Raw genomic sequence first — 60,948 nt, 5'->3', positions numbered from 1 at the left:
CGATACTTGGCCCGTATTATACGAGTGTGTTTCGTTCTCGACGCGTGGTAGCACTCGCTGACTCGCGCGAATATTCCCTCAGGGAAATCGGAGGAGGACAGGGACGTCGAGTAGAGATATCAGGTATTTCGTGGTGTACGATTTCAAATGATACGAGTATCGACGAACCACCTGGGACAACGTTTTCCAAAGATGGACCTGGATTTTCTTATTTCTTTCCGTATCGCGAGTGACCGCTACAAACTGGCTAAAACAGAGACAGCTTACGTGTTCTTATAGTCATTTGCTGTTGAATTTATTCATCATTATTATAATTGAATTTATTCATTATTGTAATAATAAATTGTAACAACGATAGGAAGCAATGTAATATACCTGTTGCTTTGAAAATATATATATTTCAGCTTTTGAATTCTCCAATTCAACTATTAGAGTAGACGAACTTAAGTTCTGCTTTAGATCCTGATCAATTGACATGAGTTATCTGTGCACTAAATGTTACGCGATGTGTATCTAGCTTGTTGCGTCTTCTTCTGATTTATGTTGCGCTTTATTTACTAAATTAACTACTACTGCAATTGTACAAGCCTCATATTTATGCAAATGATTAATTACATTAATATGATATTTTGTAGCATTTATAGGAAAGATATGTTGCTCATACTACGATGTAATACGACAAAATTAAGTTTGAACACTTATAAGATCGAAGACACGTTTGAAGGTACAACCGCCTCAGACAACGTTTGACGTTGTTTTAAAGAATTCTGCAGGGTTAATACTCAAACAAATATAAAGCTAGAGAAATAAGCGTTTAGTGAAATATTCAAATAGTCTTATAGACAACACGTACATAAGATATACTTGTTGTCTATAAAATACGTTACTGTTATATTTCCAATTACTTTCTCGTTAACAAGTTGCTTTCAACAGATTTTCTGCAAAAACGAACCCTTTTAGTATTGAATCGTGATATTGTTAGCTATCTTTTTTTCATGAACTACCGCAGCCACATCTCTTTTACTAAAGCGACTTCTGCGGAACGATTGACAGTAAAAAATGTTTCTTTTTTATTTCTATATAAATTAGAAAACTAACGTTATTTTGTACTTTCACCGATGACCTTGTTTGCTACGCTTGTATTTCTTTATTCGAAAATTATCAAGTCTCTCTCTCTACGCTCCAAAAGATATATTATATCCATATGAAAAATCCATTTATATAATTTGGTATTTATACGTTTGATAAAATAGTCTTCTAACTGATAACGATTCAATAGATTAACTCATCAATCTTATTGGCTGTACAGTTATTAGGCAGCAATATAGAAATTGCTAATTCCGTCCCTCTCTTGTATACTTTTGGAAATAGCACCGAAACTATAGTGTATAGGGAATTGTTTCTCATCGAATCGTTTTATTTCATTTACAATCGTTCCATCGAAGATCTACATGGCGTTAGTTAAAGAGATTGAAGCTAGCGTGATATATTAGCTATAACTTTGGTATCGATTGTGACGGAGGTGGCACTGTCAAATTCTGAAACTCATCGAACGATTTCTTCGCTACGCTTTGAAAATCTTCCATGCCCTGTTTCGTAATATTCGTGATGTCATCGAATTGCCGACGCGTTTGATTGAGCAAGTCGTCTGTCGATTTCGCGGCAGAGGACGCGATATCTTTCACTTCTGATTGAAGTTTCTCGATGACCCATTCCACAGCTTGCCGTCCCTGAAATGGAATCAAGCGAAGACACATTGTTACCGTGCAAAAATTAACCAGTTTGCACCTGTGTATCGCGACTTCAGCATAATTAGCAAACTCTTAAGAAATTTTTGCACATGAAGAGACCTGTAAATATCTATCGAATAAATCGATTCGTTCTAAATTTAAAGTGCATAAAGATTCTATAAACAGCTCGAACTTGTACTGTCGTTCAAACAAAACTAAATTGATATACTGTGTGAAACTTTGTTAAACAATTAAATTCAAAGCTACTATAAAAGATAGAAGTATTAACTAACCTTATTCGCGTTTTGTTCGATCGTTAGTGTCAGTAACCTTTCTAGATGGTCTATGAGCGGCACCCCTTGGATAGAAATTACTGCCTGTTGTGTTAAAAGCGTTGTCTCCGGATTCTCTGGATGTGGTGAATACGTGACTACTTCACCGACCGAAACGTGCTTCCCCAAGCTTATCTGCAAGCAAAAGAAAATAATGCAAACTGCACATAGAACAATTTCTCGCAATTCTTGTCATTAGATGCTGAAAGTCTCTTATTTCAGTTACGTGTTCTTGTATCCATCGCGTGTTGCACAACTCGCGGGGTTAACAACCTTCAGATAGATGGTTAGCCAACATTATCGAGATAAAAGGTTTCCACGAAAGTGACGCGGTGCCATGAATAATCGATGCCACGAAATAAAGGCTGGCAACGGGTTCGTGATGGCCCTTGTGACTGAACAAAATCGATGTTCCGTTGACCATTTAACCGACGTTGCATTTCGGAGTCGTTTAAAGATTCGTTATCCCATTCACTGATCGTTAAATAAAACATTCGTGCGCGTTTTAGAATTATTCAAAAGACATCGGGTTCTCCATTCTTTCCTTTCACGTTGCAAACGTAATGGAACGTACACATGCACAAATGATAGTACAGATGTAAAATAAATGGTCACGATTTCACGGTGCCCGTGTGTATCGTTTAACAACATATATAGGGGATGTAACTATATCACGGGGTTTCTACGAAACCGATAAAGAACCAAAGTACAAACGTCTAATGGTCTGCTTTTACATTGGAAAAATTGTTATTACTTATGCTCTATTATGTTATTACATATGAAAAGAGCCTGCAAAAACTTCCATACTAAGTAATCATAACGTTCGAATACAAGAGTCAAAACAAGAGTACGTCTGGCAAAGAATCGTAATCAAAGACGAGCCCAATGAGATATTCGCGTGTTCTACGTTCCTCGAGTTCACGAGTACGTGCCGACAATGAACACGTCTGAACGGTAACGACAATGATACGCCCACCACTTCGAAAATTACATCATTATGAGCTCCATACGACTCGTTCGCAGCAGTGCAGCTTGAAGCACTGTGGCCGCGGAGCTGGAACAATTGAATCGCGGGGGTGCAATACGTTTCACGGGGGAATTAACGCCCGCGGCACATTGTGGATCCACGCTGATCGAGATAGAGAGACGCGGTTCTCTATACCCTCCGCCATATTGGCAATCAGTGAAGTCGACTGTGTTACATCGCGCCCAACTATCCAGCCACCGTACGCTTCGTAGTCCCTCCAACCCCCAATCTTGCGCTGCCATCGCCCCCGTACAATTGCAAGAGGTCAAAAAATTAACGCCCCGCTTCAACTAGCGTTTCATCAATTACGCGGATCGAGGTTTAGGGAAAATGCGAATGGTTTAATTCGTCAGCCATCGGGGAATCGTTATTGAGACGCGTTCAACGCTGTCGAATACAGTTCTTTGTTCTCGCCATCGATAGAACCTCTATTGACGTTACACAGTGTGTGTTATACACATCTACTTCTATCTCTCTCGTTTTGCTCTCTTTTTACCCTGCTCGTTATTTACTCGAAAATACGGACGATTGTATAATAAAAGAAGTAAATATCGAAAACGATTTTTCCCTTTAATCCTGATAAAAGTTACTTGGCAGAAGCTCGGTTCACTCGAGGGAATTTTTCCAAGTCTTGCACGCGGAACTGCGATTTTTATGCAGGTTGAGAGTAATTTTCTCGCAGAAACTACGAGAACGGTGTAAATAGAATTCTTTTCAGTGGAGATAATTAGCACTTCGCGTCTCTCTTATTATTTAAACGTTTCAAGAACATTGGTTCGGAGATTCTGCTCGGTGTATGGGAAATAAAGAAAGACGAAGAAAAAGAAGACGAGGAGACTATAATTGGAAGGACGGATGGTTTCATTGTAGCTTCCGTAACAAGCGACTCTGAACGTGATAAAGGCGTGTTTTTGAGCGCGGTAACGAGAGCATGCTTCCTACCTTTACGCGAACTGAAATCATCGTGATTAGACGTCAAATAAAAAATCTTTTGTTTCTCTTATTTGCTCATTCAAGATCCAAGATCTCAACGTTCTTGCATAACCTAACATGCGTAATAAATTTATAATCTTCATCGAAATCGTGTAGTAGCTTCTTCGTAATCGTACCCTTAATAAGTTCCATTTGAAATATAAATTTCTGGGAAAAATGAAAATCCACTTTGAGCTCAACCTACTCTCGGGAATACCTTCGAAACATCGACTCTTTCTTCAACGTCACAACAAATCCCTTTTCCACAGGGAGACATCGGAAGAATAACTTTGCCAGAGAGATATTCACCCCTCTCTTCTGCCACAACGTAATCATCTTTCGTTGTGTATCATCAGTGGCCCAACGAAAAGCGTCAGAAGAGTGATGCGTTAGTATCGTTGCGAAAAAAATAGAAATAAAAATAAAGAAAAAAAAGAACGCGTGGAAAAGGTAAACGCCTGGCGCGCAATTTAATCCTATCAAGCGGACGATCGATCCCTCTTCCGGTCCTGGCGTCAACGACGAAGTAATTAATTTTCACTTTTTTTCGGCTAGGCTGTAGAGAGTACGAAAAGCGTACATCGTCGATCCTGTCTCCCCTACCCCGCGTCCGATCTAGTGCATCGGTTAATTGAAATTTTTTTCATCAGCCGCGCGTCGAAACCGATGTTTGCCAATCCCTCGGTCTCCGCAGCAAGCACGGCGTTTGCTTTTCATTTACCGCAGCGTTGCGGTATGGTCACGTTTAGTAGCGCAGTTAGGGTGAAAGTCGTTAACTAAAATCAAGACCGCGGTAAAAGAAAGGAATACACATCCGAGGCACGTGAAGCCGCAAAATTTAACGTAATCCTAATCACACCGAGCCTTCTAGCTTCTTATTAAATAACTTTTTTAAGTCTCTTGAGTTGCTTGAATCCTTTTAACCTAGAATCGAAAGAAACAAGGTAACGCCTCTCTAGGAAAAGTAAAGATTTCGCGAAAGAAGTAAACTCGTACAGGATGTTAAATGAATTGAAAAAGTTCCAAGCCTATCAATCTTTTATTCCATTTCTGATTTTCACTGAGATTACCAATCCGTACAAAGTAACAGAATTAAACTTTCTTAATAAGGAAAACGTGTGGAAGTTTTGAGAAAAGATCTAATCGCGGTTATAGAAGAAGAGTGTAAACTATCGTACAAACGCATCCAATCAAGAATTCCCGTGATTCCGTTTCATCCTTCGTCGATATAACGAGGAGAGAACGAAACGGTAGACCAAGCTCTGTGAAGGGTCGTTGTGCGGGCTAAAGGACGTTCTTCAATGCGCACTCGCGAGTAATTAGCATCGCCGCATAATTGAGAGGACTTTACGGATCTAGCTGCAAGCAGCATTATTCGAGCCGTGGTATGCTCCCAATTCGACCGTACCATTCGATGCCTCGAGAGGGTGCCATGGCCGGAAGCTCAAATCTAGCAGGACACAACGTCGGAAACTGAATCGACCTCCAATAGAGTTTGGGCCTCGGGCTTTCTCTTGCGCACGATAATCGCAGATTTCAGCGGATTTTGGGGAGGTTCGGAACCGTGTGCTGACAAATCCGTATTAGATCGTGTAAACGGGAGCTTCCAGTCATCTGCTTCTGCAGTCGAATGGATACGCGTGGTTTCCTTGCACATTCGATTCAATTACTTGTTTCCATGTATATGTACATTTCTGAACAAACAGAGCCGCATTCCTAACCCGAATCGATACTCTCTGTGACCATTTTGATTCATACTCGTGAAATATTCGAAAAGGCATGAGCGCAGACACGTATGTATCTTCCAGTGAGATTTTTACGCGTGACAAACTACCCGTGAAAATGCGTACGCGATACGCAACCAAACATTTTCACCCTCAACGTTAGCGCATCTGCTGTCGCGAGATCATTAATATCCATTCTGTGAAACTTTCCCAACGAGTCTGGTGGATCAGCTCGGCGGGAAACATTTCGATGGGAGCGTCGCGTGACAACACACAGTCGACAAGGGTTCAGAGGGATCAACGGGGTTTCAACCCGAAGCATGTACACGAGCATCGTACAACGCGCGAATCCCGCTAGTCTGAAGTTACCATTTTTCATTAAACTGGCCCACCGTCTCCGTGACTCCATATTTCAATCGATTCAAAAAATGCTGCCGCTGCCTGCTGCTATGTCCGTATAAAAATACGTAAATGCCATGGCGGCAGACTAGTACGCGTTCTAGGAACACGTACCCTTCACGGCGCACATTCAGCCACGTACAATTTGTTGTTTTTATGATTTAGAGAGCCGCGAGTATAATAATTCAGTCGGTGGCACATTCAGTCAGCATCGTGCACCACCACCCAAATGCAACCCCCTCGAGATCTCCATCAGCAGAGTCCACGGGGAGTCCCCGAACACGACTAGGATACATCACCGATATACGCGTCTGTTATTAATTCTCGTCCAATGCCATCCCCCTCGGTCCCTACTACCTAGTTATATACTTCTATCTCTACCGTGTCTTGGGTTTTCGCAGTCGCACGCACGGAAATTCGTGGCAGGACGAAGGAAGGATCGTTAGAGAGAATACACGAGTCGTCGCTGGTAAAATATTGTTCCGATTTACTTTGTGTCTGGCAACGTATTGCGGTAGACGCGCGAGAACGGAAATTCGATTGATCTATTACCGTTTACTTTTCTACGATTTCGAATATGTAGAATTTATCGGGTCGTTTGTAACGCTTTCGCGAATCCACTCAAATATTTTTTCTTTCCACAGGTATCATTATGTTTTGATCAACTTCTACTGGTTCAATTTCCCGTATATCTCTTTTGACTAGCGACTCAAGGAAATCGTGCCACATAGAAAATACGATATATATGAATCGATAGAGTTTGTCATACCTAAACTTTGTTAAAAGCTAATCAGATACGCAGGGATAATTGAAAGAACTCTCTTTAAAAAATTAGTTAGTGCAGATTTATAATGAAGCTGACGCACGAACAAAGTATGTATATACTCACTTTATTATTACCGTTTTTTACTATATTATTTGTATAATTATTATATATTTATTATTATTGTTAAGGTTATTCGGTGTATGTGGAATTAAAGAAATGCGTGGGTAAATTGTAAGGTATTGTAAGTATATATATTGTGAATAATAAAGTACAAAATGCGAAATACAATGTAAGCTGATCCAGATCCTCTCGCTAGAAACGTTACCCTGAGACTAAAAGAACCGCCGAAACCAACGTCGCACGTGTACCGCTTATGGTCTGTCATCGACGCATTCTTTTGTCTACGCGCTATCGATGACCTTGGCGCTTGAGAAACCGAAGACCAGATGTAGAGTTTTCTCAGAAGTGGCGATCACTTCAACAATTATTATTGTATATTTATATTACGCTTTGATTAAGATTTGCCGTGCGACACGAGTCTAATAAAAAATATTACTACTAGCATCGCCATCGGCTATATCAATGCACACAACAGCTGCAAAACATTTACGCAGACGTCATCGAGGTTGAAAGTCAGGCGCGCCATGCAACACGTTTTAAATAATAACACGATTAACTTAACGCGATCAAGCGTCATATGTTGCACGGGTGCAGTGTGTCCGTTTGATAATCCGATAATATCATCCATCCACCTGCACCACCGGGAGAATGTTTCATCGTTTTTTCTGCCGATCGGTTGTATTCATTGCAACGTGATTCCCCAGACGCTAACGCAGGCATTGTTTTAGATTAACGCGACTCTACAACGTCACAATATTTACAGTTCCGCTACTTCACGATCCCCACTAGAGTATCGGAACAACAATCCCCACCAAAGTATCGGAACAACAATCCCCACCAGAGTATCGGAACAACGATCCGACATCCAGTATCTCTTCAGAAGATCCATCTCTCTGCATATATCCCTGAATCCATGATCAACTCCAAAATATGCAACGACCGACCAGTAGTCTGACCAGTACATACCAGCAACACTAGAGAGACTCAAGCCCATTATGTTCAGCTTGAACTCGATGCATATGCGCCAGATGCATTTAGGTTCAACGATACGATGCCGCATTACGTTCCAAACGGCGGCACGATACGTATGCATCTCGTGTAACGTATGCAGCACGGCCTGCTGAGAGGGGGTAAATTGCTAAAAGATATCTCCCCCTTGGGATTCGACGGGGATAGGTTATAACCTGGCCCGGACTCTGCTCGAGCTTATGTGGAATACATTGCCTCTGGTACGCTTCTCTACAATGTTCGTTTGTCCGCGTGGTGCGTACGCCCTTCAATATTAGAGAGAACGTGGCTCAGTACGCGTGCGAGGATGCGAACGTATCAACAGCGTGCTCGCGCTTATACTCACCAAACAGGCCGAGCATAGAGAAAGCGTTGACATCCCGCCGGGAATTGTTCAATTTTAGTTAAAGTTCATCTCTAGCCCTCAGCGTGCAGAAAACGCGGAAACGCGTCCCCGTAGATTACGCAAACGTGGGACGATCAGCGAGGAAATATCACACGACGCTTCCTACTGCTGTCTCACCTTAATTAGAAAGACGACAGCGGGAAAGAGGACGTCAAGGGTTGTGAACGTGGATACCAGTGTCCTGTGTACTCTGTACAAGACGAACGACCCGCGTGACGAGGAAATTCCACGTTTGTACCATTACTGGCAGCGCTATTTTATTGTGCATTGATGTATCGCATTAATCCATGAGTTCGTGTGCATTTCCTTTAGTAACAGTACAATCAAAAATTAACCAGCATGCACTCGAATGTGTCTGATCACGAATGGGTCGTTCTACTTCCCAAGATACGTCCATGTTTTTTATATACTCTTGCACGGTTTCCTTTATATTCACTTTTATATTACACTTTTATATTCGTTTGTATGATGTTTAACAGTGACATATTTTATCCGGAATCTCTAGAATTACTTCTGGGAATTCATTGCAGCGGTACTGCATAATATAAGTTCCATTTTTTTTAATTTATTACCTCCGGTCACTATACAATGACGCTTCGAAATGTGTTCTGCTTTTAAATAATTAACCGTATTAAAGAAACCAAGCTACGCATAATGTATCCAAACATGCTATTTAGGCAATGAGCACGTATTGCGAGATCCGTGTTGTATCTCGTTTCACGATAGCTCCGTTTACGCTTTATACTTGATGTATAATGGCAAACAGTAGAGTTACATATAAAACAGCTGATAAATGGGCAGCTAGTAGCTGCGCTCAGTGTTTCGCTGTTAATATTTACGTAACAAGTCAGCCGCGAATTTGCACATGCTTCAGTTCATATTTTAGTAAAATTTTCTAACGCAGATATTACCGAATTCAAAATGCTTTTTGCCGCATGCGCTTCTTTCCAAAGAGAATCCCGATACTTCACGCATGGAAAACAAACACGTTTTTTTGCGCGCCAGTAAAAGCATCTCCGTGTACAAATTTGTGCACGTCTAAATACCCGATACTACGGCTTGTTCGTGTATCAAGACTCGATAAGTAAAAACGATCGACACGACGGCAACTCCTTGTAGATGGAAAGGTTGCACTTTTTGTACAGAGCCATCTGCGGATCGTTCATCATACCTGTAATGCATCTAGCCGCCCAGTTCTCCTTTTTTCCTTTTTTTGACCGAGGATCGAAAGAGGAAGCGAGCGAACGATCTTCGACGCGTAGCAAGAGAGCAATGCTTCGGTTCCCTTTCCTTCGCCGTTTTCCGCCCTGTCTTCCTAAAACCCTCCTGGCACGTCCCTCCGAAGAGACCACGAAGCTATGCAACTCCCGGTAATGCGCGCATCAATAACCTATCATATCCAACCTTCTAGATGCGATGCGATGCGATGCGATGCTATACGCCCAGACTCTACGATGTGCCGATCTTTTCGTGCTTGTAACTCGAGTAAATGTATCTACTACTCGAACTAGAAGCTCTACACGTCCATAATTTTCACGGCTGTAAATATTTCCATGAAAAAGAACAGGAAGACCGATGGTGACACTTTTGTTTGTAGTTATTTTTCAAAATATAAAATTACTCACGTATGTCAACATGTTTTTCAATTATACCGTGTATTACAAGTATACACGATGAGCATGGGTCGTCGAAAAAAACCGAGTGTAATGCTACAGATGAAATTCCACCAACCTATTTTCCAATTATTCTTGCTGATCTCGACTCGAATGGAATTGAGAATATATTGATTGTTCGATTACACAGGCACACGAGCAGCACGTGTGTATGCATTGCACTTCGTTCATCAAATTTATTTTCACTGCTCAAATGAATTGCTAATGCAAGTACGAAAAAGAAGTAACTATATCGATGGCGTGAAACATAAAATGCTCGAATACCAACGTGTGCATGTTTAATATTAAAGAAGCATCCGTTCTTTCGCAGGCTTTATCGTCGAATTATTCGTTTCAATTAGATCGATACGAATATAATACGATTCAACGATCCGATACGAAGCAACATTTGCACCTTCGATATCGATTTATTCATCCTCCATTTATCTCGTTTCACGAAGATAAATTACAAATGCGGTCAGAGCACTTTGTCGAGTAATATGTGAGTAATAAAGAGCAAATGTAATGAAATCTCCGTAAAAGCATGCTTCATAGGAGTTCTCGTTCGACTGATTAAACATTATACACGATATTTCGATTAACGATATGAATTAAGTGGAAACGAGCTGTGGAACTATTTCTGCATATCAGGATAACTTGTTAACGGAGCGTTAATGTGAAGTATCGTCCTAATGTAATCGTGAATCTCTCAAAGCATTTCACTAATTGAAAAATTGTTTGATAATTAACATTATATTAAAGTAATCTAAATAAATAATACAGAATTATTAATCAACTTACGTTTACCGTTCGGACTACCATTTCTTTAGATTCTGGATTTACTTCGCTCCATTCGCTGGCATAGTATGGACCTTGATGACCGAAGAACTGCAACATGAACAAGCAAAATTCTTTTTCACAAAGATTCATTCAAAGAGTACAAACTGCAAGCGAAAATAATATCAATATACATGAAGCATTTGCTGATTCAATTATCTATAAAATGAGAGGAATTTCTGTCAAAGGTGCAGCATGTTCGTATAACAACAAGATATGAATTTATTAAATCTTTCAATGTTATATAATATATAACAACGATACGACAAATTAGAGTAATTTAATTTTATCAATAAAAGTACAACATCTACGTCACTATATATTTACATTTATATTAAAGCATATTAAATTAATTTAAAAGCAAGTTCATAAGTCTACCCGTATTTATGACTTATTGTTCGCTTCTAATTAATTATGTTCCTCTGATTAATTATACTTTAATTGCGCGACCCAGTCAATTATTACAACGTCCATAAAGTCATCCCCGCATCGGTTAATGTTCGAATATAAAACGAAACTTGTTATTTGAGTACATCTGTTAATTAGTCAAAAATTTTCGTCGATGCAGCAGCAGCAGGCTCAACGAATTCGTTCTCCTGGTGGAAGAGAAAGGGAAAAACTAAAAGAAAAACAAGGAGGAGGTAGCTAACTCAAGTTGAAACGAGGCTTTGCACTTTCCCTTCCGTCAAGTAATTTCAAGAGTGCCTAAACGTGAAGGCGATACCTTTCTCCCTCTTTTCTATCTTTTCGTTCCACCTACTATGTATTCGTTATATACAAAACTGTGATTCGAGGCATTCGAGCGAGAGCGCCAGCACAACAGGATGGCTTTGCGAAATGGCCAAGCTTATAGAAAATCCTGCGAAAGGAAGCAATTCGCCGAGCCGAAAAGGATTCGAAGCTGGGATCTCCCGTTGGCTGAAGAAGAAACAGGGCTGAGAGGAGAGGTTCTAAGAGAGGCCAGTCTATATTCCAAAACGCAGGCGTCTAGCTGGATGATTGCCAAAGAGCGTAACATTGGTGGAAGCGCTCATTATGAAAGTTGATACGGTGTCGTTGTTTTGTAATTCCCTCTAGTCTCGAACCCGAGTCCACCCCGCATCTTCTTCTTGCTCGACGTTGTCGAAAGTTCCGAATTTCCTGCTAGCTACTGCCGTTGTTTGTATAGATTGCTTGATCAAACGGCACGAAACTGTTTTGCCTATAAACTGTTATCCAACAAAGAAGGAATACATAACACCCCGTGTAGATTGATTTCTTACGATATCCAAACTTCGTGATAAACTCCACTGTTGGGTACATGTATATGATATTTTAGGCTTAGTTTAGAGTAAGACTGTAATGTATGAAAAGTACTTACTGAACAAGTGAATATAGAATAGGAGAAGAACGACTATAATTGTCTATCTAACATTTTGCATGTTCTATGTCTAATACATTGATATAATGTATTAATTTAATATTACGGTTTGCCAACAAGTTCATAAGCTATATAATTTCTGGAAAAAGGATCAGTCTGGCATTAACTTGGACGCTTCTGGTATGTCAAGATCTCTGTTACTAAGCCAATTATGTAGCAGATATATGTTATCTAATTGAGGGTTAACCGATGTCTGATTATAGAAATAAATAATCTATTTAGGAAGTAGGAACAACGTAACGAAGACCTTGCACGCGCCAAATGTAAATCTATGCTACATTTAAGTAAAGAAAATCATTAATTACGTAAGTATAAACGTATCTTGCTAACTTGCACCGAGGGGCATTTTGCCAATCCTTTTTACGTATTACGAGCGTAATTACTCGTATCGATGTATTCATACTATATCATAAATGCAATTATAAATAAATCTCTTTGATATTTAAAATTTCCAAAGTAAGTTAGCACGATAATTCTTCTCGGCTGAGACAGGAAGAGAGATGAAAAGGTCGATTTCGATAAACATCAACGATGCATGAATAATTTGTATATAACATATCTATGACGACGCTCGCTGCTGAAAATCGATAAGCTAAGCCGTTTCTAAATTTTCCTTAGCCAGTAAAATTAACTGAAATATGAACAATGTTAATCGACGCTAGCGCTTACGTGGTGACTGTAAGAATCAAAACTGACATAATGGAAGATTTTAGAATCTTGACGCAAATGGGATTTTGCAGAAACTATTAACTAGATATACATCGCAAGTAAAATAATTATACTTCCTGATACAGAATAATTGAAACAAACAAACATTCTCTAACACATGAATTACTGTCATGCATTGCAAAATGAGAATTTAAACTTTAATTTTAAATATTCAAAAACCTCTATCTTTTTATGTGAAATAATACTCAGTATTTCAAAATAAAACGATATCAAATAAAAATAAAAGATCTAATCAATGGTATAATATAATATAAACTGAAATAATTTAATAATATAACACATCATAATACATTGTAATAATATGATTGTCTCTAACTTGAAATATTCATGAATCTAAAGATTTAGTACTTAAAGGAAGAAGAAAGCTTATGAATAACCTTTGTACAAACATGACTTCATTAGAGAGGTTATGTTCAATACGACATGAAATGAATCACTTTAATAATTATCATTTACGATACTTACTGGTAATATCCATCTAGGAAAACGCCATTGAGTGGTGACCAACCTATGAGAATAGAGAACACCGTCCTTGACTTCTCTGTCGATGACATCTGTCCCCAAAACTGATGGATTTAAAGGATTTGGATACTTCCTGCATGCTGCTTTCACAACGGTTTCCCATGGATGACTTCAATCATAAAGCAAATTGAAATTTTCTGTCATATAATTTTTTTTCTAACAGGAGCATATCACAAAGCATTTCTATATTCTACTTTTGATAGTTACAAATGAGAAAACATTTACAAAGAAAACTCACTCAAAAGTATGGTGTGACGTCCACAACTTCATGTTTATAGAATTTTTCAATATAACGTATGGTTAAGACTATAATTTAAATTGTTAATAATCACACGAAAACATTACTCTCTAGTACTACAAGGTTCGTCTACCAATTTCAAAACCTAATGTAATATAATATAAAAGACAGTACGAAAGGTCTCTACTTCCAATCTTTTATTGTATATTGATCCACTAAGAGTTGGTATACCTGCTTCTAGCAACCAATGAGCTTGTCTCCAGTTCAATCTGATTGGTCTATCACAACGCGTTGCTTTCTATTAATTCAAAAATATTAGCTAATCAAATCACGTTTAATTTAGTCATAAAAAGTTTCCATTACTAATTTTAGTTAAACAGTCGAAGTAGTTCGGAATTTTAATATTTATTTGTATTTTGTATAAATAGATTGTGTAAGCATTTAACAAATCAAAGGAAGACGGTGAGTGGCATTGTTGCAGAATATAATTTGGGAAGAACAACGGTTAATATATGTACTTTCTTCAAAAGAATAACTATTGAAGAATGTAATATTACTTGCAATATTTTCACAACCAATGAGGTTTTCCCTAATTCAATCTGATTGGCTATTCTTCTTGCAAATTTTTCAATTAAATCTGATTGGTCTATCGTTAGGCGGTACTTTCTATTAATTTGAAAACGTTCGGACATGGAAGTCACATTGAATTACATCCGAAAATCTTCTCGTTAAAACAGTGAATTATAACTTTTTATACTGTCAAGATTATTGCTTCTGTTTACTTTTTACTTCTTTGTTACTTTAAGTCAGTAAATAATTTCAATAGGTTTTTGGTTTTGATATTTAATTGTACTTTCTCATATAATCATTTCGTAATGTTGGCGTTGGTAGCAAGGTAAGTCGTAACTCTTCTTCATTGTTATTAATTGTTATTCAAATTTTAGTAGTAGTTTATGCGACTTTGTGATTTCAGTAAAATATGTTCGACTTTTCAATAAATTAGACTTACATAACTTTATTTTAATTATTTCAATGTGTATGAAGTAGAACTTGTTTTGTGTAGGTAAAACAAGTTGAAAATTGTTTTTTAGAAGAAAGTATGTTGGGCGATACAGAGAATTTATCAACTTTCGGAGAAGAAATCAACATGCTGTAAGCTAAATGGTAGGTATGTTTGAACGTCTTTCTCTTTACGCAATAAATTTCCTTCTTGGCAACCTATAAAGAATAATTAGTGAAAATGATTAAATTTTATGTCAAATATTTAATATCTTACCAGAACTAGCATAATGTTTTTCTTGTCCTGTACTATCTCTGATATGTACTGGTACTGTAGGTTGTGGACCTTTATGGTTTATAATTATATTTTTAACAGATTTTAAAGCATTATACACAAGTTGAGACTTTGGTGCTCTAGTTAAATATATGACACATTGTGTTAAAATCACATCACATTCTGGCATTCCGATCATTTGACATCCATGCATAGTATGAACAGCTATGCCTAGAATTTTAAATTAATCTCTTATGTTACTGTGTTATTCATTACAATATTAAGTTACTTCAAAGTGCATTCTGTTTCAAGACAACTGCAAGCTCTTTCATCTTCCTGCGTTAATAAATAAACTGCTATGAATCATATATACCTAAAGCATCAGGGTCTGCTAAACCAATATCTTCACTTGATATTCTTACTAATCTTCTTGCTATGTCCACTGGATCTTCTTTAACTGCCATAATCCGTGCTAACCAATATAAAGATGCGTTTTCTTTGCCAGCTTTTATTGATTTGTGTAAAGCAGAATATAAATGATGAGTATTATTATGTTTATCGGATAATGTATGTGCTTGTTTAAGACTTTTTTTAACATCTTCAAGAGTTATTGAAACAAGATGAGAAGGACTTAGTTCGTTTGACACTTTACTTTGAACTGCCAGATCTAAACTATTTAATGCAACACGTGCATCTCCATCACATATCTCTGCTAGCCAATCAATTACCATCTGATTAATGGAGAAACATGGTTTAGAACTACAGCTTAAATTATACTTTAAATTAGTCAATAAAGTTTTTTCTGGAAAACTATATATCTCTCCGTTAATAGATGAAATGGCTTTACAAAGAATATCTACAATATTTGATACCGTTAACTTATTTAAAACAAATACACGGCATCTACTTAGCAGAGCAGAATTTAAACTATAAGATGGATTCTCTGTAGTTGTACCAATTAGAGTAAATGTGCCTGCCTCGATATGTGGTAAAAAAATATCTTGTTGCAATTTATTAAAGCGATGTATTTCATCCATAAATACAATAGCTTGATTGCTCAATTTTGATTTAGTTTTTGTTGTGTTAACAATATTTCTGATATTACTCACACCAGAGGATGTTGCAGAAAGATTTGTAATATATACTTTTTCTCCATGTATTTCTTTAATTAGTTTTGATATAACATTAGCTAGAGATGTCTGAAAAATATTTTAAGAGATAAATAATAATTACAAAGTGATACAAATTTATAAATATCTTACCTTTCCACATCCTGGTGGACCCCAAAGTATCATGCTAGGAATATGTCCTTTCATTAGCATTTGTTTTAGTATTGTGTGAGATCCAATAATGTTTTCCTGTCCTATGTAATCATCAATGCATGTAGGCCTCATTCTTTCCGAAAGAGAAATGAATTCTTTATTTGGTAATGATTTCTGTTGATTCATATTTGTTATATTAATCACTGTATTGGCTTTGTGTTTCTTTAGTGGATTTGTTTCATTAATATCTTCATATGAAAGAGATCTCTTTGTTGTTGATAACATGTTGTTTCATTGTTGTTGTTTTCATTAAAATTGTATCAATTGAAGCAAAGCATAAATCAATATGATTTTCTATATCATCTTTAGAATAATATTTTCTGCATACTGGACACAACATAATACTCAGATTTTTCTGTACATTGTTCTATACACTGCATCAGTTGTGTGTAGTTTGAATTTGTTATTGTTTATTTTCAATCAATTTATAATATTCGAATATTTTATTTATCATTAAAATCTGATTATTTCTAACCAGATTGAGCGTGAAGAAAATACGTTCCTTAGTTTAAACGATTTAAATTAGATTTCTGACATTAAGATGGATCGTAGCGTCATCTATCGCTTATTGTATACGTTTCAGTTATTATAGAGATACATATTATCTGTCCAACAAGTCGAGGCAGTAAAGTAAACAAAATTTGATTATTGTGGCTGCAACTATTGGCTACTAACTAGTATCATTGGAGTGTCATTTGAATGTCACTAGTCGGCAGCCAATAGTTGCAGCCACAGTAATCAAATTTTGTTTACGTTTACTGCCTCGTCTCATTGGACAGACCATACATATAAAAATAGAGTGCGCGAGCGAGCTGAAAAAGCAATAGAGTACGATGCATGGAGGTCCTTTGTCCCCTTGATTTCTTATCTAATAATGCTACAAGAACACATAATGCATATTCATGCACGCAATAAATTATAAATGTAACATATAATACTGATCAATGAGGGATATCAGTCAGCATGCCTGATTTGGCAAGGGCAGAAGCGACCTCTATGCAGCGTTCTTTTTCTATTCCTTTCTATCATTCACTTACACGGCAATATTTGACTTTCGCACTGTGTGTATGTCTTTATAGACATTGTCATTAGTTTAAAACACTAATCGACTTGAATTATTTGTAACTGCAGTTTGCATAAAATGCAATATTTTGAGGTAGATATTCAGATAATGTTCTTCCAAGTAGGTTGGAATTTTCGCAGTATTCTGTATTACCAATAAATATTGTTTCTTTACAGATTTTTTGTCAGGACAAATAATTATTCGTTGCATAAATATGTCAACTGCATGGAATAAAAATATCTATCGCCAAGAACAAGAAGCATTTGTCTCTGGTCATGGCGGGACAACCTCCAGAGAGGTCATATATGCACTCATGCCAAATATTTGTAGTATTCTTTTAACTAAAACTGTAGTGGGTCTTTTACAACGGGTTATTCATAAAAATATTAGGGTTATAATAGAATTTGCGTTAATTGTAATCCCATGTATTTTATGTTGTACTATATTGTCTGACTATGTTATTACAGTATGTTGTGTCATGCTTATGATATCTATTCTTAATATTTTATTATTAGGAATTAATTCTGATGTTAGATCACAGTACAATATGAGACCGGCTACTGGCAAAAGGCCCTTCATTACAAATTTTAGAGCATTTGTTAACTTATTAACAGCAGTATGTATACTAGCCATAGATTTTCACATTTTTCCTCGTAAATTTGCCAAAACTGAAGTGTTTGGGTATAGTTTAATGGATACTGGTGTTGGGTTATTTATATTTGCTAATGCTTTAGTGGCTCCAGAAGCCAAAGACTATGCTCTTAAACTTGAAATAGGTTTTTTCCATACTATATCAAAAAATATTAAGCAATCAGCAAGAAGTTGTATTCCACTTTTAATATTAGGCTTTAGCAGGACTGTTGCCATTGAAATTTTAGGTTATCAGAAGCATGTCACTGAATATGGCATTCATTGGAATTTTTATATTACTCTTGCCTTTGTTAAATTATTTACTAGTTCTATAACAGGTACTATCAATTCAAAGTACTCACTGTTATCAGGAATTTGGATTTTAGGAATGCATGAATGTGTTTTGAATACTAAGGGGTTGAAGGAATGGGTTTTGAGTAATAAACCAAGGAATGATTTTATATCTGCTAATAGGGAAGGTGTGGTATCTGTACCTGGATATGTTGGGCTTTATCTAATAGGTGTAGCAATTGGTAGGCTAATACATTCTACTTATGAGAATTCAAATACACCAAATTCGTTATTACATAAGCATAAAAAATTTCATATTAAATCACTTGATTATAAATTTGGTGCGTTCTATAATGAGTCTATGATTTTATGCATTAAATTGTCCTTGATAGCAGCACAAACGTGTGCAGCTGCTTTATTTTGCGATTCAAATTTTGGAGTATCTAGACGATTAGCAAATTCAGGTTATTGTACGTGGATTCTGACTTTAGGTGTTATGGTACTTACGTTATTACTACTTATAGAAGTAATACATGATATATTAATTCATGGAACCATATATCCGAAACTTATACAGAGGAAGAAAAAAACATGTAAAACGAATGTAAAAAGTAAGCGAGATGGTGTGCCTGATAAATGCCAGAGATATACGAATAAAAGTATAATTGAAATATTCGAAGCTGTAAATTACAATGGTCTATTTTTCTTTTTATTGTCAAACTTAATGACTGGCGCGATTAATATGTTAATACGTACGTTATATGTAAGTCACTTAAAAGCTTTACTAATATTGATTGCATACATGGCTGTAAATATAGTATCAGTTTTATTTTTGTACAGAAACCAGGTACGAATTAAATTATAAATAAAAATGTACAATTCGTTGTATTGATTGTAGAGTATGCACTTTTCTACATCGTATAATTAAATAACGAATTAGCGTGAACAATTAGTAACTTCGAAAAATTTACACTGCCACTGTGTAGACATGTCAAATTGTATTCCATATTTATTGCTGCTCTTTTTTATTAAAATAAGTATATACATATATTTGTATAAAAATAAGTAAAAAGTTTAGTTGGTAACAAGTCATTTCTTTCGCTCGATATTAATACTAATAATCGTGAGCCTATTATTCAGAGGTTTCGTTGTCATCGAAACAAATTACCTAAAATATTTATCATAATTCATCTTTGGATTGAATGTCAGATTTCAAGTCGGTTACTTTCTTCGACTTCGGAGTTGCATTTACATCACTTGTTGTTCTAGTCTGATTTTTTGTTCCTGTTCCCTTATGTTGTAATCGTTCACTGATAAATCTTTTGAATAAATCATGATTTTTCACATAATCCGTAGCTTGTGAAACTATACGTAAAAATTCTTTGACGTCAAAACTATAGTTAGTGAATTTTGCGTGTGCTCCTCCATCAGGATGCGTACCCTGTACAGAATTTTAATTAGTCTTGCAATAAATGTTGAGGAAATTTTGTTCTTTTTATTTGGGATACAATCGCTTACGGGATCTTGTTGCACTAGCATTGAGGCATTTTCCCACGTAAAGTACTTTACACCGCGTAAACGGGCGAGATCTTTATAACATCCTGGATCTTCGCAATTATATCTGCACAGTAATTATGTATGAGATACATTTCCGTGAGAAATCATACCTGTTATACTTACATCTCAAATACTGCTGCCCAATCTGGTAAAAACATAAGATGCGTTAATCCAGCTCCATGTATTCCAATAAAAATGTCAGAGTTTCTTGTAATTTCTAATTGTTTTTTGAATGATATTTTTTTATTGTATACTACCTGAGAGGGAAAACATGTTTTAAATATATTGTAATTATATTTATTTACCACCTTAATTAATTTCTTATGCCATATTTAAAACCTCTCTACCTTTCGCACTTTATACTCTGGATTTTCCTTCAAAGCCTTTGCTAATTCATCCTCGTTCAAAATTCTTCGATATTGAGTATCTCTGCTAAGTAAAGTAACTCGTATCCTTTGGTCCTTTCTTTCGTGATGAGGTATACGTAATCTATGTAACACGTGGTCGCCGAAAGCTTTAAACAATCCACTCTTTTCACAGCCATAAATCTAAAAGCGTATCCATTGATACAAAATTTGCTTTGACCTTATGATCGCGATCTCAATAAACAAAAAGTGAGTAATCGTACAAGAGGTGTATTATAGTAAAGACCAAAGATCATTCGTGGCAATAGGGGAAACACGAGATTCTTGAAGCAGACGGTTTCTCCGCGGAACGTATGTAAATCCCAGAGCGGATTTCTCGTGAAAGCCTGGAAGGCGTCTTGGAATGCAGAACGGTAGCTGAAAGTAAAAGAGAACTCATGGTATCTAGTATCTTGTAGTTTTTGTATTGCACTGGTGTCAGTTACCTGTAGCTTTCCCAGATCATTATATGATTATCAGTGCTGAATGCAGCGGGGTGCGAGAGGTTTACGTGTAATGACGCGTATAAGTTGAAAAAGTCGCAAAAATGATGATACATATTTACTACTGAAACAGAATGACTTGCGTGTTCGACGAATTTTGCATCACAGTCACTAATCGGGAGAATCATTTTTTACGACTTACTAGCGTCTATTTTCATTATGTACGTTGGTTTTTCGATCACGATATCACAGTCGTGGTTGACAATCGGCGGTCGAGGTAATTTCCGGAAATTTCGCAATTCAGGTCCCCAAGATTGCAATGGGCTAATATGGTCCGCGTTTTCTTGCAATCTTTTCTCATTTAATCTGGATGACCGAGATAATATGAGTACTAAGCGAGATAAAGGTAATTAATTAACGCGTTGCTTTAATTACGTGCAATATCCTCCAATTTGACCCTCTTTCAGAACATCCATCTTATATCGTATAGGTTCCTTTCTTTGAATTAAATCCGTGAAATTGATCATTATGTTCCTTGCTCGACAAAATCTCATGTGCTCCGAACACTCTAGCGACGAGTCGTCCTATGATCGAAAGTATGAAATAAGAAATAAAAGAAAGCATATATTTCCTTTAATTTAGTGAAACTTACCACAAACAATGGTTTGCAAAATATCGACATTTCTTTCCTTTGGTCGCGTACGTAGCCAAAATCACCTTGAGCGTAAAATGTTTCTACCTGTGCTTTTTTTGTTGTTACCCATCCTCTGTGATCACCTGGACATTGAGGAACGGAAAAAGAATTTTCGGCTTTGCAATTCGGCTCGTAACCCCAACAAGCTTTGGTATCAAGGCTACCCTAAGTTTTTCCAAGAAAAATTCTTCGTTAATGTCTTTCGTAAGCTCGAATTTTATACAAGTGTTTGCGCGTGTGCTCAATGCTTCCACGACTATCGTATTACGCTTTCGTGCAAATAATAAAAACGAAATAACAATGAGAAATACACCGGGCATATAATTTCTCCTTTAATCTATAAATCCTAACAGAATCACGCTATTAACAAATCGCGTATTACCTTGTATGGACAGGCGGTATTATTACGGCACTCTTCGGCCACCGTGGGAAAAGAGTTGAAGTAATACTTGATGTGATCAGACGGCAGATCAATTTCCGTGTAATTACTGTATGTTTGTGTGATCGCGAACACCAGTACGATTGTCACTGAGTATTTAATACTTAAAGCGTTATCTGTCATCCTAGCGAGATGCACTAATGAAAATTAAATCGAGATTCCCTGAGAGATGGTGTCGTGCACTCGCTTTACAGAGTGACTGCACGTCGTGAATGGAGGAGGAACCACCTGTACGAGCGAATGGGTATATGACCTCACCTACTGTGCGTAGGCTCTGTCATACAAACACCAACGTTCATGTACAGCCACATGAACGCGTATCTTCTTAAAAAAATCGGTGAAAGTCAATGTTAGAGGTAGACACGCGGTAACTTACATCATTTATGGCGCACTAACGTGACTATCACAGATAAGATGTAGGATAGATTCAACACCTTATGGGAGTTCGTGTTACACCTCCTGAAATACCGATCGTGCAAAAAATCAATGGGTTTGTTTGTGCCCTCTATGGTTTTGAGTACTGAATGTAAGAATCTAGAGATTATATACAGACATACATTAAATTCAACCACAAAAGTTGGTAGAATCAGCAGAAATAATAATACCTCGTTTGCAACATTCCATTAAAATTGTCAAAATTTAAATTAAAAATTATGCTGGCATCTGTTTTTAGAGCGTAAAAATATTATAATCACGGTCTTATCGAAAGAAGCTTGGGAGAACAGGTATTTGATTTCACTTTCATGTCAATTAACTAATCATAAAAGATATAACTTAGAAAAAACGAAGCTGGCACCCCGCTGGGGGTAGCCGCCCACATGCTATATTTATTTTTTATTTATATTTTTTTTCTTCACCAACAAGATATAACACTTTACCAAATGTCCACAAGGACAAATTGTAAAATAACCAAAATAAAAAAAAAAAAAAAACGTCAATTAACTGCGTCGATAATAGACGTTTAATATACATACATACATACATACATACATACATGCATACATACATGCATACATATTTTTATTTTTAAATTCCCGATATGTACCATAAATGGATGTTATGTTTTCTATGTTAACAATACTCGTTAATAAAATTTCTTCATAATCAAATATCGGGAACAGCGTATTTACCTGTTGTAATAAACGTCACTACCAGTGTTATCGATTCAGGATAAATTCAGGTTATAACACAGACGAAGTACAGAAAGGAATTGTAACATTGATTAATTCTGTACCTCGCCTTCTTTTTTCCTACTTTATTCTAATTTAATTTTAATATTGTAATTATTATTAATTATTATTGTAATTATTATGAATTAGGAAGTACAATTCTATTATAAATTTGGGAAGTATTTTATTTCAAGTTTAAAGATTTGTTTTCATGTTCTTAAATTTCTTAAATAATCAACCTTATATTTTTAAGAAGAAATTATAATATACCATGCGCTGTAACAGATAGATTTTTTACATCCTCCATTTCCACCATCGGCTTCAATGGTTCCTGTCTGATGACCACCTTCATGATAATTTTCTCTGGGCTAGTGCATCACCGATGGTAACGTTCATCGCATCTAATCGTGAGTCATATACATTTTTGTTTCTCCGGTCACTCGAACATGTCGTAAGATGAAAGGTCCGAGTCGGCACGGGTGACTGGTTGTATTAAGTAGAATTTTTGGCGAACATAATGATCGCGAATACTTATTGTACTCATGAATGGTAATATTACTCTTTCTTTGCTATATGTATTAGTTCAGGATAGGTCTTCTTGCACGTGGAGATTTTAATAATTAGTTTGAAAATATATGTTTAAAAATATGTTCATGGTAATTATTTAGTCCATATATTATATGATAGTATAAAGTATTCAATATAAATACTTGAAAGTGACAAATTGTTATTATAATATATGATTACATACATGAATTAATGTAATACATATAAATTTGAATAAAAATAACAGACATAGAAGTGATTTCATTTGACAATTTTGAACTTCTAGCGTAGAAGTCGAATAACCTTCGACTTCGTTGTTATAAGAGCAGTAACTCTAATGCAACAATAGTGGCGATGTAATTTCATTTCTTCCTACATGATAACACTGAATCTTTCATATGACCGTCATATAATAAACTTTAGTACAATATAAAATATGAAGCTCAATATTTTCCGTATGAGAATGTACTAAATTTTACGTGCAAGAAGAGACTTTGCTACAGGTGGATTTTTTAATCAAAGCAATAAATTTAAACACTGCCTCAATGCTTTTGAAAATATGCTTTGATAAAGAGTTTGCCTGATATCATTTTTACCAATATTAAAACAGAGTCAATTATTTCATTTCATCGAGTTTTACTAACGAATACTTATTATAAAGTTAATAAAGTTTTTGATAAATATACCTTTTATTTATTATCAATTTCTTCCGTCAATAGTTTCAATAAAAATTAGAATTTCAATAATTTATGAAATTAATAAGGTAGAGCTATTATCATCTAAAATAAAGAAAGAAAATGCGAAATTAGGAAATGTGAATTCGTTAGATACGAAATGGATAAATTAATCTTTTTTCTAATTCAGGATTTTTAAATCCTAGAGATTTAAATTTTTCCGTGTTAATAGTCAGGACCTCACTCATGTGCCAAGGTGATACTTGGGTGGGAGAAAGGTCATAAGCACGATGACTTTATAACTCAACAATTTTTCAACGACTGACAACGTGTTAGCGTATCATGCACGACGTATTTTTCACATTGTATATGCGTGTGGTTAGGCTGTTGAATTACGTTGATTTTGCTCTTACTGTATTCAGAATAATTTTGAATATACATATGAGAAACATATATATATATATATATATATATATATATATACATATATTTTTCCAAAAAATGATATAATTCTTTTGGAGGACAAGCATAATCTTCTTATTTTTTTCTTTTTGATTAGAGAACTTCGAATCTAGAGGTAAGTTTTAACGAAGTTTCAGTAAGAGCTACGTAGCGAATAGGTCCGGCAAAATTTTGTCGTAGAAAAGGGCAACCATTAATGACTCCCCATCTTCTGGATGACTGGATCATCCAGAGTATAGGAAGTCATTCTCGTTACTACTTTGTCATTATGTTCGCCTTTAGTAGTATTTTCCTTTTTTGCCGATGTACAGCTTGGCTCATCATTATGCTTGGCAAATGGTAAATTTTTATTATTGTTGCGAATGATAAATGTCGGTTTGACTATTGCGAAATAGTTCAAATTTTGAGATTTAAGTCAGAATTGCGAATGAATATTCATTTCGGTTTGAGTTAAAATAGCAAGAACATTCCAAATCCGGTTTGATATTGTGTTGCGATCTGTTCGCGATTGTTTTAATTACTTTCCTATTTAACGTTATATCGATGAATTATATTCCTTTGAATAATTTTTACTGAGGTTTGTATCGAATTCTTTATGAGATATATTTCACACCTCATTTTACTCCGTTTTTAAAAATAACAGATTATTTTATATTTTGAAAATAAAAGAGTAAAATATTGATATATACATATATACATATAAAGTAGAGTTCTATACAAGTATAGAGTCACATAAATGTTACAATTGAATTTCATCTTTAGGTTCCAAATCTACTATTCCTCGTCGGTTTTTCGATGAAACCTGAACAATCAGTATTATTTCAAATATAAGTACTAATTGCATTATTATACGTATAGCTGATAGATACAAGTTTATAATAATAAGGCAAAGACTCAACACAATAATAATGATGGTAATAAATAACTAATAGTTAATAGATACAATTGTGAATAATACGATTAAGAATTATATAGAAAATAATATGAGCTAATTGGCTGCGGCTAGCAATTTCACAATTCAATTTAGTTGTAATTCCAACCACTATTAATGTTGCATTCTTATTCTGTGCTGAATCGGCAAAGTTGGAAATGATATTGTAATGGTAAGCAAGCTGCAGTTAGTCTTTGAGTATGGAATTAAAGAAATGCAATTTACTACTTTCATATTATTTTATATGTACTCGTCATTGAATATTTGCTGCACAAAGTATAATTTATTTATTTTCTTTATTATTTTACGTAGTTGTTCACATCGTCCTTTTACTAGAAATCTTTTTTACCAACTAAAGGTATATTAGAGTATGGCAGAAAATTACATAAATTAGTTCTCTTCGCAATTGGTTTTATACTTCTTAAAACGTCAATTTAAATTTTCCTAAATATTTTTTATACGAATCGATCGCATTTATCACATATGCCATTTAGCTAAATATTCCCAATAGCTAAAAAGTTACAGGAAATACAAGAATAATCTTCACAATTATCGTCAACTTCCGCAAGAAATTTGAAATTGTATTTTCCAGATTTTAACGTGAGAAATGTGTATTCTTCGGAATTAGTTTCACAGATATATCTACGTACATGGCGTACCTTGTTCTCGTAAAAGGCACGACTATATAGTGGTAGGTCTAACGTTACTATTGTCCAATGTCAGTGCAGAGTGATGGGTTTCGTTATTCAGCATGTTTGCACGCAAAATAAACGCTGTATTGACTCTCGATAAGTCCACGAGACGCACCTTATGCTAATTCCTCGTGGATACGTCAAAAACCGTTTCGATGTATACGGTAGAGACAGTTCGATCTTCTCTCGAGGCGTGGCCGATGTAGATCGTATCTTCGCAGTTTATACGATTTTGTTCGTCGAAGAGAGATTTGAATCTAAGGGTCTCGATGTGTACTGTTTGAAATACACCGAGTCCCACACTCGGTTAGGCATGAATCGTTACGTAATCTGGAAGACTCGGATAGCTGCAGTTCTTGTTGCTCGCAGGTGTCTTTATCTGTTCGCCAGAAATCCTTTCTATGCAATTAAAGCCAGGTTTGGTACAGTTAGACATTGTGGTCAACAAAAGGTACGTGTACGTCGGGCTAAGAAAGTTATTTATTTGGTACAACGATTCCTTTCTAATTTCAATTTCGTATATATTCTATGCGGAGACTCGTGGCGAATTGGATAAACATTTAATGTTACGTGGGAATACAATGGACGTGAAACTACAGTGAAAACTTTGTTTCGAAACACTCATGCTACAAAAGCGTAACTCCGCTTTCTTCTGTAAACCCAACTTCTACTTTAGTAGTAGGAATAGTTCGAGATAGATACAGAATTCTAATCGGGACAACATCGATCGGTGTTGGACAGTTTCACATGGTTATACGCGATCTGTGGGAATTAACATGGATACACTTCGATTCTTCTTTGAGTTCCGTATTTATCGATAATTCACAAATCAATGCTAATCGATGCCAGAGAACCGAGATATCGGATAGGAGACACAATAGCGTACCTCTGGCGTCAACCTGCCATGGCGTGACCCGGAAACAGATCGCTTCGAACAAGCCGATATATATGTATGTACAAATACACGTATATATCGGTGGAGACATACCGGACTAGCCGGCATGGATCGCCGCGGATAGATGGAGGAAATGATCTACATCGATCACGATCACGGCACCCTCACCCTGATCCGCAACGGGCACGGTGCGGCTACAACGGTACCTCTTCGTTGTCCATTATCGACGAAATCGCCATCATCTTTCTTTCTGATAATTTTATCAGTCTGAATCGGCTTTTGTAAGTTCGCGGTACGATCTGATCGGGGAGCGTTATTGATCGAGTCTCGGGATGAAAAATGCCGTTGCGCCGGGAATTACTGAATCGAACCAGCTCTCTCGACCCACGCTTCGAAGAATGGAATAATGGCCGGTAACGGAGCATTTGTATGATCAATTTCGCGACAGGATTGCGTAACGGTTTGATAAACGGGCTTCACGTGGAACTGTAACACGTAGAAATGTGGCGTGCAAGTTGTAAAACGAGCGCGTGGCATCGGTATAACGCGGATTGTCCCGCCACGGTGGCGCCACGCTTCGCGGGCGACACGATGCAGCCTACGCGAAATTCAGCGCTATAATGTTTTCTTCATAGAGCTCTTAGGGGTCCTCCCGTGGTAACACGGAGAAAATCGTGGGGGCGGCGCGTCACCAGTCGCCGTTGCAACGGATGTCTTGCGAAACCAGAACACGAGGCACCCACGCGGAGCGTGAAAAAATTTCACGGATACAAATTTCCCCGGATGCGCGTACTTTTCGTTACAATTCTCGTGCAACGCTCTTCCAGAAAAAGTCGCTGTTTCCATGGCCGGATCCGAATAGTTGCGTCTATCAACCTGTGCGAAGCGTGCAACGCGTCGTATATTATCGTGAATCTACCTGCGTCTTTTCTCTTTACCACCCACGCATCCCATTTGAATACGTATACAGACATAAAGTGTAACGATTGCCGGTCCTTCTGGCCACGTAGAATCGTTCGGTTATCGGTAGACAATGCTTTGTAGATCCTTGGAACAACAATCGTAAGTGTACGGGTTACTGCCTGTAAAATAATCGACGTAAATCCTGATTTTTCCGATGAAACAATTCGTGGAATGGGCGACTAGGTCCTTTGCTTTGGAGAGTCATTGCAATGACTGGAGATACTTTGTTCGAGAATTAAAGCGTATATTCGATTCACAAGATAGGTAATCGACGACGTTTGAAAATCAGAAATTATGTATTTTATTCTCGTACGATACGTTTACATCTAGTGGTTTCTTCGATTCGATAGAAAAAAACTTGCTTCATTATCCCATGATAATTTCGAATGCAACAAAGAGCCCGATCTTTCGAAATATCCGATTTATGGTGCGAAGTACCATGTAACAGATCGTGCGGTAATTGAGAAACCGAGATCTAATCTATCCACATTTATAATGAACCAAATTAGAATCCGATTATCTCGATTGCTTCGAACCGGCGTACGTTAGACAGAAATTGCCCGGCGGCATTAGACGCACGGCAGAGAAATTCCATCACACGCTAGCTTCTCGTTAGTGCCGGACTAATCGCTTAATTAATAGATGATAAATGTTTGTAATTCCGTTGGCGAGCCTGCCGGCCCTCTACACGTACTTCGTTACTGTAGCTAATTAATTATCTAGAGGAAACGATTAAATGGAGACCTGCATCCAACTTAGGGGACAAGAAAGTCATCTTTTTATCAACCGTAAGGGCCCTCGAATTTTCTTCACAGTCTTCACAAACGATATATTCTCCTGCGCCACCACGAGGTCACGGGGTTATGGTTCCTGATGTCGTGCGAATGAAAAAAACGCGCGAATCTTAAAATATCGCATGGGGGCTGGCGAAGTGAGTTTAAGGTTTCCTCCGTGCATGAAGTATCTTTAAATTTAAGACGCGATTCTTTCGAAAACCGTACGACTCGGCATCGAATAATTCTCGAAGCGCGACAAGCATAAAACCCTCTTCCATTGAAATTAATATCAATTGCTGTACCGATCTTTGTTCGCGAACTTAACGGTGCAGATCAGAGCTATATAATGAACTGTATACATGTACGTATATAGTAGAACGACGAATGAGTGGACTTTTTTCAACACGAATGAGAAAATGTTGGCTACCCTGATGCAACAATGATGAATAATTCCTCATAATTACGTCACTGATTGAAAAGTATGGGAAACAGAGATCAAGATGATAAATAACGTTCGGTAGTTGTTAAATCGACTTTCCTTTCTATCACCCTATACTTACAGTTGACACCGATTCCACATTGTAAACAACCATAAACACACGTTATACTCCTAATCACAGGCATAAATCGCGGATAGTAATGGAATATACTCGAGCGATACGGCAAACATCGTAATCTCGTATAATTCACGATGGCGCATTACGTCGTTGTAAAATGAAAATGTTAACGATAGTCGTCTTATTACAATAAATTCAAATCGGAATTTGGATGGGAATGCGATCTATCATTGACGATGACAAACTCGCAGTTCGTTATACAATATGTACTCACACTCGAAAGTCTCTGGATCGTAAATGGGAGACAGTAATTGAAATATTAATGAGATATCAGACAACACGGCAGCTATGATACGTTATTATGTTGGTATGAGAGTTGTAAACGGAAGAAGGCTTGGTCGCATTAATATGGGTTCGAATGACAATGTGTTCGGCTGCGAGTAACACGAGGACTCCAACGAATTATTATCACTCCACAGGACGATTGCGATGGAACCATAAATCAAAGCTTTGTCACATCATCCATCTTAAATGTGTCTTAATCTTCCGAGAAACACGGCTACCACATTAACCGTAGAGCCGAAAATCTCCTGCGATTCAAAAATCCTAGCACGACCGTTTAAGCGTGGCATCGTCTAACTGGCTCGTCGTTTCTACAAGGCAATTGCTCCTCTAACTGTTCATATCCGGAAAATAAATTGGCGAACGAAGACGAAACGTCTTGACGAATGTTGACCAGTACGAGTGTTTGCTTCTAAGATGGACGCGCGCCGGAGGTGAAGCAGAAATAGAGGATGTTTTTGCTAACGTGAACGACAACTTGTCCCGCGGTGTTCACGATTCGACCTGGGCTACGACCTCGGAGTCGTAAATTTTGCGTCATAGCGGTTGTCACCGGCTCACCTTTTTACGAGCGTACCACGACTCGTATTCACGGTTCGTTCTCCAGATATATCCACTGCACCGAGCCCTTGGTTCGGTCAGCAGTTGTTAAGAGGATCTTCTGGTTGGTAATCTCTGACAACGACTTTGGTGTCCCTTTCAAGATGCTTCTCTTCTTACGTTTTCAAGAGTGTGACCACAGTATGAATCAAGCGGATAGTCAAAGGACACGGATTTTTTTAAACCGTGAGATGTTACTTAGAAAAGGTTGTGTTCTCTTTTAGCTCAGAATCTTTTCTAAAGTAGTACACAGTTGGTTCGAAGATACGGACTCCTTAGTTGATAGTTTCAGAAGGTTGTTTTACGTTCGTTCTTCAACGCCCACTATGAGCAATGCGTCAAGGCACAGAGTCTCGTTCGATTTCTTTATGGCCATCTTTACGCGTGCCTAACGCTATACACTCCCATAATCCAGCTCGGTATCGACCTCACATGTTGGGTTTATGCATTTTGTTCATGACGCCATGATTTATAATGGAAGCAAATTATTTTAATTATCACCACGATACGTGGAACTTTCACGGGAGAAAATAATCTCGAAGCAGAAATACCGAATATCGCGTAACCCCCCGCAGTCGGTGGCCGACAGTGCAGCAACGTTGCGTGGTTGCATTGTGCCAGGCGTAACGGCGGCAACTTCGAAATCATTAGAGAACCCATTTAAGACGCTTATGGTTTTTAAATTGAAAGTAAATGGAGATGAATTGGACGTTTATCATCTGATAAGCACGCAAACTTTCTGCATACGATTCGTTGGTCGGCGTACGGTTCACCTAAACGTAATCAGGTGTGCACGGTTCCACAATGCAAGCGCACCTACACGAACGGAACCTAATCATGGACAGTGATATTGCATGTAAGGAATAGGAATCGTGCAGGTGCGGTCTGACTCGTGAACCGTACGAGAATTCACGTTCCCTCTCTCTTTCTTCTCGGCACCTTTCTCTCTTCGCTACCACCACGGAACCACGGGACGCGAGGAACCGATTCGCACACTTCTCGCGTTTCCATAAAGAGACGAAGAAAGTGCCATGCATTCCTGGACCGGTGTGGTCTACATGGGAGCGCGAAACAGCGTTCGATCGTGGTGGTGAATGCACGGCAAAAAGAAACGGAAGGACACACCTGCGCTCGTCCTGTCGGCGAGTGGGTGTTTCGCGATAGAAAATGTCATCGAGCCATATTCTTCGATTATCGTACTCTTTTCGCGATTTGATTCGCGTTCAGTACTAACACATATCGACTATGCAGCCAGTTTGTACTACAATTATCATCGAACCGTTCTTTGGTCCCTTTATGTGCATAATTCAGATCTCAGGAGTATTTTTATTCGAATTGTTCTGTCTGTTGGAGAACAACTTGCGGAATTTATTTTCCGTCGGAAAGTCGTTTGTTCTACAGATCACGGGGTTAAGAGCCGAAAAATCGGTGGCGCAGCGGGTTGTCCAGCGGCAGTACGCACCACATTCCGGGTCGAGGCAGATTGGCTCGACATCGAAAACTGTTCTGGCCGAAAACTGCTCCACGAATCCCTATATCAAGTGCCCCGGTTATCGGGCCAGATCGAGAGAACAAGGACAGCCACGGCTATAATCGTGGATCAACTTCTGGCTACGGACCTGTCCTCTACAGGTACGAATACTCTGTACCACCGGCTCCGCCTATTTATCCTCCATCGTAGCGTACATTCTCATATAGTACTCTTATATTAAGACGATATTCGATTTTCATTTGACGTTTCTACAAAAATAAAAGAAAAGACTCGGAAGATCCTATTCGATCGAAATGAAAGTTAATCGTATTCGAAGAACATTTAACTCATCGTTGAACGCTTTTTCATGACGAGCTAGACTCTAGGGGAACTGGTTAAACAAGAATTACTAGTTGTAACGAAGCTCGCGAATACTAGTCCTGCAATTGCCGCTTCTCGACGTGATTGCGTTTTTCGTTGATCCTTAACTATTACTTGGGCAAATTGAATACGCGTCGGTATATGCCGCCCTGGCTGCGTATCTGTCAGTGATATGGCTCGTTTTATAGCGTGTTAAAACATAGAATTCTAAACACTGAATCGCATTACAGTCTTATTTGGTATACGAATGTCATCGATAATTAGACAGAATGATGTTACAGCCTGTTATCGTAAATATCTTCCGTTATGGATAAGCGTATATTTGATGTTGCCTTTAATGACCATCAGAATGTAGGGATTATATCGCTTAATTAGCTCTACCCTCGGCTGCTATCTCTTTTATGAAATCGTTAAGCATCCTTTGCGTGTGCTCCTTATCGGATGTTTTAAGCCACTGGGTCTCGATGTGTTCTCCTGTGTTATCTCGTGCCTACTGTTAGCTACTTAAACCGACTTCCACCAACGTGATCGTACTTTTTGTCAGTGCTATTAAAAGATCTCCACTATTAATCCGTTGAAATTCGTGATGCCTATTATATTGATTAATGGATTCGATTATTCGAGAAACAGGTTTAACAGGAGAACGATTGATCGAAAGTTCAGAGTATGTGGAATTTATTTTTAAACGAAAGTCAAGAAAGACGTCGACGAGCTACGATCTATCTATTTTCTAAACCAAACCACGTCCGTTATTTCACAGTGCCAATCTTGGATTTGCGTAATCACAGCGACAAAGCGCAAATAGAACATTGTCATCGTTACATTGACATCGCTGGTTAACATGTTGCACGTGTACACTTTCGCAGCCTTGATATTTCTGTCGATGCCCCAAGATGACCAAGCCGATTTTCGCGTCACTTCGTGCAATCCAGCGTTCCAGTACGTCTCTTTACACCTTGGGAGCGCCGTGACAAATTTCAAACTTGCGAATTCTCCTTTCGCCAAACAGTCATCTAATACCTGACAAGATATTACTCTTTAAAAGAAAGAGAGAGGGAGAGAGTAATAATAGTAATTAACACCGAATACCAAAAGTCTTTATTACTGATTATACCCAATCGTAACGTTGAATTTCAGGTTTCGTTTAGATCTGGTTTACTTGATAATCACCATTCCTTTCGATGTAAGAATCTTACGCTCGCGTGAGCTATCACAAAGCACAGCCCATCGAAGTAACTATTTCTCTGGAACGTCGAAAAGATCGTGGATGCAAAGAGAATGGAAGTGATCGATCGCATACTAACGACGAACGCGAATAAACGTTTCGTACATCTTGAAGATCTATATTTTTCCGTTGGACGCGAACGAACCCAGCGTGATCCAAGAGAAGCAGGTAGATTCTTACCGCGGTACTCAACCGAGCTGCATCTACACCCGCGTGTAGCTCCTTTCTGGCCAGTCTATGAATCACATAGGAGTAAGAAAGGGAAAGACAAAGTACAAAGGGGGTAAGCAGGAAACACATGCAGAAGGAAGGGGACGGAGAGACAGGCGGAGGTCGGTGCACCACGAAGGAAAGCAAAGGAAAGACAGCACAGGGCAACCCGAGCAAACCGGGGTGGTCTCGACTTCACCGTTGACTAACTGCGACACGACAAGCTGCCATACCCGGTTAAACTCTCCAGAGACTCGATTGCATTCGACGGGGAACAAATTAATGTTTGCTCGCCACATCTGGGTCGTTCGGAGTTTCTGGGGACACGTATTCGCGCGTCCCAAGTAACCAAGTGGTCCGTATATGCGAGTACCGGCCGAACTTATCGATGACAAGGCGATGAAACGTATCGAAATACCTGGCACGAAGACGCGTTCAATGGATATTTGATATACAAGCTTCGACCAAAGGATACTGGCATTCAAATGACGGCAGGTGAAGTCAGCACCTTCGAGCGTCGAACAACTCCACGCGCGATCCACGGTTTAATAACCTTGTCAGGGGAATCGGAGACATCTCGTGACACCGAAAAATTAGATTTATGTCTGAATATTAAATCTGATAGAAGAGCGCCAGCCATTAATCCGCACAACCGTCTAAAACTATTTTGACAGAGAATTACACAATGTGCGTATCGTAGAAGCGAGACGATTAATCGTGACAATTTGTTTCATCCATTTTAATGTATGTATGCATAATCGCTGCCATTTGTTCCTCTCTCCGAGACAGCCGCACCCGAATTTGTATACGAGTATAGAACTCGATCTACTCGAGAATCTAAGAGCCCGGTCCAAGTTATCCAATAAAGGTAGACATTCGTTAAACCGTGGTTGCCGCAATAATTACGATCTAACGATTTCCAGGATGGTTCGATAAGATCCGGCGCATGGATCGCGCAGAGACATAATCTATAATTACATCGGCGCGCTTATACACCGATACGAAATCGCAGGTTCGATGCACGCATTTGCACTATCCACGAACCATTGCAACGCTATTCTCCGAATGCCGTGATGCAACAAGTATCTAAACGAAGAACGAAACAGGAACGATTCGCTTTATCGCATCTGGTTAAAACCTGGTATTATTACCGGTGTTATTTTCTAACGGTCGGAGGACGGTAGCCGCGGGATCGTCTTACTAGTTTTCGAGATGGGTACGTTTCATTTACGGAGCTGTCCGAAGGATTCTGGCCTAATCAAGTTGATCCGACGAATGGCAGCGGCTCGGATAAGCACCGGGACACGATGAACATTTGCAGGCGGCTTCTCCAAAGAGAAGCGCCCGTACTTACGTCGTTTAGATAAGAGGCACGATGGCCGATATGCATAATATGTTGGCCCATATTGGGACAACCAAGCACCGCAGGTTCGAGCTGCGAGACGCCGGAGAGCAAGAGGAACGGTGGAAGAGAAAGGGCGCCGACAACGCGTGGAACATCACGCCAGGGATCGGCCTGTTATTTGGCTGTCAGTAATTCAGTAGCCTCTCTGGAACCTCTGAAGATCCACTGATGCCGCCCCTGAGGAACCGGTAACCTGTCTACCAAATCGATCAACCTGTATCTCGTGCACTTACCCCCTCCTTCCCGCCTTGTCTTCCTTTCGCGATCGCGTTCGTGGCGGTCTACCTGCACCATGGACGAGACCACGCTTCTCAACGTATATTAATCATCGTTCGACCAGATTTACATATCCTCCTCCGTTTAGTCGTACGATCGTCCGCGTAATTATTAGGGAATTTATTAAGGAATGACAAGAAATTACCGTAGCAGCGTCTCCGATAATTTACGCTATACGAGACAACGTGTCCGTTCTCTCACATGCCGTACACACATCAGACGCGCATATTTCCCTTCCATGTTCTTATCTCGGCAGTAGCAAACGATACCGTGCGAGCAACCGTAAACTAACCACGATAATTATTTGCATTCAACCGGTGTGTATCCATGGAGTAAGATGTAGCCATACATTCGCCAGGAGTTTCCATCGCCTGCAGGATTTCCCATGTAACTGCCGTAGTCCGCGGATCCTTGTATATACGTATATACATATATACATACAATATACCTCCTAACGACACCAGGAATTCGCTTCTCCTTCTTCGTTTCCTCTGGACGATGTAGCGTGCGATCGTCGGCATACATTCGCGTACCGCCAGGTGCAAATTCTTCTGACATCATCGTCGATGTACGTGATGCACACGTTGCACTTGCACGGCCGGCCAGCGCTGCCGTTGAGTGCACTATACCACCGCGTGTATACGTGCAACCTTCTTTAACCGCACACGCGAGTGTGGGTGGGAGTGCGTGGCGCCACTATGGCGGCGTCCAGCGGAGTTCCACCGAGAAAGATCGTGTAAGTGAGATGGAGAAACTGGAAGAAAGGTGGAAATAACATTCAGAAAGGACGTAGAACGGAGAGCACCGATATTGGAGACATTCTCCTCGGCGTGCACACACCGCGTCCACTTATTAAATCACTGTTAAATCGTATTACGACTCCTCCGTTCGTGGAACGCATCGTTGTAATTTCTAAGCAATAGTCCCAACCTACCCCACCTCGCTCTGTCTTTCACGAAATTTTTGCGATAGACCTTACACGTCGCGCTGGGTTACACTAGCTTATTCCGCGATCGTATTAGCCAGACCCACGTCGCGGTATATCATTCGGATATAAATTATTACCGAACGTGGAACTCCGTTGTTACGAGACAGTAATTACCGCGATGCTAGTACCCGTGATTGTTGCTGCTTGTCCTCGTCCAAGGATTCTAGGGAATAACGACTCGCGTGTAATTCATTCGTGAAATTGTTGCGGGTGTCGCCGAGCGATAAAATCCTCGGGGCTTGTCGTTGACTCGACGAAAGTCGTTTGCTCTGAACGTGTATGCCTACTGTAAGGTATATCGCCAATTTTCTCGGTGCACGCAAAACCGCTTTTGAAACGACATTTTTCTTCGCCATCTTCGGGCGATCCGTAACGTATAACAGTCATACATTTTTGCACGGTCTCGCCCTTTGCTCGCTGGCGATAATTCAGGATATCGATTTGGTCGACCAGTAACTTATATTTTGTACGACCCGGATTATTTCTTCCTCGCGAAAGCGCAGCCTATTTTTTTCATCGTTCTTTTCTTCCTCTTTTAACGCACGCAATCGAGCAAAGCGAGCGTAAGAATTATGTCGACGGCTCGTCGGCTTTTACCTTCTGTCTACCGCGATATGGCTCTGTGTAAGAAAGAAGCAGGGAGATTGATATAGTGGAACGGTTTTATGGTACACGCTCTAAGCCCGTGCCATCGGTCTGGCCTCCGTACACGTCAACACCGGCAACAAGTTCAGCCTGGTCCAACGCGATGTATCGTGATTGCGAGGTCGTTCCAAATTGGAGAAACGTTTGCATCCGTCGTTGTGTACCGGTCCTGTCGGATTACCCAATTCTTTATGCAATCGCTTGTCAAGCGTTTGCGACAGCTCCGATCGAGCTGCTCTCGATTAAATTTGATCGAAGGATCCTGCGAACACCGTTACACTCCATCGCCTCGTTACAGAGGTTACACGAGATACAGCTTCCCTGAAGACGGCTTTAAATTCATCCATTCGGATTATAACAGAACTTCGTTCTATATTCGGCAGGTTCCTGTTCGATTCCACCATGTTATAATTTTCTAGATTGAGTCGCGGTTTGCGAGAAACTTCACATCGAAAGATACGAATTTGATACGTCGATTCGATCGGTTGATTGGTTGATTCGCGTCTCGATTAGCGTTCGAAAGGGTTTTTCCGTGACTCGATCTGCAAACAAACGGCACTCTGTCGCTAGTTTTACGAGGCTCTCTTCTCGCATCACAAGATCTAAGCGACCTTATACGAGTTTGTCAATGAGCCGAGCCACACCCGTTAATTTTATTGACGTACGAGCGGTCATGGCGCGTGCTCTGCATCGAAGGAGCTGAAATAGTTTTACCTTGCGTAGCCGCCAAAAGATTTCACTTCTGTTTTATCGCTACGTATCCACGGAATATTTCCCAACCCACGTGCCGCGTTTAGCTCAAGTTCGATCCAAGTGCGTCAGGCGTCTCGTGAAAATAATGTTATCCGTTTCATCGCACAGACCTCGTTGTTCGTTGCTTAATTTCTCCCGTACCGATCGTAAATTACCATCGAACGATCCTATTTCTCGCGAACGATTAAGAACGCGCCTGGGCGTAGTCTACAAGTCTATGTAAGAGGCTTGAGGAGGTTCTGTCGATATTTATCAAACACCGAAAACGAGCGAAATCCACGGGAATATCTTTATAATGCACACTGATACCAACTTACTAACCACCGTCTTACTATCTCGACCGCGACCGAGATCGCTGAACGATCGTGGCTCGAGAACAAATATCGCGTCGGTGTATTAATAGTTGCAGTGATTACCATGCCATTACTGTACAACGTCATTATGCTGAACAGTACACGAAGCAACATATTCACCGGGACGCGGCACTATATCAATCCGCGGTAATATCGTTCGTGCAACAGGTTGAAGCAGATACACCTTATCGCTAATATCTCTCCGCGAGCGCGCACCTACAATCCTCTCGACGATCGGTAGGTTTCTCGAGCATCACTAAATTACATCAGTCTACGCCGCGAGAGAATTTACATTTCTCATTTGACCGCCTGATATCGCGTGTACGTTCTACGCTTCGTGAGAGGAGAACTATTTAACGTCCGCGCTTGTCGAGAATTTGTCTTCGACCTGTCGCGATAAGACGAAACCTCTAATAATACGAGTACAGGGAAGCGGCGATTTTTCGACCGTTTTATTCCCTTATCTTTTCCTGTTCACTTCGATGCAACATATCGTGCGCGATGCCTTTGGCAAACATAAATACCCTTTTATTAAAATTCTATTCTTCTTACTTATCACCCTGTCGATTTCATTCACAATCGCTTCTCATGAAAATTCTGCAATGTACCAGTCGAAACTCTAGTTCCAGTTCTTGGAACTCTATTCTTTGAATTCGTCGATTATCAACACCTGTTGGTGATTTGTTTGCTTGAAATCGTAACAAGAACGCGTCACCGACAAAAAGTCGACGCAAAGAGCAAGTACCCCGAAAGGGGTTAAGCGTTACGAGTCAACCTGGACAGGGAGTGCTGATCGAGCGAGATCGGAAGGCGGTATCGTAAATCATGTAACCCAATTCAATAAAGCACTATGCCCTTTCCCTCTAACCAGTGCCAGCAGGTACAACCTGAAGAAATCCCGAATGTGTCCATAACTCAGCGGGTCTCTCCACCGACTCTCCGGATCTACCTTCTCGATCCTCTTGCGATCGTACGTGTAAGACGTACGCGTTCGCTCCTTTTTTTTTTTCTTTCGTTCTTTTCTTTTTCTCCTATCTTTTCCCTCTTCCGTTTCGACTGGAGCCGACGCGAAGAGGAACGTGCGGCCGCACCTGAACACGTTCTACGCGTGCGTGCTGTCTGATTTGTAGAACAATATTATCCTCGAATGCACACGTGTCTACCGCGATAGCATAAATTCGAAGGAGAATCAGTGAATCGAAGGAGTCGAAACAGGATTTTCGGTGGTGCTCGTGCGATGGGAAGCGTTTGTACGAAACATCGTAGGTGGAAGTATCTTTGGGACAATAAGGATCTCGACTGTTGGAACGTAGACCAATATACTCGTATAAATTATGACACAGAGTGGAGCACGCGTACGTGACTCTTGTGTCAGTGGGCATGTTTCGAAAGAGTCGTAATTCATGAACATAAGTAATGGAAAAAAGCGAAAAGAGTCGATAAGGAAGAGCAAAGGGAAGAGGGAACAGGGTGCAGTCCGCGTAGAAGTGGGAACGGCGTTGTGTTGCGGCTGACAGCAGGAGTCTCGGGTTAGGGACTTAAATCATCGTGTAACAACGACGGTATCGACGACGGTGACGATCGACGAGACCATAGTCTTGGATCTGCGCATCGATCACTCGTGAGAAGAGATCGATACACGGACGGCACGGGGATGTAGGGGAGTCGACGTTCGTTGTTGGAAAATATATGGCCATGTGGTGCAGTGACACGAGAGGAACACAACCGACGCGTTTGCGTTGCGATTTTTCACCGAGCCACGGATGAAACGTGCCGATCGATGCATGTCTTCTCTGTTTGGATGGCGAACAAAGTTGAATAAAACGAATCATAAGGAGGAGTGAGAAGGCAGGAAGAAGCGAGATTCGGCGGAGAATGGAACGGTACGGTACGCGACGACCCATGGCGATCACGATCAGCGTCAATAAATAAACGACGGGGTGGAAGGTGGGCAATTAAGGAAGACATCAGGCGACTAATGAGGTTACGCCGTGCCGCGACGAGTACTTCTCCTCGGCAACAGCGTCGGCGTGGCATGGCGTGGCATCGAACGATGAAGGAGACAGTACTCGCTTGAGGTGAATAAAGAAGAAAAGAGAGGGAGGACTCGGTCACGCGTAGAACCAGCTCGCCGGTTCGAGGCACTGGAACAACGATACCGAATCACGATATCGAGAGCGAGTGATTCGAACAGAGGTGGAAGAAGCAACGAGAAAAGAGGAAGGGATATATAAACGACGGATGGATTTGAACGGTCGAAGCTATACGACCGCTGCTGTGGGGCAGAAGACAATGCGGCATAAATCACGAACGGCAGCAGGACGCCAGCCGCCGTGCCGATCGGTCGATACACTCCGATACACGCTCGACGAACTAATTGCCCGTTGTGTCTATGGGAGGGTAGAAATCGCGGTCTGATTGCCACGAGAATTGAGGAAGGAAGTCGTGTGCCTCTAGTCTGACGATCCTCCGAGAACGGATAATCATCTGGCACGGAGGTGCGGCTACCCGCTCGTACAAGGTTCATCTTCGTAACAACCACGGGTAGGAAGCCGAGTACGTGGCCGATCGATCGAGGGATATTGCTTAATTCCATTCGTTGTCTATTGCGTTACATTTCTAACCGAACCGAATCGCTTCTCCGCGACTAATCTTTTCGTATTTCTATGTTAATAGGATACTCCGATAGGTATTGTAGGATAACGTTATTCGTCGATGTATTAAATGTTTGTCCAAGTCCAGGTATTAGAATTAGTTCACAGGTATAAATACCTTAAATTTTTCCTACTCTTCCGTCATTTTAAATCGAAGCAAGCTTTGAAGGCGGCGCGGTAATGTCCAAAATTCAATATTCTCTGCTTAATGTGTTTCTCTCGTAGTCATCTCGTCGATACGAGAAGAGTGCATTCCGCCTCGGAGCAAAGAAACCATAAAACCCCTATGAGTGATCGTAACCGGAAAACGAAGAGGCGACCGAAGAAGGCAGCAGCGCCTTACCCTAGGATCGAGCGCGCGAGAGCCCGATAGAAACCCGTTTCCGGGTAGAAGGATCCACCGGTGCGGTTAGCACGATGCCCCAAAGCGGGTTGACCTCGAGAGACCGTAGACTCCGTAGGTCCAGGACGGTCGGAGCTGAGACCATCGTCCCTCTAATCTCGCCCGTTCCTTTCTATGTATGCTATTACACGGACTCTCTGTGCTATGAAGAAGAACGTCTCGGCCACGGCTGTACGAAGTTCGACTGCCACAGCTCCGAGTGGTACCGGCAGAAGGAACGAGAGAAAGAAAGGAGACGGATGAAGAAAAAGGAGAGGGGAAGAATAAAACAGGACCAAGAGGAGCGAGCATCTAGATCGCGGCGGAACGTCGCGTCCGCTTCTCTTGGACGAAGACTCGAAAAATGGCCTCGGGTCGGTTTCCGGGTCACGCGTCCGTCGAGACGCTGGAGTATCAGGTGTCATTACCATTGCCTCGAACTCCGGGTTCCCTCGATATGCTGCAGGGATGTTTCTACTCGAAGCGGGATTCGCTGCTGAGAAAACGACGAGTACCGTATGGTCTCTACGGCCACTAGGGCACGAAGCGAATCCTAGATGTGGAACGTCCAAGTGTTCCCAGTCACGCCCTCGCACGATTTTGCGTCTCTTCTAGAGCGTGCCTTCTCTCTTCGTTGAAACAAAGTATCCGTCGTGTCTGCAAACGTAGTGGAAACGTATCCGTGTCTCGGTTAACAGCCAGGATTTTCTTCGATACTTTTTTATATCGTGGCGTATTTAGAAGACTTGTATTCGCACGAACGAAACGATTCGATTCTAGACGACTCGGAGTGTCACGGACGTGAAAGAGAACAATGACCAATCGATCGAAGAATCCTCGAGGTTAAGTCTGATCGTCCGATGACCGATCAGGGGTCACGTCATTCCGTGAAGATCGAAGAGATGTCATTGGCTGGACCGTTACTTTCGAATATACCGGCAACTGCTCCTCACGATTGAAACACCACCTGCGAAAACCCAATATCTCGTGATCTTCGACTGTTAACCTTTTAGTTTTTTGCAAGCCACGATCCTTCGATAAACCACGAGACACAAAAACACATTCTCGCTTAATGCGTTCTTTTCGTTCCCGATCTATATTTGTCCGAGAAAATTGAGGCAGGTTCGTTCGATAAGATATCTCATGGGTAAGAATTTCATTTCTAATGGGACACATAAGTGGAAGCGTTACTACCGATTTGATCTCGGTCTCCCTGTCAACTCTATTGACTGATCAACATCATTAGGTGGATTCCCTTCTCTCCGTAGCAAACACGGATCAATGGGATTCTGATCGAAGGTAGAATCTCGGTAGTCGTGGACACGGTGCTTTAAATGTTAATGGGGCCTGTCTAATGATATTCGGTAGCGCGAACGAGCCAAATAACTCGTTTCTCCGAGACCTGCACCGTGTATCGTACCGTTTTATTCCTTCTTTTCTTTCTCTTTCTCTCTCCCTCTCCTCCCCATCTCTATCTTGGCACTTAATGTTGTCCTCGTGCTTACGATAAGAGTCCGCGATCGTTGACAAGAGTTAAGCTGATTTCGTGGAATAATACGGACGAAATGGAAACGACGAAATGCGACTTTCACTTCTGACATCGGCCGGAGCGAGAGTCCATTACCGCTTTGTCGTGTTCACATCACTCAAAAGCCGGCAGAGACCTCCATTCTCTGCAACTTAGTGAAAATTGTTCCCGTTTTATGCCCGTTTGCCGTTGTTCACACGACGCCTTCTTCGATCTCTCACGACCCGACTCGACGGTGACATAGAAAATTGGAAAATCCCAGCCGCATTGTAGCAGCGGTTCACGTGACACTCATTCGTTGAGATCATAAAAGGTCACTTTACAAGTTCCACCCACTTTATGAAATCCTTTGTGCCAGGGAGATTTAGCCGGCACGCTCGACTGCTCGAGCACGAAAACAGGACCGGGATCCAAGATTTATAGGAAAGAGAATCTCGGGACACGGTCTCGCGCGTATAATAAAATCTACACGCGTGATCTTTTTCCCTGATTCACCTTATTTAACCAGAAACGTTGCCTTTAGTTTCTCAACATCCCCTATCGAAAGATCTCCGATGTATTTAACTTTTTAACGATTCGACGAACGAGCGGTTCATACATTTTAAAAACGTAGCTCCTCCACTCTCTGTCGCTTATGGCTGTGCCCATACAATACCCGAAAATGTACCATTAAAAATTAATGGATCCTCGAAGCTATAGCTTCGCCATGCACGCTACATTACGTACTTGAACGATGAAAGAATGCGAGGAAGAAGAAGTCGTGAGCACGGAGGAAAGTGGGAGGAGAAGGTGTCCAGGTAACGCGGGTTAGGTTTAAGGTACTTTTGAAATTCCATAATATAATCCGGCTTTGGTGGTGGGTCGCATACAACCTGTATTCGCAACCTGCAGCCATAAGAAGCGAATAATAGTCTCATTCATCCACCTAACGAAAATCTTTGAAGGACCGGTATCGTTTCTGATAGGCATAAGTTGATCTATTCGACTCTGAAAAGCACTGTATCGATCTCAATAACCTGACATAGGAAACTGCATTCCATTCTCTATTAATCTATCACAGAACGTTGATCGCGTTGTGCGATCGAAAACCAAAAAGGAGTATCTAAATTCCTCTTTCAATTCAGATCAAATTCTTTCGATTTGTAAAGAAATCGTTTAAAAAATGCCATTTTTGGCATACCAGTTTTTATTTTACGTCTGGTTACAAAACCGAGGGGACGATCGAATCGACGACTGTTAACATCCTGCATCTCGTCCTGAGTCTCGTTTCTCGTTACCAGAACATAACTCATGAACAATGGCCACGCGAATCTCTCGAACCGAATGAATAGCATTCCGCCCGCAGGCGGACTTGGACGTTCGTATTTTGAATCCCGCTAGCCGTACGCACGTCTGCGCTCTCGCACGCCGCTCACGAACACCGCGAATTAACGAATTACGATTTATGAATGTTCACGGTATCGGTAATTGGCAGCGGGTATAGAGACGCTGCAGGCCGTGTGGGCGTCGACTTCGTCCACCGTCGTCATCGACTTCGTCCTTCGACTTGTTTCGAACCAACCGACCAACGTCGATGAGCTCGGCCAAGACTGACTCCATAAATCACTCTGGATTCCACGCATTCCCGGCATTGTGGGTCGGTACACTTGTTCCAGCCTTTCCATTCTTTCGTCCATTCATGCTCGCGCGACAATACATTGCACCTTACGTTTCCATAGAGCCTGGATGTACCCCATACATAGATATACATCGGTCTGTACACACCGGTCGAACGTTCCATTCATTGTAAAAACGTCGGTGAATAGAAAAGAATCCTTCGTTTCGTGCTTTTTAGTTCCTCTCGATCGTGTCGTCACGGTATCGAGAATTATCTGACTCTCTTTGCGCCTCTGTTCCGCGGTCTTCGTGTTTCTTGTTGATTTTATCGTGTTTACGTTTCAGGGAACGTCTTTTTCTTCTCGGACTAGACCTGTCCGTTCGTCTTTCTTCCTTTCCATACGTATTTATTTCTTACTCCTATTCTTACGAAAGAACACCCCCACACTGCGCACCGACGCACCACGGATCTCTTTCGTCGACGGTTCCCTCGTTTCTTTCACCGAATCGAATAATAGACACCGCCGTCCTTTTTTCTTCGATGAACCTGCGCTTACAATTCTACGAAAAAGATAAAAAAATATCGAGTCCTCGGACGAAACCTAGCTTATCGCAACGCTACGCTTGATCGATACGATCTTCATTTTAATTCTTCCAATTTTCCAAACTTCTCGTCGAAGAAGAAACATCTTAAAGAAACTTCACAGTAGCTACAGAAATGCTTCGTGGATATTTCACGTAGCACGAGTCGTGCGTCTCCGGATTCTTTATCCTTTCGCCGGCTAAATTTGTAAAGTAAATAGCCGGCATGTTCGCGTTTTTATCGTATTAGAGCAAATTTGTACGAGGCAACGGATGGACGCTGGCGTTCGGGACAGAAACGTCTCGCATTCCTGGCAACGAGTTCCCCGGGAACCGGGCATTATTCAGTCGGTGGACTGGCTTTTTTACCAGCCAGGCATCGCTGCTAATCTCTCGTCTGCGACTCGAGGAGGGCATCTCTCTCTCCACCTCTTTGCTCCTTTCGTTCTTCCGTACAATGCACTTTTTCTCTCCGTCTCTCGTTGTTGACAAGTTTTTTTCTCGACCGCGTCGCGCCGAGCGCATCGCGAAATACGCGCCATGAGCGACGAAGGTTTCACCTCATCCTCTTCTTCTGTCCCTTTTACCAGCACCTTCCTTTCGAGTTGCGCTTCGCCCCCGTTTCTGCCCGCGTTAGTCCCTCTGAAGTTTTGCCGCCGCGTTGTCTATCCGACAAGAGGAGTTCGCTTTTACGCGGATTCGGGTCCTTTGTCGCTCGAGACTGTCGTTGGCGACGCGACGACACCTATGCAGAAGACCCAAAGGGGCCGACCACACCTGATTCTCGAAGCCTTCTTAAGCCCCTAGGAATTCGAAATTGCGCGGCTGTTGGGCTTGAGTTAGGCGAAACGCCGCCTCCTTAATATTGCAAAACGAGAAGCTCGAAACTCGCTGAAAAAGTTTCATTATTCATTTATTTATTTACTTATGGATAGACTATCCTTCGGTATACGTATAAATAGTACCAGAAATATAATAAAATGCTTTAATTACGTTTAAAAGCGATGCAAAATTAATTAATTTATAGAAATTATGTGATAATACGATTTATACAAATTAACTTTTGATATAGATGAGAGCGATGCTTTGCAGCAGGCATAGGTACGTTTAATTGAAAGAGTTTGCGGATTTCATGGGACATTACGTTCGAAAAACTTGGTAGTTTTGTTTCCATGGTAAATTTTGTCAAGTGGAAGGTTTCTTTTTTTTTTGGAAAATCAATCTCGAAAGAAGATGATAGGACAGAGTAAAGTGAAATGAGAGATTTTTTCTAATTTGGTGAATTAATCCCTTCCTCGAACGGTTCTGCGTCCCTCCATTTTGAAGCAGTCTGTGCTTGAATTTCCATTGTCCTGACGAATAATACTAGAGCACCGCAGGACACCGGTACGACGTTCATTCATTCCTTTCCCACAGAATTGCCCGAATCTTGGAAACCGTCCTCTATTCTCCGTGTTTTTTCCGCCCTTCCCCTTCCTGTAGAGGAGAACTTTCTGCATGGGAATGGAGCTCGAACCAGGCAGAAAGACGTTTTCCCCGTGTATACCTTCTTTATTCGTACAAACTCACGGAGATCATCTTTGATGCTTGGACGTTGTCAACCCGAAGGCTTCGCAATCCTTTCAGATTTTCACGTAAGATTCCACGCCTTTCTTTCACACTCCAGCTCTTCCGTGTAAAACGTTTTACAGCTGATCAAACGAATCTTGAATTTTTTTTTCTTTAATCTCTGATCTTTACAATCTGCTGCTATGAGAGAAGTAAGAAGCTTAGAGAGCAATCTTAGAAATGGGTTTACTTTTGGGATATTTCTTCGTTTCTATGATCGTACTTTTGTTCTTAAGTGCACTTAACAATAAATACTGCTTTGTGTGCCGATTGCTTCAAAAAAATCAAACGACTGTTTATTCGGTTGATAACCTTTATTTGTTTGCATCACCCACTGAAATTAAGATGTAAATACGGATAAAAGAAGTAAGATAGAAACTAGAATTTGACGATCTTTCGATTTTATAAATCTTTCATTGCACGTCCTTTGCAAAAAAAGCCATTTTTCTTAATTGTACTCTGCGACCAAAATTAACAAAATTATGGAATTTTCCAAGCGTTGTATATGATTCCTTCTTGGATACCAGCAACTATGGTGGTTTTCTTAGTAAAAGAAGAAGATATTCTCGAGGGAGCACTCGAGCCTGTGTTCTTAACCACTTAGTTATCTAGCACGACCCTCGAGAATGGAAGAGGACCAAAAGAGGGTGCCGAAGAGCCATATGGCACCTCCGGGTCGCGTGGCATAAAGAGAGTCGGCGCCGTTTTTAATTGCACCATGTGGCCATCCGAGGAAACTCAACGAACATGAAGGCTCAGGCTCATTTGTAGTCGCAACTGTCAGGTCTATACTCAGCCGTGTGTTCTTTATTTGATTTTTACCGACGACACGGTCACCGAATCGATATTTCAGGTAAATGTCAGCTGCTGTCGCTTCCATGTTGCGACATCACGATGATGTTGCTCCTTTATAAACTGTGAATCGACAGGTTTCTATTCTTTGATCACTTCCGTTCTACGTTTTCATAAATGTTAAGAATCGAAGAAAAAGAAAGATACAGTCAATCGAAATTCCAACGAATTCTGACAGATACTTCCCAACAGGGATAATATTTTATCTATTTTTGTTTTCCTAATTCTTTCGGTGACGCCCACGATGAATTGTGCATGATTTTTCACATGAATTTTCGACGCACCCCTGCAATATATCATAGCAAGTTCAGCTTCCACATGGCGCGTGTCTGGTGCTATATATGGACCCACTAGGGTCTACGAAACGAGCTATCCGCCACCTTGCCAATAATAAATCGATCCTCGTGTCGGGAAAAACGGTCGAGCTTATCCACCCCCATGGGCTCGACCACCTTGCTCGTACGTGGCCTTCTCAATCATTGACGTCGGTCCATGAAGAGGATCTTTCTTTCTGGACTTTGTGGCCCACCTGTTGCGAAGTCCAATTGGCCCAATGTTTCCGTAATAGCTGGAAAACATTCGGTCCCTTCTAATGGACGCCTAACCTCAGGTTAGACATACTGTGGATAATGTCTTTGTTTTTTAAGGAGCCTTCTAAATTATCTTTTAGATATTTAATCAAAAAACCGTCGTATCCGCGGGGACAAGTTTCCAGTCTCACAACGAATACCTGTGGTAAAATTTAATTTCTTAATCAGACACGTAACGTAAAACAATAGAAACATAATGCTAAAAGTTATGCGATAGTAATGCTATTCCTATGAGATGAGACGAATTGAAGTAAGTGACATAGGCAATGCGATATTATACTGCTGCGTTATTATAATATACTTCTTGCTGGTAGAACGTTGAAGTGTGTTATTTAATTTTATAGCGTAGCAGTCACGCGTGGATATGTAGGTTTAACTGTATCTTATATAAATAAATGTGTTTGTTCGACGCATAGGAGACCAATAGCCTCGATCTACTTTCACATAACAGAAGTCACGAGTATGCAGCCACGCCTAAGAAGCATCATGTTTCGAATTCATCGTCGTTGTCTTCTCGAGATCTTGATTTCTTGGTGCAGTGTTCTCGTTGCGATGGGTTGCGTGGGATTGCGAATACGATGAATTTCGTGGAGCAGCAACGACACGTTCACGCAGGCCACACACGTCGTTGTACAGGTTATCCTGACGAAGGATTTGCCATGAAACGAGCGAGATTGTAAGCACGGCGTACAATGAAACGCGCATGAGAGAACTCGGGGATTTACAGCCTTTTCTTCAGGGTTCTCTATGCGTACTATGGCCACGCACAATAGCACGTGTTATGCGACTGCTAGCGCTTATACCACTTGTTTCGCATTGTGGACGTGTACGGGAAACCAATGTCTCAGCAGTTCGCCTTTGATTACGCGATATGAACCACCCGGACATTGTTGCATATACTACACCGCTTCGTGAGCATTGAGCTATTGAGGTACCAGCAGTTTCACACGAGTCCGCTTTGAATTTCATGCGGTGACCAGGGTTGGAAGATACGCGGCTCTGAACATGCTATGACGCATTGTGGCCCCGTAGAAAACATTCGTTGGTTGTTTCGATAGCCTCTTTCGTCTCGTACTCCATGTAGAGTTCAGCGTTAATCAGCATCAATTATCGTTACAGACACGAGCTAAGTAGCTTAACTTTGTTGCATCGCTCTATCGTCTCGCGTCCGATTGAGAATTATTCTTAGAGAGGTGAGTAACCTCCTGGCTAGCTAGAGAACATGATTCCTTTAACTGCTCGTCGTTCCATCATCATTGTGATACAGTCGTTCTGTGACTGTCAGAAGCAAGGTTAAAGTCCCGGGTAAAAGGATCCGTGGCTAAGTGATCTTTGAATGTATAACTCGAAGACAGGACGCGAGAGATACCCTTTAAAAATGATTCAAGGGAACGCGGACGAAAGAAGGAGAGATAGACGTCACCTCCGGTCGGTGTCATGTCGGAGGTGTCCGACTTTTTTGTCAGATCATAGACTTTGCCCCCGTATAGTCTTCGTCCTCCTGCACACAATGGCAGGTCCACGATGCAGTCGGACGATGCTGAATGCGAATAAATGACCTCCATTCATGGTAGATCGCCCACCATTCCATTGAAGAAACGACCCCGGCTGTGTGCCCACTCCACGTTTCGACTGTTAAGTCGAGGTGTAGGTGCATGACCAGAGAGTGACTCGTCGAGTAACGAGCGACTTCGGGCCTTTATTATTATAATGCATCGAGAAAACGGTCCTTTGTTTCCCGTCATCCGCCAGTTCGCTTGACTTTCTACATTTCTCTATCCCCCTGCGCCTTTTGTGTTCTCTGATATACAGCTTCGCGTGTACCTGCCTGTTCCAACGAACGTATTTTCGTTCGTCGAACAATAGTCGAGCTCTCCGGTCAGCCAATAAAAATTCTTCCTTTAACCAACCGAGGATAAACAATCTTCCCGTTTTAATGAACAAGTGCAGCAGCCGCTTTACCGCAAAGGATCTTTTGCGGCCGATCCGCCACGCGGTAGCCGGTGCAACGATGCATAGCGTTGCTATGGACGAAGGTTGGCCGAAGGCTGTCCTCGTCTCCTGTCTTGTACCTGACGCGCGGCGACAGCCTGAAAACTGTTAAATAGCTCGGCCGCGGATAGTTTGTGTTAGAGACGAAAGGTACCGCCGTTTCTTTGCGCTTCCAACAGTTGCTGCACCACCCCCTCTTACCTTGCATTGCTGGCCGAAGTCGAACGTTCGAACAACGTTTCGTTTCGTTTCGTTAATTAACGTTGAGCCGTGCCTCTCTGATCGGTTCTAATGTTAATTGCGGCAGGCGGTTGGCCAACCTGCGCCGCCTTGTCGGTAGGCGTGCCTCACCACGTGTCGTTAATGTCTCGTTCCGTATATTCGCTGCACGCTTTATTCTAGGTCTTCAGGAGCTTTTTTGCCTCGTACACCATATTTCCTGATTACTTGACGCGTTCCGTGTCCAATCAATTTCTGCCAACAATTTCTGAGCATTACGCGCGCACCGATTTATGCTTCCTCTTGCAAGCGATAGCGATAATAGAATTTCAAATATAAACATCCAACCATTGCACTGTATTCGCATCAGTCGTTTCGAATCTTTCCAGTTGATCCCCGATGGATCGCGATCTTTTATCTTTTTCTTTCCTTAGTGTTCTATCAGAGAGTCACAATCGGGCAAGATATTTCCACGATAAAATCCTCGTGGCAAACGCTAATTAGGACCGATAAAACGAGGCTCGTGGTACGAGAATTTGACGAGGAAAAGGTTCGCATGGAATAAGTCAAGGGATAAGGAAAGCAAGCAGACCTTTCTGGCATAAATAGAGCATACGGGTGGTCCTCAAACGTCCCGTTATAATTGGTTACGGTTTATCCTGGAACCTTGTTAAACGAATGACTTTTCTTGACCCGGGTCCACGTGGACTCGATGAAAATCAAGGATCACGTACGTTTTTTCTCGGTGATCAGCGCCGAGCGTGTGTGCACACTCGCTTGGCTCCAGGACGAAGGGCATCGACGAGGTTGCCTTACTGTATACCAACCACGGCCGATCGGCTATCTGCGACTAATTAACACGGCCCGTTAATGAAGCCCACGTATGAGCTGCGCACGTACCTAGTCGCTCTCGCTCTCCCTCGTCTCTTCCGTCACCCTTTCTCCCGTTCTCTTTCTCACTCTCGACGTACGAGACTTCGCTTAGCCATAATCACGGCGCCCGATATATACCGACACGGTATTCGCGCGCGGCGCCTAATTAGCGGTTCTCGTCTCCCTCGCGCTCCCTTCCTTCTCCTCTCTGCTCTACCCCCTTTTCTTTCTGCCTCCTTCTTCTCTTCTTTTCTTTTTTTTCTCTCTCTCTCTCTCTCCTTCTCTCTTTCTCCTTCTTTCTCGGTTTCTCCTCAGGTTTATATGAAGTTAACCGGGCGTACGCCTCACTTCGCACTCCTCGAGACGGGACACGCGGTTCCGCCCAAATTCAAACTAATTGCGCAATTAGCGGCAGCTGGTAACTCGTTAGGAACACGGGCGAAATTATGCGCGTGGAATATTCGATGAGGTTGATTCCTTATTCGCGACGGAGAAATATGAAAGTGTTTTCGATGCCGAAGAGGCGTGCACGTATATTACCCTTCATAAATTAAGGATCGTTACGTTATATCTCGCTTCATCACGAGGTACTTAGGATCCCATAAAGTGGGATCAGCTTATACGTTGATCCTCCAGAATCTGGATCGAGTAATTCTTCGGAAGCCGGACGACTTCCCGGATGATCCTTGGCTCCGTAAAAAATCTGCTCCGTTAATCTGTAGCTTTTCACAGAAAAGCGAAGCAACGATCAGGTATATGGTAGCCATAGTGCGTCGTTTGCGGCATTTGGCGAAGCCATGACGAAACTGCGGGGCCACTATGTTGCCCTCGATCTAGAATGGTCTTAATCCAATTCCAGAAGTATTCAGAACAAGCCGTTTCCTGTCCATTCGCACCGTACCGACAAAATAGAAGGTGTACATTCATACTGTTACCCACACACATGTACACGCGTACGCGTACACGTTGCGTCCAGGGTTTCATAAACTGGATTACGCTTACGAAGCGTCCGCCCAAGACGAGAGAGCATCCGGCTCTCCGAAAGGAGACAGGGCATTCAAAACGACTCTCTTCGCCCTTTTCCTCCCTTCGTCGACCAACTCTTCTCTATCCGCTTCCCTTCCATCTCTACCCTTCTTGTTTCTCTTCTTCCTCGTCTCCACCTCCTCCGGCATCCTCCTCACACGATCTTGTTTCTTTCGCGGAGACAGGATGCGGAGACTGACGGACGGGAATCACGATCCCCTTTGTCCGTCCCGCGGGCTCCGACGTGGCCGATTTCAAGCTGGCATTCCTCTCACGTTTCGAATGTTCAGGTAAAACACCGCGTCTCTACGGAATGACGCGCTATCATCGGTATCGTTATCCTGCGCCGCGTGTAATTTCGTACCTCGATTCGTATTTTGTCGCCGTGTTTGGGTACTTTGAAGACGACTAAATACTTTCAATTAATCATAGAGATACGCACGCGCGATGCTGCAAAAGAGAATTTTCAAATGCAGCAGAGTACAAACGTACTTTCATTAAATTGCTTCTAATCGTACGGTATCCACAATTGGGTGAAACTTTTAGCAGACTGATACATCTGGCTTTCCAGAAAACTCATCTATGAAACCGCTGAATGTTATCTCTCACCCGTGTCAAGTAAATTGTAGAACCTGCTTTCTTTTTCATAGCGCCAAGTATTTATCGTAATGTATCGGAAGATTCCGATTTCTCGGATCTTTACCTTCTTGTTGTTCCTCTTTAAATTAGAGAAGTAGTTGAAAAATACATCCATAAGGGAGTCTAGAGAAGCACGTAATTCTACTCCATGACTGTAAAATGCCAATTAGCCAGGAGTTCCTGGAAGTTCGAAATTGGGAAGGACTGGAGGCAGCAGAGACGGCGCACGGTGAATGCGTCAAGACGACCGGTTCGATTGCTTCGTTTTGTCTCGTTAGGATACACGATGGGGGGACACGCGTCGCGACCTGTTCTCGATCGATGTGGCTGACACCTCGAGGCTGTAGGTACGCGTACAAGGTAGACGAAGGTAACGTGTTCGGTGACACTGCGCCTTAATAAATGCGATTGGTCCGCACGCGCGTACGACGTGTTCGATGGAGGGCTTCTCTTCCCGGGTGAAGAGTAAAAGGAAAAAGGAAGGAAACCAAGAGAGAAAGATTAAATAAAACGAGAGAGAGAGAGGGAGGGAGGGAGAGAGAAGAAAAGTGGTATAAAGAAGAAGGAGAGGAGAATCCTGATCGGAGAAGGATATCGTTGTTTTGACACTTCATTGAGTGACGTTCACAGATGTCACGTGACAGTTTCTCGTGTCCCCTGACTCGCATCTGGGATCTCGTTCTTGACGTTCCACGGACCGTCCCTTAGCTGTCACTCTTGCTCTTGGTTTCCTCGGCGGAGGAGGACCAGGAAAAAGAGGATGACGGCGTGGAAGAATAAGAAGAAGACGAGGAAGAAGGTGGATCCATCATTGATGCCACGTCGTACGGGCCATGGGTGGAATTTTAAGCAGCGACATCTTGTCGAGCTCAGGATATCGGCCCTTTTTTGCTCGATACGGCCCTAATTTCGCGCGTTGGGTGGCGTGTCGGCTTGTCAAAGAGTTTCCACGGTAGTAGGGAACGTTCTACGCACGGTTCCTTTCACAAAGAGTGACCGGAACCCCAAGCTCGCGCTCCGGCTATTACATTGAACCGCGGGTCGTGTCCTCGAACCACTGCCAATCGATCTAAACGTCAAGAATGAACTTTCTTCGCGATACAAAGCCACGAGATCTTTATCGTAGTTTAGCCGACGAAACGTTCAACGAACAAAAGAGACTTCATAAAAAGTGACATTTCTGTTATTTTCCTTTTTTCCTTTTTCGTTTCTTTTTGATTTTAGTATCACAGTGGTACAAGTTGAAAGTATATACGACGGCTGAAGCGCCTCGTTTCGTGTGCGTCGTAAGGGAGTCACCTTCCCTGGCTCTTTCATTCTCGTTCTTTCCTCCTTCTTCTTCGTCTCCTCCCTCTACTGCTTCTTTTCGGAGCGAGCAAGAAGATTCGTGAAGATAGCTCGGCACGGTAGCTCGTCAGAGGGCTGCGATGAACCTTCCGTGCGCCGTAGCACGTGCGTGTTTCAGCGATAGCATCGGTCGTAACTCGATATTGTTTCACTCAAACAAATTAGGGGAATCCTGGACCCAGGGTAGAGACCGCGGCTTTCCAGGGTTCAAGTCCACTCGGCTTTCTTCTTGGAACAGAAGGTAGCCACATTCTTGGGCCGGTTGTTCACTATAGAGAGAGAGAGTTACGTGGCAAGTTACAGGTACCGCGGACTCGTTTATCCTTTCTTTAAACTCTTCATCTCTCCTCGGTCTTTCGCCTTCGTTGTAATTTCACCGCGCGTTCGAGCAAAGGAACTTAAACAGCAAACAGATCACCACGAATCCGTGCTGATTGCGAATTATAACCTGTCTTCGCTATCATAACACCTTGTACGAACCGTGTCTACGCATGTTTACGATAATGTTTCACGCGACAGTCAACTTGACTTTAGTTACCCGCTCGTGAACCAAGCCCTACCCTAAATTCTCTCGTCCTCTCTGACCGAAAGAATACTTCCAGGAAGCGTTTCTGTGTTTCAAGAACGACGTCGGTGTGTGGTACCTGGTGAGCCAGGCTAAAGAGACGACCGAAGGTTGCAAAGTTTCACAAACTCCCCTTGTAAATCACGCCTAGCCGGCGGCGGTATAATTGTCGGCGTTAATAAACCCGCGACGTCGACACGCTCGTGTTTATGCGCCTTTATGAACGGACCACGAGGCCAGTTCTGACGGCATTCTCGGCGGCATGTTAACGCGAAACTCTGCGTTAACTTGCCGCCATTGTAGCTGCCAGTCGTTAAGTTAATTGATCTGTAAGCCGAGACGGATTTTCAACCATACGCTGTTGTATATTGGAGCAGAGAATCGCGTGGAATGAGATATCCATATCCATGCGCTAGGAATCTTCAAATCAATGGATTTGTGGATGTCTACGAGCGTCGTGAAAATTGATTGGTTTCTCCTTTGTCGACCAGCACAGTGGATCGTTCGTTAGCCAATCTTCAAATCATCTCGGTTACGGAACGAAGAGTGGTTTCTTTTAATAGAATAGTAGACGAGCGAGCTTCGTGTGATACGTCAACCGCGTGCAGTTCATTAAACGACGTTTTGTTAAACGTACTCGTAAAAGGCTGGCACTCGCGCAACAAGCCTGTCGGTTCATCTTTTCTGATCGGTTGAGCGAAACGGGTTCAACACCCAGCATCACTAGGGTGATGAGATTCGAAACGTGTCCGCCACCCAAGTTGTCGGAGCTCGGTGCCCCTATATTCGACGAACACGCCTTTTGACAAGTTTGCACTGCAAACATACGCGGCGCGGTGCATTAGTCTCGCGGGATATACACATATCCTACCGCGAGGACCGTGTATCATCGTGTTCGCAATGAGACGTCGATCAGAAAACGGTGAATACCGCTAATCTACATACGTGTAAATAGAAAATTGTGTAACTCTGTCTCAGGATTAATGGAAAATGGGCAGACTTTCATAGAAGAAAATAACGGGCTCGACAAAATTGTCACGGTTCACTCGAGAAACGAATAGATATCAGCAGGAAGGAAGGTTTAGCGATAGAAGATGCAATTTAGTTAGTTCAGAGTGTGTAAACATTTTTAATTTGTAAGAGCTTTTGCGATGCCGCACGAGCAACGTAATCCCGCGAGTAATTATTTTACATCATCTAGAAGCATTGATTCTCGAGCGTAATAATCTCGATCGGCGAGCTTTTCATTGGCTGCATTAACATATCTGTAGGTTGCCGTTTCCCTCGCGGCGAGACGCATAAATAATCGGTGTTACTTTAGTACGATCTGGAAAATTTTACGAGGGAAATTACGAACTGCTAAATGACAAATTGCTACAGGATTCTCGTCCATTGATCGTCCGCGAATGTTACAACGACTCTAATTAGCGACGTTCGAATAACGAGGCGCCATAAGTCGAGTATTCGTTTTCTTGGTTCTAGCAGGCAAATGAACAGTGGAAGCAATCGAATCTCTTATACGTAGTCGATAAATTCATGCTCTGATTGCGAGTAAAATCTGCAATTACCAGTAGCTATCATGCGTGAAGATAGCACGTTGAATTACACCCCGTTAAGTCGATTTTCCCCGCACTGATGCGAATAGTCCTTTAGATCGACCAAAAAAATCGCTTCTCCCGCGTCGTCGTGGTGTAACAGCGTTGGAGATTACGCGCGCATACCTGCTTCGAACGTAACGCCATCCGATGATCTTATCAAGAAACGAGTTTGATCGTAGGAAAGTCACGTCGAAAGGTTAGTCGCGGACTAACGCGTATCCAGCAGAGCTCGTGTTGACTTAACGAGATTTCGTCCCGAACGCCCATAATTATGCGATACCGGTGCGCGCGTATCACATTTACAATTTTAAAATTATTCCACGAACCGCTTGTAAATTATCGACATTCCTTCGCCGATTCAATCTTATCGATCGAACGTTATTCGTGGAACGTTTTCGTTTTCGAAGCAAAAGGATAATGTATTCGTCTATCGTGTTAAGATAAGTCGGACGAATAATATAAATAGGAGGAACCGATCGATTAGTTGGTTATACGTGGATGCGATTTTCAAAGAGGTCAACCACCGACACACTCCGTGAACGCCTACAGATCTCAGGGAGGCGCGAACGGAAAAGGGTGAGACGATCGACTCGAGGGGCGATCGCGATAATGGTGACGGTGATCGCCGACAGGAAGGCAGTTTGATTGGACGTGCACCGATCGCGTAATTAGACACGCCTCATATCTCGTCGATGGCATTGGGCAGTCACGGCGGAAGACGATGGCGAGGGACGATCGAGGCGAGGAGAAGCTCGATCGGAACGAGGATCCAACGAGAGTAAGGTACGATGTAACCACACGCGCGAAAGATCGCCACGTCGCGAATACGTACGTCGATATCCACCCGCGTACACGTAGGTGTTCGAACGTGTTGTCCGTGTGTGTCTTCATTACGGACAGCCGTGAGAGCATTTAGATGATATCGTAATGGCAATTACCCGGCTGATCCCTTGGCTCGGTGCTCGTTCGCCAACTCCTTTGCCGGACGGTGGCCACACCGACTAATATTGGTTCTGCTCATTATACCGATCTCTTGCCGATCGTACCTGCACCACCGTCGCCGTGGTAGTCGTCGTAATAGCCCTTGTCGTTCTCCACGTCGTCGTGGGTGTGTGACCACCGGCTGAGCCCACTTCGACCAAGTCCTTCCGGCACCCCGTAAACTCCTCCTTCGTCTAACGAACGACCATGAATTTCTGCGTTCGTCGACGTTTTCTCGGTGCATGGAATCGTAATAATATCCTTCTTAGCTTTAAGCTGAAAATTATACACTTGGGAGGTCTGCAGCGAAATTGGAAGTAGAGGAAAAGTACCACCGTTGAATTTGAGGAATTCTTTTATTTATCCTCGTTACAAATCATTGCAGAGTCAATTACGTATGTAAATTTGCATTTGAGTTTACGACGCGACCGTGGAATTTATTTCGAGGATGAATCCGCGAAGGGTGGCGCGGTGCGAAGAAAAGGTGGCGAAAGAGCGCAAGGTGTCCGACGTCAGGTTGATAATCCTCCATCCTCTTCCCGTCCATAAACGCGAGTAGGGAGGTTTTATCGGTAGAACGCGATGGAAGGAGAGGAACCTAATTGAGTGTCCTCGCGCTGGGTGTCCGATGTTGTCCGGCGTTGTCGCCGCTACCTGAGGGCGTGGGCGCCCTGATATGAGTTACGAGTCTGTCGTATTACACGGGAGAGACCACGGAGCGGTCATGGTGGTCCTGCTCGTCCCGAGATTACGGACCATTTATACACAGGTATAGCATCGGTCCAAGAGAGTATACGGCGCCTGCCACCATTTTATTTACTTTATACACGTTCGATCGAGGATTATCAGCGTCCTAGAAGCAACCAGACATTTCTGGCTGCACCATACCGTCGTTTTAGTCCCGATTCGAGAATACGGCCGGTTTTGTCCAACAGACCGATGAAAATTACAACAGTTCGCGAAGATAAAATTAAAATAACAGTTGTAAGGTGTTTAAATTACTCATGATTGTGATAGTCATTCGGTAGTCGGGCGTGTAACAAGCATAGATAGTACCGGTGTGAATCGTTCAATGTAACATGTCCGCGCGATAAAAAGGAAGCAACGTAACGAAACGACCTCGCGATGGAAAAGTATGGTCGCGCACTTAATAACCGATAATTTATTAATACTGCGCGTTCAGCATTAGCCCGGTGAGTAAATCAAGGCATCCTTGTTTTACGGCTTGCATTCATTACCGGGCAGGTTGCATTCGCTCGTATATCTCGCGAGTTCCGGGGTAAAAGAGAGAGAGAAGGATATATCGTTGAAAAAAATCGAAGACGGAGAGAAGTAGCCGGGGGAGAAAAGTCTCTCGACCGAGTCTCATCCAGAGACTTCTCGTTCTTGCTATACAGTATATACATTGTTAGAGGACAGTTTACGAGGCACGTTTTAAGCTCTTTACGCTCGCGTTTACGTTCCTTACGCCCTTACGTTTACGGTCGTTACGGATGCCCCTCGCAGCCTTTCTGCGACAACTCTCGACATCCTCCTCCGCTGACACTGGGATCAACAAGCTCCACGGACAGGGTTGAGAAACAGGCCCCACCACCTAACCCTTTTCCTCTCCCCTGGACCGTCCTGCTGTATCTCTAAATCCTCGTTATCCCCGGGTGGACCTCCTTGGAAATTTATCGTCCTGCGTCGACGACATCCGAGATCCGACGCAGCTTGGGAGCCTAATGACCTCTCGCGTCACGCGGGATACACCGGCCTCCTTGGTAGGAAGATCGATCTAGCTGCCTTCTCGGTAACGTGGCTTGCTTTACGCACTCCTCCTACCTAGTTGAAACACGCTCTCTCTATTTCACTCGTTAAAAGATACAACGCCGTTCGAGATACTCGAAGAATTCGTTCCACCTGTGACTGTGCGCTTGGTTGGATATCATCGAATTCCAGAAAACAGGTTGTTCGACCTGGGCTGAAAAAGCGGAACAACACCGCGGAACAAAAGCGTCGAAAGGAACGTACCTCTCTCCCGGGTTTCTTCCTGCTCCGTGTCGTTATCGTATCTGGTTGTATCGTGTGTGTAACAACCACCCCGGAAGTCGATTCTTCTACCGTTATCGCCGATCTAGCCAGCACCTGCGAGCGAATCGAGAGCACCGGTAATCGTCTCACGCTCGTTTTCCGTGTTGGCCCGTTTCTCGTTTGCGCTTCATTGTGTCCTTTGCTCGGTTCGTTCGCGTATTATACGTACCCATGCCGGTGCTGAAGCTGGAGTAAAACGGGACGTATGAGAGATCGGACCGGTACCGCCTTTGGCGCAAGCGCGCATAATGAGAGTGATATAATAACGACGGACACCAGCGGCTGGTACTCGGCGACACAACTCATCCCGACAAAAGGATACCGCTCTCTCGCTGATGCTGGAAGAGAAGAGAATGGAAGGTCGAGGAACGGGGCTCCGACGAAGAAGAGCATCTTCAGGAATGGACGAAGGGATGCGGAGGAAGTGCACACGGAATGTCCACGAGAGAAGGAACGATGTAACCAGTCGAGTTAATTAAGAGGATCCAACCTTGACGGACGTGGCCATTGTGCACGCGCACGGCAAGCCCTCCTTCCACCTTTACCTCCGTTCCCGCGCGTGATGCGTTCCTAAACGTATCCACATACGTACACGTCGTCGAGACACCGTCGCCCTTCGTCCTTGTCGTACGCCATTTATGGAGGGTATCTTGTAGTTCTCTTTATCGTTGCTAGTCCCATCTACCCTCCCTATGTGCCGGCATCCACGGCAATTGTTTGTCTTTTGATTTGCATGAAAAATCTGAAAGGTCGTTGCATCTAATAGGCACGCTAAAGGTTGTCGGAATGGTAGCGTACCATTTCTATGCTATCGTTTAAAAGTACCTTCGAGAAGAGTAAATAGTTTCCAAGTATGCACGCCATCCACGTATAAAAATATACGATCGAGTTTCCTCGATCGCCTAGAGTCGTTAGACTCTTTATTAGGATTTTATGGACACCGGAGAATCGCATAACTCGAGCTTAACTTGCGCGTATTTCATGCGAAGAAGGAACCTTGGTGAAGACATCAGGCTTAAATTACAAACAGAAAAGTGAATTATCGGGCAGAGTTGTACGGTGTCATCCACGAGTTTAGAAGCGTCCAGAGTCGTCATGCTCGTAGATAGGCGACTATAAAGCGTTCTGGTCTCGCGACGGCTCGCAGTTCATTCGGAGCCATTACGTGTTCCTTTTCCCTGCGACGAGTATACCGACGAAATAAACTTTGCAACTGATAGTGCATTACAAGCGGCGCATAAAAGGTGGCGCAACGCAATCGTGCACGCGCGTATAAAACTGTGGGGGCGTCTTGGTGACAATTAACAGACCCGCTCGGTCACAAATCACTAGGCGGCACGGTCTAATCACAGCTCAGACAATTTTTCTCTTCTTCGTGTTATACCTCGCTGTCTTTCGCTTTAACTCGAGTTCTCTGCTTTTGCTCTCCTTCTCGTCTCTTTCGACGAAGTGCCTCCCATTTCCTCTCGTGAATACTATATAGTTATATCGACCTTTTGAAGTTGCGTTAAAAGACACCGCCTCCGCCGCT

General features: G+C 41.9%; 4 protein-coding genes across 5 annotated transcripts; 1 reads left to right on the top strand and 3 right to left on the bottom strand.

Annotated features, from left to right (window-relative positions):
• Window positions 1-263: 263 nt before the first annotated feature.
• On the bottom strand, window positions 264-14,093 carry LOC132911343 (protein slowmo). Its single transcript, XM_060967962.1, has 5 exons — window positions 13,883-14,093; window positions 13,588-13,753; window positions 10,938-11,024; window positions 2,024-2,197; window positions 264-1,730 (listed from the first exon to the last, which is right to left on the bottom strand). The coding sequence occupies exons 1-5, from the start codon at window positions 13,912-13,914 to the stop codon at window positions 1,494-1,496; spliced, it is 696 nt and encodes a 231-aa protein (XP_060823945.1). The 5' UTR covers window positions 13,915-14,093; the 3' UTR covers window positions 264-1,493.
• Window positions 14,094-14,881: 788 nt separating this feature from the next.
• Window positions 14,882-16,717, bottom strand: LOC132911329 (ATPase WRNIP1-like). The gene is made up of 4 exons (XM_060967938.1): window positions 16,418-16,717; window positions 15,529-16,354; window positions 15,159-15,386; window positions 14,882-15,100 (listed from the first exon to the last, which is right to left on the bottom strand). The coding sequence occupies exons 1-4, from the start codon at window positions 16,700-16,702 to the stop codon at window positions 15,006-15,008; spliced, it is 1,434 nt and encodes a 477-aa protein (XP_060823921.1). The 5' UTR covers window positions 16,703-16,717; the 3' UTR covers window positions 14,882-15,005.
• Window positions 16,718-17,470: 753 nt separating this feature from the next.
• Window positions 17,471-19,349, top strand: LOC132911324 (uncharacterized). Its single transcript, XM_060967933.1, has 2 exons — window positions 17,471-17,633; window positions 17,717-19,349. Exon 2 carries the CDS (start codon window positions 17,755-17,757, stop codon window positions 19,324-19,326), a length of 1,572 nt encoding a protein of 523 aa, XP_060823916.1. The 5' UTR covers window positions 17,471-17,633; window positions 17,717-17,754; the 3' UTR covers window positions 19,327-19,349.
• A 95-nt stretch (window positions 19,350-19,444) lies between these two features.
• Window positions 19,445-22,385, bottom strand: LOC132911320 (EGF domain-specific O-linked N-acetylglucosamine transferase). Of its 2 annotated transcripts, none has more exons than XM_060967925.1 (10): window positions 21,942-22,385; window positions 21,518-21,724; window positions 21,301-21,449; window positions 21,068-21,231; window positions 20,869-20,989; window positions 20,647-20,800; window positions 20,366-20,566; window positions 20,142-20,275; window positions 19,980-20,082; window positions 19,445-19,902 (listed from the first exon to the last, which is right to left on the bottom strand). In XM_060967925.1, exons 1-10 carry the CDS (start codon window positions 22,119-22,121, stop codon window positions 19,642-19,644), a joined length of 1,674 nt encoding a protein of 557 aa, XP_060823908.1. In that variant the 5' UTR covers window positions 22,122-22,385; the 3' UTR covers window positions 19,445-19,641. The 2 variants fall into 2 exon arrangements, with proteins under 2 accessions (XP_060823908.1, XP_060823909.1); XM_060967926.1 differs by having other exon boundaries at window positions 20,869-20,986.
• Between the last annotated feature and the right edge of the window lie 38,563 nt (window positions 22,386-60,948).

This window comes from Bombus pascuorum, chromosome 10 (assembly GCF_905332965.1).
Source record: "Bombus pascuorum chromosome 10, iyBomPasc1.1, whole genome shotgun sequence".
Taxonomy (NCBI): Eukaryota; Metazoa; Arthropoda; class Insecta; order Hymenoptera; family Apidae; genus Bombus; species Bombus pascuorum.
The sequence above is the reverse complement of the archived record's forward strand: the minus strand, read 5'-3'. Positions and strand labels throughout refer to the sequence as shown.

Coding starts and splice junctions, on each gene's coding strand:
- LOC132911343 (XM_060967962.1), bottom strand. CDS start 13,914: ATGAAGTTGTGGACGTCACACCATACTTTTGA. Junction 13,754..13,882: donor ACGTCACACCATACTTTTGA/GTGAGTTTTCTT, acceptor TTATGATTGAAG/TCATCCATGGGAAACCGTTG. Junction 2,198..10,937: donor TGGTAGTCCGAACGGTAAAC/GTAAGTTGATTA, acceptor TTTTGCTTGCAG/ATAAGCTTGGGGAAGCACGT.
- LOC132911329 (XM_060967938.1), bottom strand. CDS start 16,702: ATGTTATCAACAACAAAGAGATCTCTTTCATATGAAGATATTAATGAA. Junction 16,355..16,417: donor GTCCACCAGGATGTGGAAAG/GTAAGATATTTA, acceptor AATATTTTTCAG/ACATCTCTAGCTAATGTTAT. Junction 15,101..15,158: donor AAAACATTATGCTAGTTCTG/GTAAGATATTAA, acceptor TATTCTTTATAG/GTTGCCAAGAAGGAAATTTA.
- LOC132911324 (XM_060967933.1), top strand. CDS start 17,755: ATGTCAACTGCATGGAATAAAAATATCTATCGCCAAGAACAAGAAGCA.
- LOC132911320 (XM_060967925.1), bottom strand. CDS start 22,121: ATGACAGATAACGCTTTAAGTATTAAATACTCAGTGACAATCGTACTG. Junction 20,801..20,868: donor ATGATCTGGGAAAGCTACAG/GTAACTGACACC, acceptor TTTTACTTTCAG/CTACCGTTCTGCATTCCAAG. Junction 20,567..20,646: donor TTTACTATAATACACCTCTT/GTACGATTACTC, acceptor ATACGCTTTTAG/ATTTATGGCTGTGAAAAGAG.